Source organism: Alosa alosa, chromosome 21, assembly GCF_017589495.1.
Source record: "Alosa alosa isolate M-15738 ecotype Scorff River chromosome 21, AALO_Geno_1.1, whole genome shotgun sequence".
Taxonomy (NCBI): domain Eukaryota; kingdom Metazoa; phylum Chordata; class Actinopteri; order Clupeiformes; family Clupeidae; genus Alosa; species Alosa alosa.
Genome location: NC_063209.1, coordinates 3,020,028 through 3,091,241, shown reverse-complemented (window position 1 = coordinate 3,091,241; position 71,214 = coordinate 3,020,028). Strand labels below are relative to the sequence as shown.

Below are 71,214 nucleotides of genomic sequence, written 5' to 3'. Positions count from 1 at the left end.
TAATTGAACTTGGTTGCCTTTCACCCTCCCAACAAAAACATTAATGAATCCAAAATAAACTAAGGTTAGTGTAAATGTCTGCCCGTTGTTAACTGAAGTCATAACAGTTACATAAGATTATTGGGCTGAAAGTGGGATTTAAATTGAACCTGCTGGCAAACCAACCACTCCCACTTAACTGCAAGCTAACGTTAATTTAACATTATTAACATGATTTAATATTAACGGCCACGGTAAATAGTGCACTTAAAGGTTTCTGAAAATGCGAAATTGAAAGGATCAAATCGTGAATTAACAGTTCCTTTGACGTTTGTCACCAACTAGCATTCCTAAGTTCGTCATTCATTAGCCATCAACCGCCCGTTACGTAATGGTGGACTTTGTTAGCTAGACCGCTAGCGTTAGCTATGATAGCTAACGCGGAGACGACCGTAAACGACATGCCTCAAAGTCATCACCTCTACCCACTTGAATGACAGAGACAAGCAACAATCATCTGAATGCCACAATATAGTTCAACCACCCAAATAGCTAACTGTATGACCATACATTTGTCAACAGATTAGAACAGGGAAACAATAGATTCCCCTTTCAATCAAACCATCCATTAGCACAACTTCACGTTGGCTAACGTTAGTTAGCTCACGTTAACAAACTCACGATTCTCAAGTTACCGGCTTACCTGAAGAAGCAGCTTCACTCTCTCAATGGGAGCAACAGCTGTTTTGGAGATAGCAGCAGCAATACCTCCAGCCAAGAAGTCCTTGGCGAAGGACATGACCATGGTGTCGGTACTCATTTTCGGGCGATTTCGGATTAAGGTCGGACTCGGAACAGGGCAATGATCCTCCGCCTCGACTCTGGGCTGGTCTGCCGGCTCAGTCGAAATGGCCGATGAACAAGTTTCTGTACTGATTTAAAAAGTGCTGAGTTCGCGAGACAAAACGCGATCTCAAGCTCTGGCTTCTATTGGTTGTTTCTCTGATATGGGTGGGGGCTAAAAGAGGGCAAAGGAGGGGGGAAGCCTATTTTTTACAGTCAGTGGGGGAAGCCTACGAATTTATCACAACTTGATCGTCAAATGTTTTTAGTTCAACTCAGTAACCACTCAATCGTATAAAACACATTACTGATAGAGATTTACTGTTGGACTACAATGTTTTCCATCACAAGACACGAATCGCTTTGTTTTAAAAACAAATTGTTTATGTGGTTCCTATGAAGTTCTATTAAAACAAATAGAACTAATGTCATAATGTTAGTGAAGAGCCCTAGAGAGATAAGGCTCAGTCCGCCTTAAATCAAAAGGAAGTATAGTATCAGAGGCTTCACGAGAGCAAGGCAGCGGCCATAGATGACCTGGAAGGTCATAGCAAGAGTGTCCTTGACTTGTCACTGCATTATGGTTGTGTCAAAGATCTGTGACAAAAGGCTTGTATCAACAGAAACAGGTAATTGCAACTAAAAATCAAAGATATCCAGTCTATAGTAAATATTGCAATGTAACATTTAACCCATACAAACTATGCAAGGTATACAGACAAGTGGAAAAGAAATGGTCTGTGACTGGCATGTCTTTAGTGTGGCAACGTTTGTGTGAGAAGGGTGTATATTCATCGGGATGAAACCAACAAAATGCAGAGGACAAAGACAAATAACTTTAAAACCCATTTTAATCTCCCCATTATATATTTACCATCAGCAATACTGCTCTGATTGAATGCATATGACATTTTATAGACACATTTTTACAAATAAGTTAGAGCAAAGTCCTTTTAGGCAAGTCCCTCCACTCAGCGGCCATTTGACAACGCTTTTTGGGCACTCGTCGGGCATCCATTTCGGCAGAAATGCGAGTGCGCAAGGCTTCACGACACCAATCTTGCTCCAGCGGCGAGATCACAACACATGATTGGCACGATGTCTTCACAACACACCATATGATTGGCTCAATGTATTCACATGTCAACGTTTTGCCGAGGAAGGGGTGGGATATGTGTAGACAACGGCCATATTGGCGTGACAAACTAGCCCCATGCATTTCTATGGAGTATTTTTTGAGTGCTGTGTCTCCACATTAGAAAGTCTCTGGTTAGAGTGGGTGATTACCATTATAATCAATGATTAGGCCTACTTAAAGCCCCCCTGTGTAAGAATTTCTCCAATCTAGAGGTTAGGTACTAGCCTAGAAATCTAGACGCACCCTAGCGGCGGCAAATATATTTGCTCAGCCTGTACGTCTAGTATCAAACCATAGGGATTTCTATTGGCTGACGCCGTGTACGTCATCCAATCACAGCGCTCTATTTTGTTAGAGAGTCTTAAGGCGGGCATAACAGGATAACGACAGTCCTGCGACGGTGAACAACAAGGAAGGTGGCTATGGCGAACGAAGAGCGGTTGTTTGAATCAGCGTTGGGGTCAACTTTGGAGGAGTTGGACTTGTGCTTTTCTTTGAAAGTTGAGCAACACAATGCACTTAAGTCATTCCTTTCAAGAAGGATGTATTTGCCGCTTTGCCGACCCGGATAATGGATATGGTCGTAAGCGCTGGCCTATTGCATGCCTAGGCAGTTTGAAAGACAATTCTCTGCCCACCCCTTGGATTAAGCGAGGTCAATGGTTCGATTCCAGACTATACATTTCAATGATATAGGATGGCCCGCCAGGCTAGTTAGGTACTATATTGCAACCAACCTCGCAAGCGCTGCCTCGTTTAGAACTACGGTAGCCGTCGCACATCGAAAACTGGCACTAGTTCTGGACTCCTAGGCGCATCCAAACATAAACTTTTCTCTGAATAAGCAATAACAAAACAGTAATATAATTGTGTATACTATTTTATTGGAAAAAGGGTGGAATGTCTGCACACTTGCTCCCATCAGGAGTTTTTTAATGACTATTCACTATTCACACTTACACACACAGTTACACTGGTGAATAGTCATTAAAAAAAATCCTGATGGGAGCAAGTGTGCAGACATTCCACCCTTTTTCCATTTTATAGCCTAGCACTTTTTGTCCAGCACCTGCCTTGGATGTGCGCACCAACAAACAACTTTCAGTATACTATTTTATTGCCATTGCTTGTGTGTGATGCCAATGAAACACTCTTTCGGATAGTATAATAAATGGTTTAATTTTGCCTGTTAACCGAGCTAGCCAGCAAACGTTAGCACAGTAAATGGAAAGTGAATGGAGAGCAACTAGTGATCTTCGCTAGCTAAGTAGCAACCAAGGACTTTGGTTAAACTTAAGTTAAACGTATATTGTTGCAAACTAACCTGAAAATAACACAAATTCAGCAATTTTGTGGTAGTCTACTAGTTCTTGCAAAACTACGTTAGGTTAGTTTATCAACTGTCTCTGGGTCTAGAGATCAAGTGATACAGTGACGGATCATAAACAAAGTTTTTTTTCTCTTTATTCATTTAGTTGGAAAATACAATTTCAATGTCAGAATTTTAGGAAGACATGTGGCTTGTAGAAGATGGGTTCGTAACTTACATTGTTGAATGTAGGGAAATTCTGCAGATGAATCCAAGCTAATGTTTTTTCTATGCAGACGCCAAAGACTGAACTGTATGCGGCTGTATTTCGCATTTGTCCCTTGCTGGCCACCGTTATTTTCAAATGGCACACGTACATGGAGAGTAGCCCCTACACTATGTTGATGTAAAATGAGGATTTCTAAGCCAATAGATATGCTTCGAATTGGTGGTGGTGGTGGTAATTAAACATGAATGGGGCCACATTTATGAATGGGAAATGTTGATTTTGTTAACAATTGAAACCGTTACACAGGGGACCTTTAAAATGGTCTTGCATTGCATTCATTTTAAATTATTAAATATCCACATAAATACCATGCGGTAATGGAGTGCAACATGAGGGCACAGTGTCATTACTGTATATAGGTTTGTTTTTGTGGTAGGATCTAACTAACAGCTAACAGCATTGTCTGTTATGGATCTACATTGATCTGGTGTGGATACGCAAAGATTTACATCAGAACACAGCTAGATCCAACACACTGTGATAACAACATTTGCTATCTGGGTAGTGTGTCCTCAGATGCATCTATAATACATTGGTAATGAAAATACCATGATGTGAAAAGAAAAAAAAGTAATACGTAAGTGGCAAGGCACCTTGCCACTTGGAGGACAAACACATTAAGGATATTTTAAAGAGAAGCATTGACCCAACCCCATGGATCAATCAAAAATAGTCATTCACATTTCCTGCATGTTGTCCACTAAAATGTCCTTTAAAAACTGTCTTTACTCCAGCCATATGGCCACTGTTGTAGCCGGACAATTCTGATAACATTTTCATGTGCAATCACATTAAACACATTTTGAGGTATTAATACATTATTTCTGCCTGTGCAAATCTTTGACTGCCAGCATTTCATATTGACAATAGTACATAAAACATAGAAATTACAAGATCTGTTGTAACCAGACATATTGCTGGTGATACACCAAAAACATCCGCAGTGCTAGGCAGTAAAACCAACCTAGAAACAACGTCATTCAAAACATCAGAATTCAAGAAGACTTCTGCATTTTAAAAATCAGGAAAGTCTATGGATGATGACTGAGCAGCAAACTTATCCTTAAAGTTTGAGGCTTCACCTCACCAACGGTTTCCCATGGAAGAGTTCTGTGGCTGAAACTTCCTGTTTCTGAGGTAGCGTTTGACCTCCTGCAATTCATAAGGGCCCAAACTCTGATCCACACCTGGTTTCAGCTTGTAACTCAGGGGGGACACAATGTAACCATTGCGGTATAGGCAAACCTGTTTGCACATCTCAAAGCAGGTAAAGAGTAGGCCAAAATAGGGAACAATCTGTGAAGGAAACACAAAAACATGTTATGATCTACTAGACATACAAAACCAAATACAACATTTAGGGACATGCAGGTTGCATCTAGTTGCAACTACAAATGTGTAAGGGAAAGTGCTGCCGGTTGTGAAGCAAATCCACTGAAAAACTGAGCAAGCTATTGATAACATGCTATTATTTTGATTACAATCCTAATTAACACTTTTATTCTTTCATAACACAGATCAAGCCCCATCAATTCAATCCAGTCTAAATAGATAAAATCATGCCAGTTTTAGCTCATGGAACATTACTTTACTTTACTCACAGCCAGACCTTAATTTTAACAATATGTCAACACAAACACATCCAAATGATATAAGCTTATTTAATGATTTAATAAGAAATGTGTACTCGTCCTTAGATGTTCCAATGTGATTCAAATCAATTCACAAAACACATTAGTCCAAACACACACAAAAACAATGACACAAACATAATATAAGACACATCCTACCTTCACCATGTTGGCTGTAAGACCACTCCACAAGGTTAGAATGCCCTTGGTTTTGATGACCTGTCGGAAACAATCCAACATCCCACTGAAGTGGACATCAACCCCACCATAATGCGGCAGGTGAGAACTCTGAGCCTGAAAGACATTTAAAGACATCAGTTACTGTAAATCTTTTTTTAATGTGATTAATCAGTCAAAATTCAATTCAGATTCAAAATCATATTCACATTCTCCCTTGGTATATTGTCCCATTGCTTTGGAGTAATTGTGCTGGGAGATTGTCACGATTCAGAAAATAAACATGGTCTTGATTCTGTTGTGGGAAGTAGCAAGTCGGCAGTGGCACAAATTGAATGCAGTGCACGGACTCATACTTAACCAATTACAGACAAGTATTATCACATGAGTCATGTGTAGAGCAATGTGGCTCCCTTGCTCCTATTTACTTCTCTTTGCCATAAGTGCTTTTTAGCGAAGGCATGGAAGAAGTCTACCAGTGTTAGAGTTTACCCTCCACTTTGTACCCTCTGCAATGTCAATGCAGTCAATGCATTCACAAGCGTGACAGGAAACTTTGCTTCTGACCATCCCCCACCCCAACACACAACAAGTCACAAGGCCCTCCCGGCTCTTAAAGGGAAGGACTGTCGAAAACCATGGGCAGTCTCCTCACAGCTTTTGTTTAAGGACAGACAAGAGCTGCTCCCTTGCTTTAGGCTTCTTTAAAATCCCTCTGTGGTGCCTGCAGGGTGGGGCCAGTTTCTACAGTCATGTTTGCCCCATAATGGCTGCATGATTTGCATGATTTGATCTTTTGGGCCTAACTGCACAAATGATTACACACCTCTGCATCTCAATTCAAAGTCATGCTGTATACTGAAAGACTGTTTTGATAAAGCTTGGTGAACAAAGGCAGTCAGAACCTTTGCCCATACAATCAGAGTATCCCCGAAAACCGTGGGGCATTTTCAATTTGTTGTGTGATATTCACCAGCCTATCTTTGGAGACCTTATCTATGGCCAGGCAGACCCTGAACAGTGTCTACATTCTCAGCTGCCACAACACCTTGTGGTCCCTAATAATAGAACATGTCCTCTAGTTCTTTGTCCACAGTTAATGTACTCAAAGAATAAACCCGTCTTCTACTAAAGCCATGAAGTTAATTAGTCTGCTGTGTCTTATGTGATCACCTTTTCCCTCATAAAAATGATAAACAAACGAATAGTTCTTATTCTTGCATAGCCTTTCAGTAACTCCACAACTACCTGTTGCATACTTGAGTTATTGTTGTTCAGTTGTTAATAACTTGTGCCACCTCATGGACAAAATATTTACTGCACCATTGGTAAAATCACAGGAGCAAGGAGAACCATGCAGTGAGATGTTATAATCATTACATAGCGATATCTTTATTATATCACTGTTGTTTCTACTCACTTGAATTACAGTGAAAACACTGTACAATGTCAAGTTTATCTACAGTCATAGTACTTCATAAAAACTGTCAAAATAAATAAAATTATTTAAAAAACCTCACGATTTATTTTAGCATTAACAATTTAAATAAATGTAATCAAGAGTGACAAAAATGTTCCCACACCTGCATTTTTCGTTTCACCGTCTCAAAGGGGAACGACAGAGTCTGGGCTACTCCTGCTGCTAGGCAACCATTAATGAAGTTCTGCAGAGAAGAGAAGCGAAAGTGTGGTTCCTGCCACAACTTATCCAGGTTCATGTAGACTGCATAGCAGCCAATAGAGAATGGAACGGCACCTGTCACAACAGAAACCAAATGTAATCAGTTGTTCATATTGTGTGGACAATCTTACACATCTTATACATTTTCTCATTAGACGAATGGGAACATACCAATCACAGTGAGAGAGAATCCCCTGTAGAGAGCCAGGAGCCCCTCTTTGTGGTAGATGTTGGACATGGTGTGCAGCACACCCCTGTAGGTAGACTGCCTGCAGTTCTGGGCAATGAGGCGTGTTTCTACCACTTCCAGTGGGTATGTGGTGAGTGCAGCAGTTATTCCTGCTAGGCCTCCAGCCACTATGGCTTGCCACTGTGATATATGGCCCAAACCATCCATATGCTGGTGGACAATCCTGCAAACATATGAAATGGTTAAAACAAAATGTAATTCTTACAATCCATACTACATATATACATTCCATACCATTGTGTATCATAGATCAAGAGAAAATGTTTTACGACATTTCTGTACATTCTATGCATCACACAGGAAAAAAATAATGTAGGCTTAATGGACAAATACTGCAATTAAAGCCTTGAAACAGGTAATGCATGAACACTGGGTAAATTGAACACTGAATGAACACTGGGTAAATTGTATCCAGTCAGCCTAATAGTTTTAGGCCAACTATCAATATGTTAACCAATGTTACAAGTTGTTGATATGTTTTGATATTTTACACATTTGTTTATGTAGCGACAGGCAAAGGGCACACTCCAAGACTCCGGGTACATACTGTACAGAACATTCACGAGGCAGGGGGCTAATTTGTAAACACATGTGCCAAGCCACGTGACATTTCAAAGGTTTCGGAACACTCCTCGGTCCTTTTTAGTTTACACACATGGGAGGAGAGTTCATTTCCAGAAGCCAGTAAGTGTGCAAGTGGGAAGCTGACATGCCACGTCGTAGATATATATCTATGCGACACATTCTCAGGTTGTAATGTTAATATGTATTAAACCTACAAAAAATCTTGGAGGCTCGCCTCACCAGATTATGTGGTGACACTCTGAGGATTCTGATTGGGCGAAATGTAAAGCGTGACTCCGTCGTCATATGAACGATGGTAAACTTGAGCACGGAAGTAAACGCTATCTTGCCGACGAACTATAATAAATAAATTCCTAACCTGCCAGGAAGTTGAGGGGCAGTATAAAGTTTTAAACAAATGTAAAGCTGTTTCGCAATAAACGAGTTCTGATACATAATGTTCCAAACTATTAAAAAAACTGTAAAACAGACGACAAGCTACCTTTTTAGTAACGATAACGTCATCGTAATGCTAGCAGCTACTCACCCAACAACGGTAACGTTAAAGGTAGCTGCTAACGGTAATGTTACGCGATTATCCATGTCGCGTCCAAATATTAACATACATGCACATAATAATAGAAGCCGAATTTACCGTGACATGTCCCGCTGTGTAACTAAGAACGAATACAACTCGCTACAGGAGCAATAGCCGAGACAATAGCGAGCTAACTAGCCATAGCTAGCTAAGTTAGCAAAACAACACGTTGGACATTGTTCTAATGTTGACAAACAGTCTATAATTATCGTAAGCTATCGCTAGTTTTGTTAGCATAAGTGAATACGGCATGCAGTTAATCTTGGAGGTATATGACCACACACATTGACTAACTGTCAACCTGTGTTAAACCATTTGGATGTTCTTCTAATGTAGCGTTATGATACTTACTTTTTGTAAGTTGCCAGATGAATTGCACTGTAAGGAAACAGTCGAAGACAGGAAACCACATTACCCTTCCAAAACGCACGTAGACCTTCATTCTGGTAGATTAGCAAAAAGCTGTGAATAAAGCCTCTTTTGCTATGAAATGTACCTACTTGGCTTACAATTTTTACCACCTCCAAAGGGGAAGTAACAGTTTTGCTGAAAATCCCAGCAAAACCAACACAGAGAAACCCCTGCGAGTTTGTCAATCTATCATCTTTTTTAACTGTTGCCATTATTCTAGCAGCCTTTATGTGATCGCGAATACATAAGATAACCTACATAAACTAACCTACAATTCTTTAAACCGCTTATTCCCAACCACTACACTGTCGGACAAGCTACTTCACTGAAATCGAGACCCTTGTTTGGCTGACCACCACTGGCAGAACTGCATTTTAAACTGTGTCAGCCGATGACCAATCACGGTCACGTTGGCTTTCCGGAGGGTGGAGCAAAGATTGTATGGTGCTCCACTGTAACTGTAACTTAACATCGGTTAGCAGCATATATTTTTTTACAGCCTATGGTTAGCACGCAGATCTGATTGAGAGTTGTTCTGGGAAAGGTTAATTGACTTAAGACTTTTAGCGGGGGCATAACTAACAGCGAAATTAAACTTAAATTGGTGCATAAAACTCTTACCAAATAGTTACCAAATAGTTTCAGAAGTGTAACAATATTGTAAAGGTAAATGCAGTTGTTTACTCAATTCCAAAGAAATATGAGCATACGACATAGCGCTTCACTTTTTCCACATTTTGTTATGTTTCAGACTCATCTTGAAATGGATTCAATTATGTAGTTTTTCTCATCAATCTACACACAATACTCCAACACCCCACAAGAAAGCAAGTGTTTGGAGTGTTTTGTAAATGTATAAAAAATTAAAAGACTGAAATATTCTATTTACATAATAATTCACACCTTTTGTTATGACACTTGCCATAGACCTCTGAACAAGCGCGCCGGAAGCACCGGTGCAGGGGGTGCGAACACACCCTTTCTTCTCTGTTACATTGCTCCGCAACTGTTCCTAGCAGCGAGAAGCCTTAATTGCGTGACAGAGCAGAAGTGGGGCTTTCCAACGAGATCACGCACTTGTCTGTACGTTAAAGTATGAAGATAAAAAAAAATCATGAAATTAAATCAAATTGCATCATATTTACAGTCTCTGCGTTCACCTGCGCACCCATTACTCTCGTTTGAATTACTTGCAAACCCGTGAACGCATAGATATGGCAAGCATATCAGATGAAAGAGGAGATACAGGGCTACCCATTGGTACCAAGTATGTCGATCCTTCTGGCTTATGAAAACAGACGAACTGACTGCAAAATAATAACGTCATGTACAAAAACCAACTGCACACCCATTACTCTCGTTTGAATCGCGGACCTGTCATCGGATAGATATGCCACGCATGTCGGATGAAAGAGGAGACACAGAGCTATCATTTGATACCAAGTACATCCTTCTGGGTTATAAAACAGACGAAGTGACAGCAAAATAATAACTTCATATAGCTCGACTTACCTCACCTTTTTCTCTGTTTTTGTGGCAAAGCATGTTTATAATCCAACGCTATCGTGTGTTTCTCTATGGCAAAGAATGTTCATAATCCGGTTTTGAGATCCTAGCAAATTCCTGCATGGCATTCAATTCAAGGCTCACATTGCATCCCAATTTGTTCGACAAAGAAACACCTTTTTTGCCTTTACATGGCAATGCAGTAAAACGTTGTAGAGAATCATGCAAACACAGGCTTACACGGAAACTCGGGTTAAGTCAGATCAGTTCGTGTTACAGATATGGAGCGCAGAAAGGTCATTTTTAATCACTAATTAATGTATAACATGATTACAGTCAAACACAAAGGGAACAGGTACAGTTGGGTAACTAATTCTAGTGTCGTTTTCTTACGGGGATAAACAGTGACAGGTTACCGGGGGACCTTTTACGCTAACCTTCAAAATGTAGAAAGTAGGCTAGGTTACGTGCAGATCTTTTCATCACAGTCATTGACAAGGCTTGGCTGCGTGCACAGGACAGAAAATGGAGATTGTGATCATTATTATTGTAGGCTACAGACTACCTCTTTTATTCCTTGAATGGAAATTCAGGTTATGCTGGTGTGTCTGTGTCTGTCAATATCAGGCGCAGTTTATTTTAGCTGATTATCCATTTAGAACTTGTAGCCTAGACTAAATCACTCTGTGCGTAAAAAGACGCTACTTGCAGTCCAATCAGCTTGAATGAAACCACCCGAAATCACTACACAGCACCTAACCACGCACCTAACATAATGACAATTTTTGTTAGACTTTTTTTTTAATTATTATTAGACTATCTTATATCGTAATATCCCACGTGAAAACGTGCGTTAATAGTTGGCCTCTGGATTTTTCAAAATTGTCTCGGGGAACCCAGCCCGAAACCAGCTTTTTTTTTGTTTTGTTTTTTTGCACCCCCACTTTCAAACTCGTTCCGGCGCCGCTGCCTCTGAAGTTCGCCTACAATAAGGCAGAGAATGTCTAATAACGGGAGAACCGCCACTCTCGGGAAACTTTCGGTTTCTGAACTGGTTGCAGTTCCTTTTCTGGTTCCACATGAGGGCGCTCACGAATAAGTGCAGAATTAATGGAGGCCTATGGAGCTGTACCAGAGACGTTCTAATGTGGAGACACAGCACTCAAAAAATACTCCATAGAAATGCATGGGGCTAGTTTGTCACGCCAATATGGCCGTTGTCTACAGATATCCCACCCCTTCCCCGGCAAAACGTCGACATGTGATGTATGAGCCAATCATATGGTGTGTTGTGAAGACATCGTGCCAATCATGTGTTGTGATCTCGCCGCTGGAGCAAGATTGGTGTCGTGAAGCCTTGCGCACGCGCATTTCTGCCGAAATGGATGCCCGACGAGTGCCCAAAAAGCGTTGTCAAATGGCCGCCGAGTGGAGGGACTTGCCTAAAAGGACTTTGGCTGTACCCCTCAAATCCACTTTTCTCAGGATATAATTTTTTGCCCAGAAATTCGAATGTTGCAGTCAAAAGAGGGGGCAGAGAAAATACAAACCGCTGAGTATTATATTTTTTGAGTCACTTATTTGTTCTAAAAAGCCTGTCAAATGTGTCGATGACGTCATTCATTAGCAGAAAGCTGTGTGTTGTGGGCAACAACGACCCAACCTGTAAGAAATCGAAAGGACGTGACTACTCGTTTATTCAACTTTTGACCTATTGAGCTTGCAGAAACCACAATCAAATCTTCAATTTCTCAACGACAACCAGGTGAAAGAGACAAATTTAGCCGTCTAGCTCCATAGATCCCCATTGTTTTTGCACTTATTCGTGATTGCCCCTAGCGGAACTGCAACATATTGTAGGTACAATGGAGTTAATAGGGAGTGATCCGGCTCTCTAGCCTGACGAGCCAGACCCACATTAAAATGTAGGGTCTGGGCACTCACCGTTCGCAGTGCTCAGTCCGAGGGGCGGGATAATCAGTTGTCTTTCAAATTCCCTCTGCACGCAATAGGACAGCGGCAGCTTATGAGTCCCATCGTTTCCCACCAGCGAAGCTAGTTGGCTAGTTCAAACGTTTGCCTACTTAATAAAAGCTTAACTTCGTGTCACACTGTTAAGCCAGCAGCAACATCCATCTTATTTGTTTTCAAGTAGCAGGGAATTCAAGCCAAACCATTGCAACTCTGCCATCAATCATTATGTTAAGCCCACCCTAACGACTCTATACACGCGATTTCATTGGCCTGATTAAGTTTCGATTTCTGGAGCTCACAAGCCAGCGGAGAGTTGCTAGACTAGCCCTGGCAGCAAATGTAATTTGCGGCCGCTAGGGGCGCGTCTAGATTTCTAGGCTACCGGCTCTCCATAAACGGGCTCTGAAAAAGGCTACCACCTTTGCCCAAATAAGGAGATCCGGTAAGCCTATCTTGAGATTTTTTTCTATGGGAAAATAACATGGGGATATCAGAGAATGTCTAATAAGGGGAGAACTGCCACTCTCGGAAAACTTCCGGTTTCTGAACTGGTTGCAGTTCCTTCTGTGGTTCCACATGAGGGCTCGTCCACGAGTGCAGAATGCATGGAGGTCTATGGAGCTGTACCCCTCAACATCCACTTTTCTCGGGATATAATTTTTTTTCAAGTAATTTGAGTATTGTATTCGAAAGGGGAGCCAAAGAAAATACACTTGGTTGAGTATTATATTTTTTAAAGTCACTTAATTGTTCTTAAAAGCCTTTCAAATGTGTCAATGACGTCATTCATTAGCACAATGTTAGCGTGTTATGTGCAACAACGACCCAACCTGTAAGAAATCAAAAGGACATAAGTACTCGTTCATTCAACTTTTGACCTATAACCCATGTTGAAGTTATAGAAACTACAATCAAATCTGAGATTTGTCAACGACAATCAGGTGAAAGAGACAATTTTAGCTCCATTGACTCCCATTCATTCTGCACTCATGGCGATCGCCCCCAGTGGAACTCTACTCTCATAGCCCATCTCGGCTTGTCCCCTGCACTCCAAAATCTGGCGCTAGTTAGCCGATGCTACCAACAGCTTTTTCCAATAGTGGTGCTTCGGCATCAGGCTAGCCATGCAAATAAATCACTGTTTTACACCCATTTACGAGGCTCAATGTATCTCCACACTTCATTGGTTGACTTCCGAGGGCCCTGACATTTAAAACGAGACATTGAGAACTTTGAAAAAGCACTGGTAGTTTACTTACAAGACGATTTATACAGACAGTATCTTCACAAAGTTTAGCGTTTGCAGCCATCTTGAATTTAGTCATGATAAATTAGAACAACGAGTTAGAATGAACAGGTATGATAAGGGATCAGATTCCAAAAATAATTCAGTGGAAATGCATGGATTCCAGTTGCTGCTACTGGAAGAAACTGGAATCCATGCATTTCCACTGAATTATTTTGAATGGGGTTGTTCATTCTTACTCGTTGCTCGACTTATCGTTTTGGAGTGCAGGAGACAAGCCGAGATGGGCTATGAGACATACGTTCACACTCGGTATCATGTTTCAATACACTTTAGGTCAATATCACACCGGAATTCTCCTTTAATTCAGAGTGGCGAGGCTCTCCGTAGACGGGCTCTGGGGATATTGAATTATCGGAACTGGTAAACTCTCGCAGGGACGAAAAAATCGGAAATGCAGACGTTTTGCTCCACACAGTTTTGTCCTCTGCCTTCGAGTGGATACTGTAATCTTCGGTAGGCCTAAGTGAAGACGGCACACTTTGATCTTTGCTACCCCAGAGCTAATGGGTCTTTCCATTAGTCTTGTACGCCCACCCGTACGACATGTAGGCTACGAATGAGTTGCTAGCGCAAACGCTGGGGTTTGTAGTCTTTTTGGGAAGAACATGGATGCCACCAGGGCAGCTGTCTCGTTAGTGCTGGACATTGGTCTAGAACAGTGTTCGAATTATCCCGTGAGCTTCGGGGGGTAGGCTACAGCTATTTCGACTGGTGACGTCACTCTCCATTTTATATAGGCTTACACACATGCTTTCACACTTGTGGTTCACAGTCAATTTTCCTTCAAACTATAGGTCATATGACCGTGGCTGGCTGACTAGTTTAAAAGAAACTAGTCATACTAGAAAGCACAATATATCTTACAAGTTATGGGAAGGGTTGAATTTGAGTTAACACTGTTTCAAGGTGCACCCCGTGCGTAAAATTGCGCGCCAAAGTCCAAAAAATATTTTTTAGTATATCAGTACAGTGCAAACATGAAAATGCATACTGACCAATAGCACGGAAATGGCAAACATACTACTTACATTTAAGACCCAGAATTGATTACAGATGGGCCACAGAAAGTCTCCCGTTTAATAGCCAAGTTCACCTAGCCTAAAACAAGGCCTGCCTTTGGTTCATTTATTCATTTTTCTTGGATAGCCTAAGCCTACCAAACATCAAGCAAATAAAAAAATGACCTGTTCACGGTTGGAAAACAAATATCTTCACGTTGTTTAGCCTAGGTAATTCATATAATGTAGCCTAGGCAATTCATAGTGCGCCTGGTGTTCACATGGTATATCACAAAATGTTTGTGCAGCAATACGCTTTTAAGAAAGGCTGATTTCTAATAATGGCAACGAGGAAAGACATTTCAGGTCCAATTGATTAATATATGAAGAGTTCAGATGCAAAACCCTCTAAATGCCACCTATGTCAAAAATGAGATAAAGATGGTGAGGGGATGCTCTCCACACATAGTATACGCTAATCAAATAATTTAACTTCTAAACCCACTAAATACCACTCCTTTCCTGGTCTGAAATATCGATTTATAGGCAAAAACCTATAGGAGACTGAATTTAAATGCTCATTTAAAAGAAAAGTGGTCAGACGGATTTAGAGGGTTTTGCATCTGAACTCTTCATATGTTCACGTAGCGTTTCAAACTAACTGCAGGTAACGTTGCAATTATGGCTGTATGGGCATTTTCTTAAAAAAGGTTGAGAACCACTAATCTACATGCGAAATTCCCTGAATATTAGTGCAGATTCCCTCTTGTTAAGACATTAATGCACAATGATAAATCGCCTCATTAAACCTCTCCCTGTGTCAGTATATCTATGGAACTCCTCCTATGGCGTGTGATTGTAGGCCTGATTTTTAAGCTAAGCAGCAGCAGCAGTCGTGGCCGCTGAGTGGAAGGGAGACCTCCGGTTAAACCATAGCGATCTTGCTACTCAATGTTTTTCTAAGGTTGGCTATCACTATGTTACAAAGGCAGTGAAATATTAGACAAATGACCAGTTGGCCACCGCTTGTTAACCCATTCGTATATCAGGCTTTTGCAGCCTACACTGTGCATTTGTTTTAATTTGTCAGTATTATATCATAGCAAAGAACACAGTCTGAACTTACCAGAGAAATGGTACAGCCCAATGGGGGTGAGGGTTTGAAAATCGTATTTCATTAGATTATATCCTGCATTGTTGGTATGTGATGGTAATACTGCATTTAATTACATGCAATATTGGATAACATTAAAGTTTATTCAATTTTTTCAGTACCCCCCAAACTATTATTTTCATCCCTTTTGGGAGGGTCCAAGTCTCATCTAGGGGGGTCGGATCCCCCCAATACCCCCCGTAATTCAAACCATGGTCTAGAACACGAGAACATGTCCCTCATTCGCCCTTGTTGGGTATGGTCAATGTGAACTAATAATAAAAACTTTTTTTAGTAACTCAATTTGGCCTATTTCAATTTCAACAATAGTGCTGTCGTGTTTCTCTTGAGTCTCGAGGGGCATTAGCAGACTAGTCTTTGTTATTGTTTTGTGCTACATGTAGCCTTTTTAGCAAACCGGCTGGAAAACAAATTGTTACATTGTATTGCACGCACAGCAAGACCGCGCAATGCATGAATTGGTGACCGGATTGAAGCAGCAATGTGATCTAGTGTGTAAGAGCATTGCATCGACATTAAAATACCCAACACAGTAGCCTACAAATGCAAAGAAAATACATGTCATCTCATCTCAACTATGGGCGCAGCCATGTTTGTCGTAAGGTCGTACGGCCGCCTCAGGGTACCCTCAAGAACTCCGAGGTAAAGGGGGCGTGCCTCCATGAAATGCCGCAAGAAAGCTGGGTAATTTACACTTTCCAACTCGGGCGGAGGACTTACGAGACAAATGGAAAGACACATAACAATGCAACTTGCCATTAGCTTCAATTAACACCCAGATCTCCTTACATGGGCAAAGATGGCAGCTTTGGATCCTTTTTGTAGGTGAACGAGGGAGGTCTATTCGCCTTATTCACCTGGCTGCAATAACGAGGCTGAGGGGTACACTTGCCATTAAACCTCAGTCCAGCAGATGGTGGTAATGCACTCCGTTTGCAAACTGCCGAAAAAAAGCTCACCGATTAAAGAAGAAGGGTTCACTGGCCTGTTCTTCTTCAGTGAATTGTTTTTTAGCAGTTTGCAAACGGAGTGCATTACCACCAGTGCATTAATATCTCTGGCTGACATGGTCAAAACTGCATGAAATTGAAAGTGTAGGATCATTATGACACCCTCCGAATGCATGCCAAGTTTTGTGAACTTTCATTCATGGGGGGCCTTACAATAAAATAATTTATGTGTACATTTAGTGACCGTGACACCAACAAGGATTCCCGACACTGAAAGACCGGGTACCGCGAAACTTGGTGGGCATGTAACCCCACATGGATAGCATGGAACCATCGTTTTTCGTTTTGATCTGTAGCCCCCCCCGCTGTACTGGACCGCCCGAAAGGAGGGTAGGGCAGACACAGTTTTCTATAAATATCTTGAGAACCGTAGGGCCTAGGATGACCAATTTTTTCCGTATGTTTGCCTCCAGGGGTCATGTTAACCCATTCCATGTGCACACATGTCCATAAACAGATACACACGCACACACATACATTCACAGTAATCATACGTATGACACATACTCACACAGTAGACATATGTACGCATGCATGCACATGCACAAACACACATACGCAGGCAAACACACAAGCACGCACACACACACACACACACACACACCCACACACATAAACATAAACATGTACACGCACACATGCACACAATTCAAGAATTTCTCAGAATTATGAACAGGCAAGATGGGGGTGGGGTTGTATAAAATGAATGTGAATGTGAAATCTATGAACTAATCATGTTTTGGTACTTGTTGTCTAGCAGATACCAGTGAGAATTGAGTGTGGATAATGCAATTTAGTGAGACAGTTAGAATCATATAGGCCTTTCAGCGTCATTTATTTTTGTGGAAAAAATGTGCTGGACTGGGCGGCGGTCATATTTTGTACCGCTCTGCGGTACATCTAGTTCTATCATTAGTCCTTGAGATGCTTCTACAACTTGATTGGAGTCCACCTGTGCCTAAATGAATTCACTGGACATTATTAGGAGAGGCACATAGGCTTCTACAACTTGATTGGAGTCAACCTGTGCCTAAATGAATTCACTGGACATTATTAGGAGAGGCACATAGGCCTATGTCTTTTTATAAGGTCTCACAGTTGATGGGGTAGCCTCTGTATGTCAGAGTGAAAACCAAGCTAAGAGGTTGAGAGAATTGTCCGTAGACCTGCAAGACAAGGTTGTGAAGACAGATCTGGGGAAAGGTACAGGGAAATTTCAGCAGCATTGGAAGTGCCCAAGAGCAGGTGAGTAACATCTTTGATTCCTATCTCAATTCAAGTCGTTGAATTGAACAAAGTTTTCAGAAATAGTTTTCTACTATTTGTCATGCCAAATGTGCTTTATTGGCATGACAAATAGTTAGACAGTTGTATTTCCAAAGCGATTGCATAAAGATATCACATATATTGTCCTTTTAATAGAAGGCCTACAGTAGTTTTGGATGTGTTTGTGTGTGTTTGCGAGTGTCCGTGGGTGTGTGGGTGTGTGCATGCATGAACCTCCCCTAATGTCAAAGTGAAACCAAATTTCTACAAAGTAATATATAAATATATAATGCAAAATAAGTGATTGCATAAATATTCACCCCCCTTAAAGTGACTGAACTAAATCAACAGCGGACCAGCCAATTGGTGCTAATAGTCTCACAATTAGTGAAATGGAGATCGCCTGAGTGCAGTGAATGTGTATGAATGTATGCATAAGTGAGGGGATGGGTACAAAAATACGTTCAAGTCCACTGAACTTCTCCTGTAGTTCATCATCCATCATTAAGGAATGTAAGGAATATGGCAAATGTGCTAATTTGCCTAGAGCAGGCCGTCACCACAAACTGAGTGACCATCAGTCCAAGCTCTATGACTGGCAAAGTTCTTATTAAATCTCGACTATTCGCCAAAGACATGTGGGAGACTCCAATGTGAGATGGAAGGTTCTTTGTAATAACAATTGAGCTTTTTGGCCAGCAGACTAAATGCTATGTTTGGCGGACACCAAACACTGCACATCACCAAAATGCATCATTCCTAATTTGAAGCATGGTGGTGGTAGCATCTAGCCTGACGTAGTCATACTCAATTCTATTCAGAATATGAGTCTGATACTGCTCCATTGGGACATAATTATGGGGCGTGTTTCAACCAATGCAGGGGGGGAATGCCTCTGCACTCAATTGGATAGACCTAACCAATCAGAGCAACGAAATAGCTTACCATGAGGTGTAGGAAGAAAACACACGAACCATCCTTCTTCTCCAGAAATGCCTTAACATTGTTTTCTGGTCTTTTGTAAAAGTTAGTGCCGTCCAGGGGCGCCTGCAGGAATTAATGCTATGGTACGCACACCCGACCCATCGCACCGCCCCCAAAAAAATAAAAATAAATAAATAAATAAAAAAATACCAGTGGACAATATGTGTCCGTTTCCCGGTTTAGCCGTGCATTGGTCAGCAAAAAATTAGCCTACATAGCATAACAACATCCACATGCAATAATACAACAACAACGTCTACTATGACCTATTCATTTGGACAGCCCTAGACCCTAGATAGATAGGCTACAGCCCTATACAGGCTAAAGTCACCTTGTTTTGTTCTTGACGTCTGGCTTTAAACAGCTGTAATGCAGTCTAACGTTCTGACCTTGTTCTTGCCCATCTGGAATAAATTCTCTAGCTTTGCTGCCTCCATACTTTCTGTTGTTTAAACTTGTGATCCATCATGAGTAGCCTATTGAATTAGTGAATTAGCTCAACATTGTGTGCTGATAACCATATATAGATAGATAGCCGAGTAAAAGAAAACAAGTAGCCTACGTGCCTGCATGAGTATTGTGTCTCCTGCTCAAACAAAACGTGTGCGCGTTAATTTTGATAAGGGTTCACTAAGTTACGTAATAGAAAATTGTAAATAGCCTGATGGCAGCTAATGGGATACTGTGCATAGTTGGGAAGGTATGGTGGGCCAATTTGGTGTGAATACACATTACACACACACAGGGAAATTTTCTCTCGTTGTTGAGCCTGATGGTACGCACAGTGCGTACGGACGTACACCTGCAGGCGCGCCTGGTGCCGTCAATAACTCCTAGCCTACAACACTCATTAGCGAAATCTAAGAGATAGGCATACGTAGTAGGGTAGGTTATAAGGAAAAAACTGATAGCCTATATCCCCTCCGTTTTTAAAAATAATTCTGTTGAACACTGATATGCTACAAACATGTTAAACAGCTGGGAAAGGCTGTCACAAATCCCTTGAACAGGTGGTCAATCAAAGATTTCAAACTAACAAGGGAACATGTCGCAATGCATCAGCGCTGTTTTCCCTTGATGAAAGTGAAACCACAAGTTTTCCCACATTTCAACTTTGGCCAAAGTTTTCAGAAATAATCATTTTCAGTGATAAAACCTCATTAAATAATATGCATTAGAAGTCTTAGAAGCCATGTATCCTTCTAGCCACAGCGTTTTGTTTCAAACATAAGCCTAATCTAAGTGTGCTCAGATGACGTGATAGACCAGGGGCCTGTACTACGAAGCGGGGTTACTGGCTTATCTGGGTAACTTCGAGAGTAACTTGATCACATGTGGCGTAACTTCCCGATTAACCCGTACTACGGAAGGTGGATAGGTTTTAACCGAGGTATGCTGCCATGGCAATTTACGCTGCATCTCAAACCTGCTCCGAGCAGGTTATGTTCTTGGTTAACCCGAGGTTTCCGTTAACCACACCCTAAGTACCACCCCTCCACTAACAATTTATCCCGAGACATGTCGGCGTACCTGGATGATCTAGACATTGGAGCGCAAATCGTGAGGGACTCTCTTCGCAGGGCGAGGGGGTTTAGAGACCGCCAGAAAATATATATAGCCTACCCGGACGATATTCTCTATGAAGATATATATTGTCAGCCAAGGGAATTCGTTATCTTTGTCAGATGATCTAGGAAGACGTCTCATAGCAATGCCCGTACGTGGACATTCATGTATTCCATCGGTGATGCAAGAATACTGTATGTCCGAAAATAAATCGGACATAGGCCTACAGTATGCTGAAAATCTGAGCAAGAATAGCCACAATTTTAACAAACTTGTTGAATTGAATGTCACTGTACCCTGCACATAAAGGCTACACATTTCCACAGCACCAGAATCCGACCGAATGCCTCCCTCAACCCCTTCCATAATCGGCCTTCCACTTCAACTCTTCTGCTACTGTAAACACGCTGGTGCCTTTCCTCCTACAGTAGTGTTCAAAGACACCTTTTTCTTGTTAGCTGTAAAACAGAGGCCAAGGCTATAAGCTAGGCCTACATGTTTTCATAATTAAGAAATATTAATGCAAGCTATATAATCCTATTTCTGAATAATGTTTTTGTGTTTCATTTTCACCTGCTGCCATGTGCGTTTGGCAATGATGTTGCATCTGAAATGTTCACAGGATTAGGCACTAAATCAGTCAATGGGGGCTACTTAAACATTACATTATCCTTATTACTGTAATCTATATGCCCACTTCTGAATTGGGTTGCATCTGTAGGCCTTTCTATGAACTCATAATAGGCTATTTAATTATTTCAACTCATTTCAGACATTCCGCAAGCTACTAATCCTCCGTAACACATATTTGAAGAACATCCCAGCCGGCACACGACCGACCTTCAACGTTGAAATATAGGGGAAATAACGTCAGTTGTTGCGTCAATGTTGAAACAATGTTCAAACAATGTTTAATGCTAAATGGTTGTAAAAGGGAATGTAGACAAACATTGAAACAACGTTGGTTGTAAAAAGGTCAAGAAAATCAAATTTGAATTATAGGTGAAATAAGGTCAGTTGTTGTGTCAATGTTGAAACACTGTTTTAATGCTAATTGTAAAATGTTGACAAATGGTGTAAAATCAGCACCAATGTTGAAATGGCGGAAGTTGAAATAATGTTGCGATATCTACGTTGATTCAATTTGCAAATCCAACACATAATTCAACGTTGATTCACCCGTTATAAGGTTTTTTTTAAAAAAACGTTTATAACGTTTATTTACCGTTGAATCATGTTGAAATGCCAGCAGGGATGTGGGAATAAATTGAATTTCCCCTGGGGATCAATAAAGTATCTATCTATCTATCTATCTATCTATCTATCTATCTATCTATCTAAAACTTTACTTTTAGGCATTTAGGCTACCCGATCTGCAATACTTTGCCAACAGCCTTGCTTTGTTCACTGCCGACGTATTTGATTTTTGTCATAGAGTGGGTTTTAATTCCTCATAACTTGTCATAATAATTCATCCGTAAAATAAGATGATCGCGTCATCATTGAAAGTGGTGACTTGCGCTGCAACCCGCCCCTTTTATGTGAACGCGCACACACTCCAATGAGGTTAACCCCGGCTCAACAAATCAACTTCATAATCAGCATAGTAGTACCGATTAACACCACTTAAGATAACCAGGTTTTGTCAATCCTGGTTTAACAAAGTAACCCTGGGTTACATCTGGGTAGGTTAAGCTCCGTTCGTAGTACAGGCCCCAGGCGCTGTTGCTCACCTGTCCATCATCGTAAAGCCCGATTTGATTTGTCCGATTTGATCTAGGGCGAGCATACTTGCTCCACAATGGAGCAATGCCAGACCGAACTTCCCGACCTCAAATGTTGTGGGCGGGACTAAGTTCGGAATGGCACCCAGGCTAGGTAGCATCATGCTATTGGGATACTTCTCGACAGCAGGGCCTGGAAGGCTTGTAAAGGTCAAAGTAAAATTAATTCAGCAAAATATGTGGAAGTTCTGGAGAACAATCTGATTCAGCCTGCAAGAGAGCTACGACTTGAGAGAAGCTTTACTTTCCAAGACAATGAGCCGAAGCCTACTACAACAGAAATGGTTTAAAGACAACAAAGAGACATGGAAAGAGAATGGTTTAAAGACAGACAATCCCCCCTTGGATATTTCCCATTTTATGGCTTTTATCTTTAATGTCAAAGTGAAAGTGGATTTCTACAAAGTAATGTTAAACCTGTTGCCAAGATTTTTTTGATCATATTCACTGAAACCAACACTATGTTCCGAACAAAATAAATCAGCTGATTTTAGAAAAAACGACAACTAGAGGGTGCTCAGTGGTAGTGGGGGAGGGGCATCAGAGTTGTAAACATTAAAAATTTTGGCTAAGTCCCCTCAATCTGTCAGACTTGCCAACTGCAGCTTTAATTAATATAAAATATATAATGCAAAATAAGCAATAATTCACCCTTTTCAAGTCAGCATTTAGTAGATGCACCCTTAGTCACAATTAAAGCATGTAGTCTGTGTGGATAGGTCTCAATTAGGCTTGCACATCTGGATACTGCAATTTTCGTTAATTTTCTTTGCAAAACTGCTCGTTTTGTTAGGTTGCACAGGGATTGGGCGCAGACAACCCTTTTCAAGTTCAGCCACAAATTCTCTATTGGATTGAGGTCTTGGACACACAAGAACATTCACATTGTTCACGATTTCTGTGTAGTTTTTACTGTCTGCTTTGTGTCATTGTCTTGCTGGAAAGTAAATCATCTCCCAAGTCCAATTCGCCTACCGTCAGAACAGGATGAAGTCCAGGATCCAGTTACAGAGGGAGGTATTGATGCCCAGTTCACTGAGTTTGGTGATCAGTTTGAAGGGCATGATGGTGTTGAATGCTGAATAGAAGTCACTGAACAGCAGAGTGAAGTGCCGTAGAGATGTCACTCTACTGAACTCTAGCTCTGCATCCTGGTGACAACCAACCCCCCTCAGGTGTCTTTATTACTATAGTATACACATTCACTGCACTCCGACAATCTCCATTTTACTAATTGTGACCAATACCAATTGGCTGGACCTTGATTTAGGTCAGTCACTCAGGGTCATCCAAGGGGGGTGAATAATTTGTATAGGCACTGTACTCATCAGAGACATCTTGTCATTGTACCTCAAATACAACAGGATAATGGCCTAGCCTGCATAGCCTCCCAATTATGTTATGATTACGATGCTTTAACTTTATACCAATGACAGAGGAGCACCACTGAGGCATATTTGTAAATAATCAGTGACCTGCTGCTGATCGTGTCAGTACAACAGTTCAACCAAACAAGTGCATTAAGAGCTTTCATTGACAAGAAAAATGTGTTAGCTGTATTTCCGAATTAGCTTTGTAATTATTGCTGAAGCAAACAGTAATCTAAGAAAGATTTTGTCCAGTCAGCTGTACCCTACAGAGGATAAATTGGGATCAGTGTGAAATTGGTGTGACTGTATTCCAGGAATGAAGAAAATAAAGGTAAGAAATTGTGCTTCATCAATAGCACCTGTTAGTCATGTCAGCACTTCACAGAAATGCTCTCAACGCTGGATTTGTAAATTAGGGGTAGTTTTAATGTAGGTGTAGGTTGAGTAAATAAAATACACATATCTTCATCATGAAGTGAGTCTTTCCATTTGTTTCTCTACAGTAAACTGAATGGTCAAGTTTTGTCATTCATGGGCCCTCTCCTAACTGATTTCTGATGACTTCACCCCATGCATGTCTGCTCTCAGCACTAGAGGTCACTATAGCTCTATAAGTGACAACCTCTTGTCTGTCCCAGGTCACTGTTGCAGACTGCTGCTGCTTGCTAAATACTACTGATGATTTCATTCTTTTCAATTCATTGTTTTAGATGGTTTTTAATGAAGTAGTATAAGCTGAATATTTCAATATACCTATGAAACTACTATACACTGCTGGTTTTCAGATTTGTAGCTAAACAGTGAAATGTTCCAGTTTTCTGATCTCTTGAAAATTGATAATGCATGTAGTGATACAAACAGAAATGCTAATCAAGCTTGTCACATTTATAAGTGAACATTACAAACAAATGCAAATGAAAGGATCAGCATGTCTCTCACAGGTGAACTTGGCCACTTAACAAAGACAAGCCTTCTATTGCTGTAGCCTTTGCACTTTATTGCATGTAAAATAGAGCTTTCTTGCTCAGTCAAAACTGAAATTGGAGCCATTAGACATTTGCATTAGTATTTTCTCCATCATTGCATCTTCCTCAGTTTTACAATTCAGATAATTGTTTGTCAAATTAATGAATATTAGCTGTTCTGTGTATTATAATGATCTGATTGTAGATTTATTGGTAGGATTTGGATACACTCATCGTGCAGTATTCAGTAAGTCAATGTTTCCCATTGGCATAGCCTCTATTGTATGATAGCGTTTTAGCTGCATGGGTACATTTATGTTTATGTTTTCAATTGGTCTTTGCACATTCAGCCCAACACTCCATGTAAATATGTAAATATGTAGCTGCATGAAATACTGAAGGACTCATGTCTTGAAAGGGGGCTGTTCCCTCACTAGCACTCATAATCTCCAGTAGAGGGTGCTCTTAGATCATGCCATCTGTCAACCCTGGACAGACCTGCTGTAGTGTACCCCATACTGATCTTACATAATCAAAGTGGCATGTTTGTATCAGTAAAGTTACGCAAACATACAAACAGTATAAGGCTGTATTTTACAACATACATGGTTGTAAAATTTAAATGTTAAATTGCACATGTATGATTATTCGTAGATGTACATACGTAATACCACATATTTGAAAGATTCTCACATGCCCAGCAGACATTCTTCTAAATATGTTTGTGGTATTTTATGCATATCCTCTCAGAAGTGCTTCTGGCTGGCTATATTGTGGCCAGACACAAGAAATAGGAGAGCATTGCACCCTGATCGCCCAGCAGGGTCTTGTAGCTCCTTTCCTATTAAGGCCAGTGTTTGTTTTCTGCCTACTAGGCGACTCTCCCTCCCCTGCGGAGCTGACAACCTCAGCTACCTGTGAAGAGTCCACCCCCTGTCTGCGACTTGGCCACTTGGCTTCTCCACAAAGGCTACTGGAATAACAGAGCCCCTGAGAGGAAACGACAGCCTGTTCAAAAGAGCCGCCTGGCCAGTGCTTCTCACCGGGGGTGGGGCGTGCCGACGCGGAGTGACAGGGCAGGACTGAAAGACTGGTCTTGAACAGGAAGTGAATCAGAGCCATATTGCATAGTACTACCAGATTACCATTATGGGTGCCCAAATATGTCATTTGGGCTGCATCTCAGTATATGTAAGGAGATAGAAAGGCTACTTAAAAGTGGAACAGTTGTTGTTAAAGCTTTAGATATTCAGTGGAAGGGGTCCAGGCCAGAGGAAAAGTCTGAAAAAAGAGTAGATTCAATCGGACAGCCCTCCTTGACAGCTCTGATTGAAGAATGTCAGTGTGGGGATGGGAGCTTCCCCTAGACGTGAGAGCAATAAAAGAGCCAGTGCCTCCTTTGAAAGTAGGAGGAGAGGCCCCTTTGATCTCACTGTCATATACATGGGGTTCCCAATACAAGATAATGGGCTGATGCTGCTGATAATTTGCCATGACTTGTGCATGTGCTTTATATACCCTTATCACAGCACCTGAGTGGTTTCACAGGACACCCGTGGTACTGTATGTGTATGTGATGTCTGTGTTATCTACCTCTGCCCATCATGTACCTCCACTCCTCCTCTCTCACACTCACACACACACTGACACCCATTGTACTAGATAGGGCCCTGTCTTCCTCTTGAATTAAATAGTGCCCTCCTCTCGGCAGACCCTTCTCACTGTGAGAGTATCCTGTGCCGGGAGCTTCCCGGCCTCCTGACTGCCTTTGTCTGCCGGGGTCTCGGCGTCCTGCGGCCTGGGTCTGTAGCTGCAGGTGGAGGCTCAGGCCATTGTCATGCACTGCATGTCATGAAACACACATGCGCAAGCCTGTCCTTGATCTCCTGCTTTGATGTGAAAGGCTGCAAGAGGAACTGAAAGTTAAGTATGACCTGTGACACAATATCCCTAACTAACATATTTTTCTTGACCACTTGCATACTATAGTATCAAAGTGTATATTTTAAGATGTACTGTGGTTTTTCAACACTACCAATCACATTTCCATAAACTGTTACAATATCTGATGCCATTTGTTACCAATGTACATTTTTATTAGAAGCAATATGAATAAATCAAGCTAATATCTTGGAATGCCAAACATTTTAATTAGTGATTTAAATAACTCGTTCCTTTGAGATGAATTCAAAGTCAATCCATGGCTTCAATGCCACAGAATACACAAACGCAGAATATAAAGCTCTCATCAGCAGACAACAGGGGGCGCTGCCTATCAGATGTTGCTGGAGCCAAAGCCAGGCGGTCAGCCTGCTCCTCACGTGCTGGTGCCGGGCCAGAAGACAGCAGCAATAAAGTTCTCACCTCATTATCAGAAAACCAGCTACATCACAGCCCTGCTGTAGGAGGAGGGGCAGGGAGGGGAGAATGAAAGTAGATGGGGGAGGAGGAGAAGAAAGGGATGACATGAAATTGTTGAAGAAGAAGAAGAAAGAAAGAAAGATTCAAAAGATGGCTCAAGTGCCATGCCGACACCTTTCCACTGTGAGACTGGCTCACTTTGCAGGTGGGGTAGACTTGTGGCACACAGGAGCACTTTGAATTCATAAAAGTACCAAGCAAGGCCCTGTGGCTCGGTGTGACTTTAGACACAGGCCTCGGTGTCGGTGTTAAGCTGCTCTGACAAAGTATGTGTTATACGGAATTAATGCTGTGCTCTTGTGAAGAAAAAATATTCAGAAACACTAAGAAAAATGGCTGAAGCCAACAGTTTTGGCACATTCAAGACTACAAAAATGGCAAGTTCTGCATACATACAAATATGACTGCATACACTATGTAGTAATTTATGGAGAAAAATGAATGAATTTACTGTATATTCTGAATGCATATCCTGCACAATACTAAACTATTTCTGTATTGATTGTGCAACACAGTGTGAGTGGAGTGAGTGGGGTTGTTAGTGTTTCCTCAGGGAGACTAATCAAGGCAAATGCTGGGCTGCTTTGATGAGCGTCAGAGCCCATTGTCTGTGAGGTGATGGGAGGTGTGTGAGGGGGGGCACTGAGGCTGCTGGCAGCTGGTCCTCCTATCTTCACATGTACAGCCAATAAATCAATATCAAATCTAAAGAGCAGGAAGCCAGATGGCCCCTTTTCCTGCAGACAGTCGGCCGTGCAGGTCAGGACCCTCTCAGAGCCAGTGTGGCTACTGCAGCTCTGGCCCACCAGGGCAAGCCTTTGAAGGCATAGACATTCAACAAGGAGCCCATGAATGACTAAAGGGAACAAATAAGTTGTTACGACTGAAGGCAAAGTAGTGTTTGTGTTAGGCTGCACATCAAAGGCTTGGGCTTGTTTGATATTCACCCCCCTCCCCACACCTTGATGCAGGCAAGGAACAGGTAAAAGGGCTAGAGGTTGGTCCATTGAAAGAGAGAGAGAGAGAGAGAGAAGTGGGGAGGAGTGGCTAATCATCCTCAGCCCCCAGCTCTGGCCAGAGGACGCTTGACCCAGACATGGCTTTCAGAGGTGCCTGCATTCCCAATGGAGCTATTTGCTGAGAAATAACTAACCTCTGGCCTTTCCAATACACCTTTTTAAAGTCATATACAGTGTGTGGGAGGTGGACGCTACAGCACTCAGAGGTTCTAAATGTTATTTATCAAACAGTTGATCATACCATAAATGATCAAAAATATTCCTCCCATTTTGAAATGCTCAAATATGTTTTGATAGCTGAAATGGCGAGTTGTTGGTGGAGTGTGTTTAGTCACCCTATATGGCACAGAAACAGCAGTCACAGAGGGATAAGGCAGGGAGACTGTGGCAGATGACGTGACTTCTCGTCTTAAAGCCGTCCCTCCAGACCTCTCTTGATTTCTTTGTGGACCAGAGGTCAGGTTAAACAGTAGTTTGATTGAATGGCTGTTCACAGACCAGTGTGAAATACCAGCTCTATTGCGAGGTGTGATGGGAAGAAGGGGGCAGCTCTGGCCTTTGTGTGGTTCCCAGGCTGAATGTGCAGCTTCTATTGTTAGAGCTCTGTGCTGACCGCCCCCTCAGACTCTCTCCTCCACTGCTTTGTCTTAAGGTGCGTGGCCACTTCCTTCATCCAGGTCAGGACAAGGTCGTGACTTTGGACACCCTCTATTTTCTATGTCTGTGCTGTATCTTTCTCAAGATGTGTTCACTGTACATTACACAGCTGTGAGAGGAGAATGGGACATTTCAAATGATTCTCTGGAGCTTCCTGTGACGTCTGCTCATGCCTGTCAACAGACCTCAAAGGAAGCAGGGACGAATAATCTAACAGCCATCAATCCATTGTAATGGCAATAAGAGCAGTAATGATATGTGTCAACTAACATTCTAGCTAATGAACTTTGAGGCAGGTCTCATAAACTTCAAGGACTAGCCGATGACCCAAGTTAACTCGCTATTAATTACTTAAGTGAGCTGCTTCCCAATAAAATGTGACACTGTTGCTGCTGCCCACACACTGAGAGCAAATTACATACTCAGAGGCATGCCGGCTTGAATTAACCTCTCAGTTAACCTTAATGGGATGAGCTATGTGGCCATGTGTAAAAAACAGGTGGTGTGTGTATGTGTGTGTGTATGTGAGAGAGAGAGAGAGAGAAAGAGAGAGAGAGAGAGAGAGGAGCCCATTTCTTCTTGCAACTAGCAGCCACTTCACTCCAGGCTTTCAGAAGAAGAAAAAAAAACTCTCTCCATCTCTCTCTCTGTATCTCTCAGTTGATAAGAGGAGGAAAGCCCAAAGTGCCAGCAGGCACGTGAGTGTAGGCTGCTCAGGTCAGTGCAGCACTGTAAGGGAGGCCGTGGTGGGAGGGAGGGGGGAGGGAGGGAAGGGATATTACCTGATAGGGATCACTGAGAGGCTTTGATCTTTGCAAGACTGATAAGAGGTTACAGAGTGACCTGCTGGGTGGACGAGCAAAGCAACATGACAGGTACAAACAAGCCCACCAGGCTGCCTAGAGTGGGGCTAGGGGTTAAAAGGGAAGGCAAACAAATACTAGACACAAGGCAGGAATAAGATGGTGGGCCACTGGCCAATTTGTTCTAAGTGAGGCGCAACATATGAGATGCCACTCACTCTCACACTCTGCTCTTGGGGTACAGTATGGAAAAGGGAGTGCATTAGTCAAACTGAATTCTTTTGGCAGGCACAGCAACTCTTTTGTTTGCAATTTTCATGATTAGGCGAGAGGAAATACCTCATCTAAGCAGCCAGCTGATGGAATCCACTTAACAGGTCATTTTTAGTGGCAGGTCATTTTTAGGGCAGCATTTTTAGTGGTGTTGTGGTCAACGTAGACTTTCAGAAGCTAATTGCACAATTTGAAAATGCAATACATAAAGCTTTGAGCATCCCTGAACTAACACTGTGTAATGAAACCCTTGTATTAGCTGACTTTAAAAGAGGGTGTTGACTCAATACAGAAACCCTGTTAAAGCGACACTCAGATGTCACACTGTGGCCTTCAGGGGGGTGGCATGTGAGTGTAAAGTGTGTATAGTATGTGTTTAGGACAGGGGGGAGGATGCTGTGTGTGTGTGTGTGTGTGTGTGTGTGTGTGTGTGTGTGACTGTAAGAAGGGGAGGTCTGTCTGTGTTCTCCCCAGGCTCTGATTTAGGAGCTGCATGTGGAGGCCAGACAGACCCAGGGGTTGGGGGTGCAGGCTGAAACAGATGCCTAGTTGTCTGGCCTGGGGGAGGGAGGAGGAGAGGACTGGAGGAGGAGGGAAGTCTGCTTGGAGTGAATTGTGTGTGTGTGTGTGTGTGTGTGTGTGAGTGTGTGTGTGTGTGTGTTGGTGGTGGGGGTGGGCTGCCTGTGGAGTTAATGTGCTCTCTGGCCCTCCTGGCAACAGCACAGCAGTATCAGCGCCATATTCACTGCACCTGCATCCAGGTCTGCCAATATGTTTGTGTGTGTCCATGTTTGTATGTGCATGTGTGTTTGTGTGTGCGTGTGTGTGTGTGTGTGTGTGTGTGTGCATGCGTGCGTGTGTGCATCCACACATACATGGATGCATGCATGCTGCTTGTGAATTTGAGTGTCCAGAGTGACAACAGCTTATTGCCTGGAAGTGACATAAGCTGACATGGGTCATTCACTTTTGTGTGCGTGTGTAAGTGTCTGTGCATCCAAGCATGTTTTGTATATGAATGTATGCACCATACACCAATTTAAGTGTCTCAGTCAAGACATAAAAAAGAAAAGCAGCAATTCTTTTCAAAAATACTGAAAAATCTCTTTTGTTGAGGGGAGGGGGAGGCTTCAGAGTTTTTGTCCCTAAATACCCCCATTTAGTGAGCAAGATAAGAGTGAATTTCTCCAAAGGGCCAATTAAAAGGATTAAGACGTTGAGGCGCTTCATTATCAGTGCTCTCCTACAGACATCAAAGAGTGTGTGGAGTGAGAGTGCAGCTGCCCTGTTAGGGTGAGTCTCTCTTCTCCTTAGAAGCGTGTGGAGATTTGTTTGTGTTGAGGATGTTTACCAATCTCAGGAAAGACAAACAGCCTCCTCTTGGGTACCCAGCACTAACAGAGCGGCCTGCGCTTTCATTGAGGGTGAGAGGCAGGATGTGCTGTATTGTTAGGCCTCTGTGTTTGTCTTGCCTCTCTGTCATATAGTCTTTATTCAGCTAGCACCTGTGTATAACCTGTGGTTCTCGTCATCCATCGGATGACCAGAGTCCACTTCGGAGAACTGTTCACAAAATACCTCAATGTGAATACAGTATGTCGGATTCAAAGACTCAGCACTCAACGGCTTTATTTCGAATGTACTCACAAATGGGAATGATTCTATCTGTGTATAATACTTTTGAGCTCACAATAATTATTATAGAGATTAGTAGGCAATCAGCAATAATGCATTTTAAAGATTTCATATTCTCCCCACCTATGCACAAACAGACCACAGGATGTCACTCTAACTCACGTGTAACAGTTCAGTGAATGGCTGAAGAAGTGCACGATTATGTTTCACTTCATTTGAATGCAAGGGCATATGTGGAGTACTGAAGTATTGGAGTATTTTCTTAACAAGATTAACAAAACTAACAAATTGTCACTGCCTATTTATGGCATCTAAGTTTTTGTGTCGATGTGTTGTTTGTTATCAGTCTTGTTAGCTTACCATGGCATATGAGCAGAGAACTGTGCTTGTGATCTTGTAGATGTCATAACCATATGTATGACAAAGTCTCATTTTAATGGGCTACTACAAATCTTAATTCTCTTGAAGTCATCACTCCAAATGCATGCTAAATAATGACAGACAGACATCTCATTATGTCAACATGCTTGTGAGATAAGCCATGACATAATACGCTAAGTTTATGATGCCAATAACAAAACATTTCATAAACATGGCAAAACCGATTACAATATATTGAACTGTGCTCTGATGTCTGATCAGCTAATGTCACTGTCTCTGCTGAAGTCAGAGGCGTGTAAATCACAGTGGGAACAAGCCTAGGAAGAGCAGTTTTATTACAGGACAGAATTGCCTTTGCATCCTGCGGGGGGTAGGAGACCAACACAGTCAAAGTGTCAAAGGCCTTTTAACTCACAGTCACCCAAACAAAGAATTATTACTTTATTGGGCATCATTCAGGGATCTCTTTTACGCTCCCTGCCAAGTCAAGACACAAAAAGCAAAGAACGGAGTGGAAAGGTTTCATTTCAACTGAAATAAATGTTTGTGAGGTGTGAAATGTTTATTTTATTAAATTGTATACAGTCCAATGAAAACTCTTAACAGAATGTTAAGTATCATGAAATGTGTAGGCTAGTTGATTGATGTGGATTCAATCACTAGGATAATAAATCTATTTAAAGCATAAATCCAAAACAAAAAACACTTGAACTTGATAAACCAAATGTCCTTTTGTCAGCTGTCAGTTCATTTTTGTTTCTCACAAATTCAAGGAAAATTAAAAATAATTTGTATCCCTTGGCCTAACTAGTTTCCCCTTTGGGGATCAATAAAGTTATTTTATCTATCTATCTATCTATCTATAATTAAATTCTTAGTTTCTTAACAAGCCCACTGCAACAGTATGATGATGATCACATTATAGGTAGCTACTCACGTTGACTGAAGTGGTGACCTGCCAATTTAAATACTAGCCTACCTGCATGGACTTCCTGTAAAAGAAAAGAAAAAACAGCGCCAGATCCCAGCTACTTATGTGTTGTTCGAAACTGGGAATATTTGCGACGTCAACCCCCATCAACAACACCTGGGGTTGTAGGAAGAGGTCATTCCAACATCTAACAAGTCGAGTTTAATGCGAATTCTTTTATTCGTGTTTAAGGCTAGAAGAAAGTTGTTGGAATCAACATTTACCAGCGAGACGATAGCTCTTTGTTTTATTAGACCACTTCCGGAAAAATCCTTTACAGGTAAGACGGGTTTCGGTAGGCTACACAGTGTAGCGCGTAGCGCACCATGGTATTTTCAAATGTATTGGCTATTGGATTAATCGCTATAACCTAGACAGGAATATTAGTTCCTTTCATACATCGAGTGAATAGCCTATCCTATATTTTACATTCTACGCTTTCGTTGCCTGTGGCAATATCCTCTTCAGACCGAGGCGGCAATTTTAGAGTAAATTTAACGTTACTGGTTATTAGCCGAGAGTCAGAAGCTACAACTGAAAATAGTCAACACATTTATCAGATAGAAAATCCAACTGTTCTCTTTATGGTGGGCTGTAATGGTGTTGAAGCAACGCTAACATTTTCTCTGTTGTTAACCTTGTCACAAACTGTCAGCTGGGCTGGCTACTTTAATAATTTATGGCGCTTCATCCGAGTACCCAAGACGTCACCTGAGAAGAGGTGTCGTCAGGAATACACTATAACTGGAAACGTTAGGTTTTTCTGAATCAAATCAGCATGATTGAGTGTTAGTTTCTATTTATAAGCAACTCTCAGTAGGCTACATGTGGGTAGGCTACAGTTGAATCTTTGTCTTACCATATGACCTAAGCCTGGGGCGGTGGTGACTTTCTGTTCTTACATAATGATTTTAGTAAATATTTAACCTCACAAATTTGGACTGTCTTTGCCATGGTGGTGTGGTTGATGTTGGTTACTGTGGCCAATGTCACAGAAGAACATTTGAAAAATAAACAATTATTTAAAAGCAAAGAAGATACAGGCCAAAGGGCCAGATTTACTTTTACATTCTCTGACTATTTTTAACTGTCTCCATATTCTATTTGTTTTTAGGGCAGTCCTACATTGGCTTTCTTTTGTCCCCCAAGTCAACATCAAAGCCATTGTTCCATGATGGAACTTCATGGTTGAAATGGTACATTATGCTATATGGCAGAATGGGCTGTCCTATCGCTGCTGTAGATCAAAATGCACTGGTGATAGGGGGGGACTTAGGGACTTTCTGGTATGCTTTTCCAACGGATACCCGAAGGGCCACGTGCGAGCCTCCAGCGAGGGTAGAGTATGTGTGCTAGCCTCGCAGCTTGAGGGGAGGGTGTGTGTCCACACACATGTGTGAGTATGTGTGTGGTAATGGAAGATGTGCGGGGAGAGTTTACTCAGATCTTCTTTTCGCTTCTGGGCAGTTGTAAAGGGCAGTGAGGTGGCTCTTGTTTGCGATCTATTATCAATCCTGGTTTAGCCCTCTAATATGGAGCACACTGTCTAATGTTACTCACTGTTGTTCTGTTTGGGTGTGTCTAAAATAATGATTCACACTGTGCCTGCCTAGACAGCGCATATTATCTAGGCATCTGTGTTTTGCCATAGATCATGGACAGACTTGTATTAACTGGCACTTTTTCATTTCTTAAGCCTTTTTCTGTGACAGTTTTTTTTTTATTTCACTGATTCATGTGGCGCCAGGCTTGAAATCAGATATTTACATTTGATTGTTCTGCATCATGTCTATATTCCAATTGAGACCCATCACAAAGCACACACACACACACACACACACACACACACACACACACACTGGTTCATGTTGCAGTCAGCACAGTATGAGTGGAGCAGATGAGGGGCCGTGGGGTTGGTTGAAAATACAGACACGTAGCCTTGAGCAGTCAGCCCCCGCCGGCCCAGCACCCTTGAGGGGGGCAGCTTCGCCGTCGTAAAGCACAGCACATTAGTATGGGAGAAGCAGACGTTGACACATAGCTTCCAGCAGCCCTGGACTCTGGAGCGACTCTCCGCCCATACCGAGAGGCTGCCAGAGCGACCCCCCCCCCCCATCCATCACCCGTGGCCAGGGTCACTGTCCCACTGCTTCCTGAGCAGCGCAGAAGCAGCACGCCAGAGACTTCTGCTGGACCATTTGTCCTCTCCCTCCGCTCACCCCTTCTTTTTCTTATGTTTCAGGTGTCTTTCTCCCCCCCTCTCTCTCTCGTGCTTTTTCATCTTTGTGAGCCGTGCTCTAAGAATAGCTAAAGCCGACACACACAAAAAACAGTCGTTTTTCAAGCCGAGATCTGAGATAAAGAAATATTTCTGGCACAGCGAAGAGAGTTTCAACTTGCTTCGTGGAGCACTTTGAAGTAGTTTGTTTATGATTTGCAATTTAATTTCCAGCTGGAGTCAGTTTTTCCCCCCATATGAGTTGAGGTCTGACTAGGTCTGCAGGGAGGTATTCTTTTATTTAGGAGAGACTTAGGATCTGTTTTCATTGTCTTGGATTGCCAGTGCCTGCTCCAACACTGATATTTCTCATCTGTTTCCTTAATTAGAGTGGAGGGGTTGTGGGGGGGGGGGTTGCTGTCCTGTGTGACCTTAGACACTGTGCAAGCATCTACAAGGCTGGAGCAGTGTTATTGGTCAGTGGCTAGGGCTGGCCTTTAGAAAATGCTCTGTCAACGCTAGTGCGACATCAGCAGTCTGCACCACCCCCCAACATGCATGAATACACATAAACACACACACACGCACGCACATACTAGGTCCCACACGCACACACACACTTGCTCTCTCTCCTTCACCCTCCCTTTCCTGCTGTAGTCGGCTCGAGCAGACGGAGTGCCTCTTCACTCCAGGCTAAGCTTTTTGCTCAGTCACACGGCTCTCTTGCTGGCTGCCTGGCCATTTGCGCACGCACGCACGCACACACACACAAAACCAACAGCCCACCCCCACCCCCACACACACACGCACGCACATACACACACACACGCGCGCGCAAGCAGTCCCATACTCCCCTGCACACTCGCTCGGTGGCAGAGATGAGGAAGGAGTCCGGTTTCAGTGGGGCTGCAGGCAGCCAGCGCAGCCGCTGGGTTTGAGTTTCGTGTTTGGATGTGGTGGCCGGTGGGAGAGGGACAACGCTGAGAGCAGCAGCATCCAGGGCTGGCGGCGAGAGGAAGGTACATTCTGAATGAGATCTGCACACAGCTGGGATTGGGGCTGGACGACACAGGGACGGGCTGGGCTCTGGGCTGGACGAGACGGGGACAGGCTGGGCTGGGCTCTGGGCTGGCTGCCTGTTTGTTTACTCCGCTGCTTTTTATTTACGAGGGCTCGGGTGTTTGGCATTCTGACTTGTGTCGAGGCGGCGTGATACGGGAATGTGCTTGAAGCTGACGTAGAGCTTAGTCAGATGCTCCTGTGTTTCACTCATCTGCCTCGTACAATAACTCTGTTTGGTGATGGAAATGGCTAGGTTTATGGAAATTGGTATAGGTGCATAGTTCACCTCCATGCGAGTGTAGTGTGTTGAAGTGTAACTAGGTGGCTTCTTTAGCATGCTGGTGGCCATATGAATGTGGCAGTGGAGCACAGGGCAGAGCTGGGCCAAAGCCAGGCTATCCCAGAGTGGAGGGAATTAGAGCAGATTAGGAATGTCACAGGGGAAGCAGCCCCACTGCTGATGGGGCGCGAGGGGGTCATTAGTGACGAAGGCTTTCATTTCTGCCTAATTCACTCACAACTCTCTCTCTCTCTCTCGCGCTCACTTTCTCTCACTCTTGCTTTTCTTTCCCTCTTCTCTCTCTTTCTCTCACTTTCTTTTGTTCTTTCTGTCTTTTGTTCTGTTTTTTCTTTTTTTTTTTCCTCTCACTTTGTCAGTCCCAGGTCTCTGTTCTTGCCCATTAGTCTAGGCTGGACTTTGTTGCTCTCCAATCATTTCATGGAGCTTAACCTTTTTAATGAAGCCGGCCCGCGGTGACATTTCAGCCGCAGACATTCCAGATTCCTCTGGCTGCGCAAAGCAGAGCTCAGGGGAAAGGATACAGCTGCAGCCTGCTCCATATTGTTGCCGTTTTCATGGAACTGTGTCATTTCCTGTCGAGCCAAAAAGAGAGGAGGGGGTAGGGGGGCCAAAAAAGAAAAGTCTACGTCCTGCCTCAGATTTCTTTGTTCACTTTCCACCCCCCCCCCCTTCTCTTTCCACCACAGAACCCCAGGATGGAGAGAAGAGGAGGACGGCCGTGGAGCTCCCGCACAGACGCGTCTGCTTGAAGCGCTTCTCCCGGTTTCTTTTTTATTCTCTGTGCCATGTGTCTGAGGAAGTAGATGAGCCAGGCTGTTTTTAAGGAAGGCAAGCGTTAGGGCCTGGCGCTGAGGGCTGCTCCCTGGGGGGGGGTTGAAACGAGGAAGCGGAGGTCGTGGGGATTGGAGATTCAGCCATGACTGAGGCCAGGGTGCCAGCAGCAGCGAGCGCCGTGGCGGTGGCGTCCGGGGGCGCTGTGGCCCTGACGTGGGCACGCGTGTGCAAGGAGTGCGGGCAGGCACACGAGGGCCCCGACGGGCACCTGTACGAGTACCAGGACGACGTGGACGATGAGCTGGTGTGCCACATTTGCCTGCAGCCGCTCCTGCGGCCCATGGACACGCCGTGCGGGCACACCTACTGCTACCAGTGCCTGAGCAGCTTCCTGCGTGAGCAGGACTTCTGCCCCGTGGACCGCCAGCGGCTGCAGCTCGCCCAATGCCGGCCCTCCAGCCTGCTGGTGCGCAACCTGCTGGACAAGCTGACCGTGCTGTGCCCCTTCAACACCGAGTGCCAGGGCAGCATGCAACGCTGCGAGCTCCAGCCTCACCTGCACCACAGGTCAGTGCCCACCACCACCTGCAACCACACGGGGAAATGGGTAGCGGCAGGGGGGAAGGGACGGAATGTTACCACCCACTCTTTAGAAGGACACCCTGTACCTCCCTACAGTCAGCAGCGTCCAGCTGCCATAACACTATATGGAGACTAGAGTGGGCCTACTGATTTAAAAAACATTGTTTCCCAATATCAGTGGCAGTGTGCCAGAACAACAATACTCAGGAACACTGCCTAGCAACATCGCTCAAAACATAGCTGGTGTATCAACACCTTAAGAGTATGGGATGGTATGTAGGAAGCCACCCACTAGCAGTTACTGGAGCGGGAGCAGGGGGAGGGGAGGAGATGGAAGGAGAGTCGGGAGATGACGTGAGCGTGTGCAAGGAAGGGAGAGGGGGGGTCGCCGGGACATAGAAGGTGACTGCATAAGGGTCTGGGTCAAACATATGAATATAAAGCACTTGAATCACCATACATGAAATAATGCACAAGCAAATGTAGCCAAGGATTCCTAGACACTTCAGAACATGGCGAGGACACATGCTGGCCACCCAGCAGCACTCTCCCAGACAGTTAGGATAACACTCTGTGGAGTGCAGACGGAGGGGGAAATGCTTAATTGCATGACGCAGGAAACTGGGAGGAAGATAGGCAGGGAGAGAGGGGGAGCTGGGGCAGAGGAGCAGAGATCTGAGGGGAAAGCTCCAGAGTGATTCTGATGGGCCGCGGCAGCACATTTTGCAGAGGCTCGTAGCTTTATGGGGGTGGAATAAGGGTTCGATAGCGCAGCCTATGTTTTGCCTTCCTGCCAGAGAGAACAGTGAGCGTGAAATGATGAATGGACTCCTTTTGAGTTTTGGCCAGTCTTGCCGTCTCCTCTTCTAGTAATATTGAGTGTGTGTGGTGGGTGGTTGCGTGGGTGACTCTGGGGGTTGACAACACCCCTCCACGGCGCTGCCAAAATTCCAGTGAGAACACCCAAAACGTCAACATGCCTCCCCTGGAGTCCCCACACACACTCTATCACTTCACACTGTACTTGAACCCACCCGGGACGGCAGGACGGGCGGGCAGGCTTGGCTAGCACTGCACAGTCTCTCGCTGCCTGAGCTGCCTTCTATCTGCCTCTGCTGCTTCAACATCTGCGCCACTCTCTCCGCTTCCAGCGCGCCGGCCGTGGGCTCTGGGGCCGAAAGGTTGAGGTGTGCTCATTTCACATGAACCAGTGTAAACAGAGAGAGGAGGCAAAGTTCAGACGCAGAGCCCGGCTGTGGAAAGATCGAGAGGCAGAGAGAGGGGGCGAGAGGTGGAGAGGTAGAGGGAGGGGGAGCGAAAGTGAGATAGGAGGGAGAGAGAGAGAGAGAGAGAGAGGGAGGGAGGGAGGGAGGGAGAGAGAGACGGAGAGGGAAACGGAGAGGGAAACAGAGAGGCAGAGACCGAGAGGGAAACAGAGACAGAGAGGGAGAGCTAGTGCTAATAGCACTGCTAGTGCCTCATTTTTGACCTGAGCTCGGCTCTAGCTTGACCTGTTCCCCTCTTCCTCTTCCTGCAATGCAGTAAAAAGAGCCTGCACATCTGCATAGCCTCCCTCGCCTCATCCCTTTCCCTCTCTCTCTCTGTCTATCTCTCTCATTCTGTTTGTGTCTACACATCTCTTCCTAGCCTCCTCTCTCTATCCTCCCTTCCCTCCCTCTGTCTCTCGCCATTTTTTCTCGGCTTTCTGTCCACATCAATTCTGCTGCCTGGCACGGGTCCAAACCCAACTGTGTGTAAGCATGTTCCTCGCCACTAACTCTAATTACACAAATAAATGAACACGGATCGGACCAACAACTCCCACTACCTCCTCTGTTCACCTCCCTAGAACAACAAAGCGCTAGTCAGCAGTTGTGTGTGGGAGATATTTTTAGTTGCTGTTGCTGCCATGTTGTGAAGGATGTCTTACTGGGATAGGCAGACTACCCACAAATGAGGGTCTCTCTCTCTCTCTCTCTCTCTCTTTCTTTCTTTCTTTCTTTCTTTCTTTCTTTCTCTCTCTCTCTCTCTCTCTCTCTCTCTCTCTCTCTCTCTCTCTCTCTCTCTCTCTCTCTCTCTCTCTCTCTCTCTCTCTCTCTCTCTCTCTCTCTCTCTCTCTCATATGTTCATTCTCTAATCTATTTCTGTTTTCTTTTGGTCTCTCTTTCAGATGCTCTGCTTTCAGACGCTTGCGTGAGGAGGCAGAGAGGAGGAAGAGGCCTCCCTGGAATGAAATTAAGGCCAGCAAAGCGGAGGCGGAGGACGGTAAATCCACCCCCACCCTCTCCCGTGCGTCCCCCCGGGGCCCAGCAGAGCCCGGCCTGGTCAACCCTGCCTTCGAGGAGGGAGAGGAGGGTAAGAGCTCTCTGCCTGCACCTCTCAAAACAGCCAGTCAAAGCCGGCAGGCTAGTTCATGAGCCTGGGCAGAACCGAACATATCGCTAAATCAGTTTTGCTTGGGTGAGACATAAACACACCGCAAGGCGCCTACTGCACGATCAGAAAGACTTTTATTTGTCGCCTCCACAGTATCAGATAGATTGAAATCATTACACACAAGGGCGGTGTCAAAGATAACCTCTCGGTGAGGAAAGAAAAGACACAACGCCATATTGGAAGGAAGGGGAGGTGGGGTGGAAGGGGGCGGTGGACGCGTGAAAAGTCGACAAAAGCAGGCAGTGAGGAGGAAATGGAGACCCAGCTGTGTTGACCTACTGTCAGAAACCAAACAGCCGAGGCCTTTGATGTGTCTGTGCCAGGGAGTGGGAGGAGGAGGAGGAGGAGGAGGAGGGGGGCTGGTACAGACGCCTGCCTTCTCTCCACTGCGTGTCAGACTGAGGAATGGAAAGTGGCACTCATCAACCAGTCACTGTCTGAGTGGCTCACGGGGAGCGTGTCCAAACGCAAAGCGCCTACTGTAGCCTGTGCCTGTCATGGCCCAGTGACGCCTCAAGGCGTGTTTATCACACGCTGTAACCTGGCAACAAAGGGGTTTTGTCTTTGACATCATGCATGAGAGATAAACTTAAGAGGAAAGTCAGGAGCACCTGGAGAGGATAATGTTGCACGATGAATCATAGCCTGCGCTCACATTAAATCAGGTGTGGGCTTGTAGTGGTAATTTCCAAGACACAAGTTCAACCCCTTTTAATTTATATGTAGAGATGGATGCTTAATAAGATGAAACAAGTAGAATACCTGCATGACGCCATTGAGCATTTATGAGCCTCTGAGGGGGATTATGAGACTTAAGGCGGATATGACTCACCATAGGAGGTAAGGGAACCTGGATGGTCCAAATCTGTGAGGACTGTTTAGAGACTACAGCACTTTATTTATGCTACTGATTTTATCTGACTGATTCAAAATTAAATTTGTCAACTGTAGTAGAGATTTTTGCATTTTTGGGGCTTTTTGCCTTTATTTGGATAGGACAGTGAAGAATGACTTAAGTGAGTGGGAGAGAGAGAGATGGGGTGGGATCGGGGAAAGGACCGCAGGCCAGATTGGGACCTGGGTCCCCGTGGGCACTCGCCTATTGCGCCACACTGCCCACAGTGCCCACAGTGCCCCGACTCCATTCATGTTGATTTAGTGACATTGTGAAAAGTGATTGTTCAATAGTGGCTAATCACTGTGCAACTCTTTTGTAGAAACTCACCTGAGGTCAAGCCTGGTGGCCGAGGCCAACGTGGTGGAGCTGTTCCGGGATGACCCGGAGGAGGAGTTGGGCTTGCGGATAGTGGGCGGGAAGGACACCCCTCTGGGCAACATTGTCATCCAGGAGATTGTGCGCGATTCTGTTGCGGCACGCAGTGGCAAGCTGTCTCCTGGAGACCACGTTCTTGAGGTGAGAATCCATTCAGGAGGTACAGGTGGAGGTGAAAACAGAACAAAACCATGGTAACGGGGTGCGTTCCCCATGGAAAAGTGCATGCCCAGTCCACCTAGAACATTTCCTCTTATCAAGCCAATCAGTTGGGTTGGCTTTTTTGCTCACTGTAACTAGTTGGTAAATCAAGTGGGTTTGCGCTAGAATATCTCATGCTAGTTATTGATTGTTAAGATTGTTATAGTACGTTTCACTGCCAATCATAACTTAAAAAAAACATTTGATCTAGATGTGCTAAGTACAAGGCTATAGTGTGTTGTGTTTATCTTACGCCCTCTGAGTGACTGGAGTGATCCGGAATGTGACCTGCTCCTGGTTTCTGCTCAGTGTTGTGAGTGTATACTCCTGAGCAGGGCGGTGTTTACATTTGCATTCCAACCATGCTGACCACTCTCTCTTGAAGTGCGTGTGTGTGTGTGTGTGTACATGCATGCATGCGTGTGTGTGTGTGCGTGTGTGTGTGTGTGTGTGTACATGCATGCATGCGTGTGTGTGTGTGTGTGTGTGTGTGTGTGTGTGTGTGTGTGTGTGTATGCATGTGTGTTTGTGTGTGTGTGTGTGTGTGTGTGTGTGTGCATGTGTGTGCTTGTTTGTGTGGTGAAAACTCCCCAGTGTTTGGACACATTTTCAGCACTCGAAGAGCTCCGTCCCTTTTCACTAGTTTCCATCCACATGGATATGCTTAGGGCGGAAAAAAAGCTTCCGTCTGGAGCAGCCCAAAGGTTGTGTATGGTTTCTCCTAGCCTGCTGAGTGTAGTGTGAGGCTGGGAGAGGATCGGTTGTCACATAACAAAGCGGTGAGCTTGGTCCTCTGGGCGTCGTGTCAACAGACAGGATGGACGGGTCTCACGGCGACGATAAGGGAAGCTTGAGAAATGTTTTCCACTGGCTCCCTGACAGCCATTACATCGCTGTTGTTTTGGGATGAGTCGTTCGTTTCGTTGGCAAGGCTCACCTGGTCAAAGGACACAGACTGCGTGTTGTGCATGTTGACCCCTATGTCCTACTTTTGACTCAAAGACCCTTTCTCCGAGCTGAGTTGAAACCGTACGTGAAACATTAGCCCTGTAATATCCTGTCTCCTGAGCAGTGAAGTGAGTTTCTCATGAACAGGTGAAGTGAGTTAAAATGTCAGCTCTGCTGGTCTCTCTCCAGGATTAATTCCACAATGGAGCCCTTATTCTGGGCGCTCTCTCATCGAGTTTTATCATCTCCTGGATCTCATTTTCAATGTCGGCCTTGCCTGGCCCTCTCTCTCTCTCTCCCAGGCTGGAGACACACGGGCAGCTCCAGCTTTTCAGAAGGCTCTTAAAAACCCATGACCCTTAAGAGTCTGTCAAGTTAGTCATTGTAGTTTCTCAGTGCGCGGCCTTATTAATGAGTGTGTTGTTTACGTGAAAGCTGAGCTAAGTGATGCCTGAACCCACACGGAATAGAGGACAGTGGGTTAACCTCCGCCTCTGATGACACGCTGTCCCACTTTTCTCCGCTTGCCTCTTGTCTTCCCACAGTCCCGAGCTCTCCTAGGATTTCTCCCCCCAGCAGTCCTGGAATGCACTGCCACACTAAACCCAAGCCACAGAGTGGCCTCAACATTCATCTCAAAAATCCCAGGCCCATCATTCCTCTAAGCTCTGTCCCTCTTCTGACCAATCACAAACGCACAGAAATCTCAACGAGAGGCTGTCTTGCCCAATGGGGTGCTTTGTGGCGGCTTTATCTGAACAACGTTTGGCTTTTGTGAGGGGCCAGTTTGTCCGTAAAGAGATCGCCGAAGTAGCGAGAAGATCTGATTTCTCATTCCTTGAAACGGTATCTCTCTTTTCCCCTCTCGGTCCTGGTCGATGCCATTGATTTTTTTTTTTTCGAGCCTGCGCCGTTTCACCGAGTCAGAGCGACACTGTGCTGCTGGTGTAGGCTCACCAGCTAAATTATTCTGAGACATTCTTTAAATACCCAGTCCTTGGAGAAGGAGGGAGAGGACGCGAGAGCCAGAGATAGAGGTTACCCTCATTCACCTCCCAAATGTTCTCTCCTCCTTTCGACATCCTCTTGACCGCAGCGAGAGCCGAGGTCACACTTACTGTGCTCTTGAGAGACGTGGCATTTTTCAAGACTGAAATGCCCCGACTGAGATTACACTGGAGTTACACATTGAATGCAGCCCTTCTGAACTGTGCTCAAGTTGGCGACCTCAGAATAAATAATCCCCTCAGGCATGCAGAACCGGCACCAATTTACACGTGTGAAGAATGGCCAGCAGCTGAGCTTAGTGGAAATGGTTGTCTAATGGATGGTGTGGCCGCTCCCCTTCCCATAATGCATGATGTTCGAGACATATGTCTGTCTCGGTGTTAAAGCCATAGTCAGTGATCTTGCTGGATGTTAGCTGTTTTTTAAGATAATCACTGCAACAAGCACAGCCTCTGCATATCTCCTTAAAGCAACACCAAAGCACTTTTCCTCTGTCGCACGCACGCTATCTGTTTATCCAGCCCCGGCTTTGGAAATAACGATGTCTACAGACAAGGTAGACTATGTCTCATTCCATCGGACTACAGATCCCCTACCTGATCTGGCAAACATGCATAGTGTGGTTATAGCCAATAAGTGTCATATAGCCACCCTGTTACAAGTGGATGAATCACTGAAACTTAAAAGTCTCTCTAAATACACTGATTGTCAAGGTAAAGATATGGTGGTAAACAGCCAGCTATAGTCCCTAAGCTCAATTTACTGAATGTTAGATACACATTATATACTTGTTACAGCCTTGGGCAGACACCAAGACTGGATATTTCTCTCCATTTCCATAGTTAACAACTTGGAGAATATCACCATGAATTGTCAAAGTACTAGGTCCGGAGCCCTGTATTTATCACCCTGCCCGCTCCCTGCCTCTGTTTCGCAGGTGAACGATGTGAGCCTGGCGTGGTTCGCCAATAAGTGAGAGTGCAGAAGTGTCGCTCACCCTGTTACAAGTGGATGAATCACTGAAACTATTTTGGAAACATTCCAAGCCCGGCCCGAGCAGCACTCTTCCTCCTCCGCAAGCGCCGCCGCCCCTCCTCCTCCTCCTCCTCCTCCACCAACCCCACATCACCGCGGGCCTCCAACCACCACCTCCCACCCTTACTGACCACGCTGAGACCGCTGCTCAGATCACACCCTTACTGACCACGCTGAGACCGCTGCTCAGATCATACAGGTACGCACACCCTTACTGACCACGCTGAGACCGCTGCTCAGATCACACCCTTACTGACCACGCTGAGACCGCTGCTCAGATCATACAGGCACGCACACCCTTATCCCTGCCTCTGTTTACATGGAGTGAGTGTGAGCCTGGCGTGGTTATCTGCCATAAAGGGCCATCGGTGTGCTTTCTGCAGAATCGTGCGTTCACCCCGTCATGCAGGAGAAAGGCTGAAACCTCGGCCCGGAAACATTCTTCCTCCTCAGGCGCCACTCTTTGGTGTTGCTCCTCCTCCTCCTCCATACACTGATTGTCAAGGTAAAGCCTATGAAACCACCTCCACCCAGCCAGCTATAGTCCACCCACACCACAGCCAGGGCCTTGCGGTCACCCAGGTGACACTGGTGGCATGGCTCGAGCCCCTGGGCATCTTTTAAGGCACAGGAAACTCTTTGGTGTTGCTTTAAAAGTCCATCTTCTAGATACACTGATTGTCAAGGTAAAGATATGAGGTAAACAGCCAGCTATAGTCACTCCCCTAGCTCAATTTACTGAATGTTAGATACACATTATATACTTGTTACAGCCTTGGGCAGACACCAAGACTGGATATTTCTCTCCATTTCCCTTAGTTAACAACTTGGAGAATATCACCATGAATTGTCAAAGTAACGGTCAGGCCCTGTATTTATCACCCTGCCTGCTCCCTGCCTCTGTTTCGCAGGTGAACGATGTGAGCCTGGCGTCCGTCTGCCATAACCGGGCCATCGGTGTGCTGCGGCGTCCGTGCGCTCTGCTGCGCATCACCGTCATGCAGGAGAAAGGCTTCAAGCCTCGGCCCGAGCAGCACTCTTCCTCCTCCGCCAGCGCCGCCAACCCCTCCTCCTCCTCCTCCTCCTCCACCAACACATCACCGCAGGCCTCCAACCACCACCTCCACCACGCCAACGCCACCCACCCACACCACAGCCAGGGCACGGTCACCCAGGTGACACTGGTGAAGCGTGAGCGCTCCGAGCCCCTGGGCATCAAGCTCATCCGCAAGTCCGACGAGTCGGGCGTCTTTATCCTGGACCTGCTCGCGGGCGGACTCGCGGCCAAGGACGGCAAGCTGCGCAACAACGACAAGGTTCTGGCCATCAATGGGCACGACCTGCGGCACGGGACCCCCGAGACCGCTGCTCAGATCATACAGGTACGCACACCCTTACTGACCACGCTGAGACCGCTGCTCAGATCATACAGGTACGCACACCCTTACTGACCACGCTGAGACCGCTGCTCAGATCATACAGGTACGCACACCCTTACTGACCACGCTGAGACCGCTGCTCAGATCATACAGGCAATGCGCACACCCTTACTGACCACGCTGAGACCGCTGCTCAGATCATACAGGTACGCACACCCTTACTGACCATGCTGAGACCGCTGCTCAGATCACACCCTTACTGACCAGGCTGAAGGAGGTGATGAAGGAGAGTAAATGGCATCAAGTCAAGCTGGTGTTGCTCTAGTAGAGTTAATAAGTTGTAGTGTTTTGTGCAACATTATAGACAGATACAGAAAACTAAATGCCATGTTGACAAGACCAGCTGAGCATATGACTGTGTAAAATGACCACCATACGTGGTGTGTTGTGTGTGTGTGTGTGTGTGTGTGTGTGTGTGTGTGTGTGTGTGTGTGTGTGTGTGTGTGTGTGTGTGTGTGTCAGGCTAGTGAGGTGCGAGTGAACTTTGTGGTGATGAGGCACCCGGAGCCTGAGGAGGGAGCTGAGGTGGTGCTCCGGGGGGCCAGACGGGCCCCTGAACTGCAGTTCTTCAGACGCCGCTCCACATACGTGAAGGTAAGCCCACCTGACCTCTCCAGGCTGAGAGACTGTCCCTATCCCTGGCCACCATCCCCCTCTGCTCTGCCCCTGGAGGTGTGTGTGTGTGTGTGGTCCTGTCTGTGTGGCTTTTTGTAATAAGTGCTCAGCTCCCCCAGAGCCAATGTACTCAGGCATACTCAACCCCCCCATGTTTGGATTCATCAACCTCATGATCTGGTTCCCACACTGAGATCTTTATTTAATCCCTCTCCTGTCACAGCAAAGGCTCTGCTGCTACTCAGCACTTTTGAAGTGGATGTGTGACTGACACTGACTGTGTGAGTGAGTGAGTGATAAAAGAGAATATAGAAGAATATGCACTAGAAACGAGCTCTTGGAAAAGTCAGAATAGTTTAGAAAGTGGCGTGATATAAATAGAGAATGAGTGCATAAGAGCAGGAGAGAGAGTGAGAGATTGAAGAGTGAGCGTGCGTTGGCAAGAGTGAGGGTAGAACAGCCTGCTGGTGCTGCTGTGAGAGCAGCTCTCTTCACACCGCGCTGGAGTCACACCCCGGCAGCGTGTCACTTCCTCTGCGGAGCGTGGAGGTGAAAGGCATAGGGAGCAGATGCAGCGCTGGCAGCCTCTCCTCTCCTCTCCTCTCCTCTCCTCTCCTCTGGGGTGCAGGCAGGGGTGCTTTTCCCTTTCTCTCCCCTCTCGCTCTCCCCGGCCAAGATCCTCTGGTGTGTGTGTGTGTGTGTGTGTGTGTGTGTGTTTTTGGGTGTGTGTGTGTGTGTGTGTGTGTGTGTGTGTGTGTGTGTGTGTGTGTTTGGGTGGTTGTAAGAGGGAAAGGGGGTTTCAGGTGGCAGAGGATCAAAGCTGGTGACAGTTAGCTTTGGCCTGCTGGGCTCAAGCCTTTGCTCTTGCTGGGGGGTGGGCTCTCCTGCTGGGTAGGAAGGAGTGATCCAGCCCCCACCCCCACACCCACACCTCCACATCCCTACCTCCACACCCCCACCTCCACACAGCGTGGGGTGCGGCCGGGGAGAGGCGCTGTAATGGTGGCTGAGAGTTTTGGCACATGCCCTCAGAGATCTGTGTTGTGTTCTGCTGGCTCAGGGATGTGTCACGTTGACGTGTTTGTTTGCACAAGCTGTATCCCCACAGGAGGTCACTCCATCCATTATATTTTTATCTGGGCTCCTTCGGCCTCAGAGGAAACACTGCTGTGCCCGGGCAAACGTCTTCATTTCCAGAGTAGGCAGGCTTACCCTCCCTGCACGATTGAGTGATTGACTTTTATTTAATAAAGTAATATCCAGCAAAGTATTTAAACTTCCAGAACAATACAATGACGTGCATTGTGTCCTTAGTGACTCTCCTGGTAAGGAAAGCCCAACAGCATGACATTTGCCCCTCGTAGACGGACACTGATTCTCCATGTCCAATGTTGCGGTGTAGGAGCCGCCCAGCGGGTTCTCATGCCAGGAGAAGACTGTGAGCCTGAAGAAAGAGCCGCGCCATTCCCTGGGCATCACCATCGCCGGCGGGAGAGACTGCCGCAGCCGCCTGCCCGTCTACATCACCAGTGTGCAGCCCATTGGCTGCCTGCATCGCGATGGCACCATCAAAACAGGTGTGTGTGTGTGTGTGTGTGTGTGTGTCCTCTACGGTGATCTGTGTCGTGTCATAATCCAAATGAGCAGACATTCCAGCCACGCCATATTCAAATCCAGATACTCTGTCTGATCTGGTTTTGCATGTAGCCTATTGAGTTGGGGCTAATGGTTGCTATGGTTCCCGTTGCGCAGGGGATATCCTGTTGAGCATCAATGGCGTGGACCTGACCCAGCTGACGTACAACGAGGCGGTGTCAGCGCTGAAGACGCAGACGGCCCAGCCATCGGTGGCGCTGCGCGTCATCCGCACAGTCACCGAGGAGGACGAGGAGGAGGCAGACGCCGCCACCAAGGAGGAGGAGGAGGCCGGGGACAGTCTCCGCGAGGACGACATCAACTGGGCACCGCTGTGGACCCGCTGGCTGGGCCTGCCCAGGTGAGACCGCCTAGGTCCGGCATTACGCAGGCTAGATCAGGCATCACCCATTCTGCCCTGCTGCCATTTTTGTCACATGCGTGTTTTTAAATGTTGCGTACACTTCACCGGAAGGAAATTATCATTTTTCTAACTGAAAATGTAAACGTTCATTTCATGTGTACTGCATACACATTGTGCACACAAAGCCATATAACTCCAGTTGAGCTGCCTGCCTATCAACACTGACTGTATGTTTTAAACCCAAGCAACATGCACTGGTGCCGTGACATTGTCCTGATGAAGACCAACAGTGAGAGTTGGGGCTTCAGCATCGTCGGGGGCTATGAGGAGAGTCGCGGCCAGCAGCCCTTCTTCATCAAGACCATAGTGCCTGGAACACCGGCCCACTTTGATGGGCGCCTCAAGTGAGTCAGCCTGCCTCCTCAAAGCACCCACTAAGATAAGAGAAGATAAGAGTTTCTAGTTTTACTTTCCAAAAAATTTGGAAAGACTGAATACGAGTCTTTTTTTTCAGGCCCAGGCTTGTTTATTTTTGTTATATCCATTTATTGGAGATGGGTTATAAATAGCATCACCACTGATGGGTGTGCGTGTGTGGTTGGGGGGTTGGGTTCAGGCTGTTTGAATGAAGTGCTGTGCTTATGGAGTTTGCCGTCTGCCTGCTCTCCCACAGGTGCGGGGATGAGATAGTGGCCGTTAATGGCGCCACCACCGTGGGCATGAACAACTCCTCTCTCATCCCCATGCTCAAGCTGCAGAAGAACAAGGTCACTCTTACTGTAGTCTCTTGGCCTGGCAGTCTGGTCTAGCCGACGCCTCTGTCCTGTCTGCCCTAGCCTGTCTTCTGGACGCCGCTCTCTTTATGGTTCGTGCATCACGATCGAGAACTGATTGCAAAATGGAAGCCCGTTGGCTAAAGAAAAAAAACTAAAGTCTCAGTCACATTGTATCTCCAAGTCTCCGTTGTCCAGGACGAAGCATGAGAGAGTTGGGCTCCCCGTGGAAGTGTTTTAATTGCTATCAATGTTTTATGTAGAGTTTGATCACTGGCTCTGCGGTGTGCAGTTACTCGAGGCCATCCGCTGTTACTGGCTTGCAAATGGCTGCCCCTGGAGACCGATGACAGCAAATCAGGGAAGAGAACTGACAATCAAGAACCAGGAATTCATTCAATATGAAGGATTATGTAAGGAATACACAATTTATATTTAGGCAAAAGTCTTGAAGGTGTTTTATCTTCTTGTTTATGTTTGATTGATGAGACAAAGCCATTCAGCAATGTCATTGTGGTGAGCTGTTAATGGGCAGGACGGTACCTAAGGTTTTATCACAGAAGACAATGTTTAAATGTCTGTTTTTAGAGTGCTGTTGAGAACGTTGAGAGTTGGTTGAATGTTACACTTATGAAACATAAAGTTCAGAGTTGCCTGTTTTGTGTTGAATCAGTAAAGCAATGTTACTCTTGGGCAATTCCATGCAAATCTGTCACATCCATAACGCTAACTAAAATACCATTGCATTGTGTTGGCGTTATGGATGTGACAGTTTTGTGTGGAATTGCCCTCTTGTGATGAAGGCAAGAAGGGAGAACATACATTATAATATGCCCTCATTCATTTTAAGTGAATCTAATTGTTGCATATAGCTCTGTTTCCATACCCCCTGTGATAATGGCAGACCTACGTGTATATTGAGTGTGGGGAGATGCCTCTGAGAGCCGACCAAATTTGAGTGGATTATGATTTGATGATGCTGATAATCTCATACTTTTTACCAAATACTCTATTAAACTGTGCTAGAACATCATAATGACTTTAGATTTGCAGTATTAATTGGGGTTTGATACTATAATTGGCTACCTATTTGACGTTTTGTTGAATGCATCGTGATGAATGTTGATTTATTTGGGTGCCTTGCATATGTATACGAAGGATGAATCTATGCACACCTGCCTTAAATGCCAATAGACCAAAAACTTGCAATCAACGATTCCTTTTTTTTTTTTGCTTCTCTGTTGTATTACTAGGGTGGATGAGTGCTTTATGTGTAGTGCACACACACACACACACACACACACACACAGTGGATGCATTCCATTTCAACCCCAGCCCTCCCCCCCAGGGATGGCAAAAACATGGAGGAGCCAGCCCCTGGGTCCCTGTGGTTATATAATAAAGCAATATGGTTTCATCACATGGTCAGCCGGGCCCTTTTTTCGACTATAAGATGTACTGAGTTGGAAGAACCATTATACAACTATATGAATTAATTGAGCTTAGTTGGATACATAAAGCACATTTCAACATTGGTGTGTGTTTCGACTGACTAATCGGTCAGATTTGCAATTTTCTTACAACTAAATGACCAATTCAACAAAAGTATTTTAGATTTCTCATCCAATGGTTCATGTACATGTTTGATCATGTATGTAGGGGTCAAAATACAAGGTGCCTTAGCAATGGAGAACATCAAATGATGTTTAGCTGTAGTGAATGTGTTTGTTTATGTTTATATTTGTAGAATAACATCGAACAATCGGTACACTGATCAATTTGTGCCATCACCAGACCAAGGGGCACAGAGACAATAATTCAACTATATAACACATAAACAAATCATATTTCAAGGGAGAGATGTCAGCTGTGATTTACAAGTGTTGGGGACTTCACTGCACAAAAGCCTCAGTGAAACCCCCTCTGGCGGCGTGGAGGGCCTCTGTTCTGGCACATTCTCTCAGATGTTTGTCGCCTCCCTGCTGCTACAGATGTGGAGGCAGCAGCTGCTGTAAAGAAAACAGGAGGTGCAAACAGATACGCCACCACTACACTCTGAGCAGCACTCTGCAGCGCCCTCATGGACTCCAGACAATAGTCTGAAGTTTCCCACCTACTGTAATGCCAAGATACTGCTTTTGCCCTTCCTCCCCCAATGGTCAGTTCAGTTCAGCATATGAGACACTGCCCCCTGGGGGCAAGTTGGGTACCAGGATGTCTTTTGGGAGGATTTCAAGTTTGATGTTCATGTTTGTTTGTCTAACTGATAATAGCTTGGTTTTTAACATTTTAGATTTCAGATATTAGATTTTAATAGTCAACATTGGTGTATTCAAACAATGTCAGCATGTTAAGATCACTGTTCAGAGAATTTCAATGTTAACATAATGTTTAAATATTTTTTGTTCATCCCAGAACATATATCTGGACATTACTATACAGTTCTGTAAGTAAGGGGAATATTCCTTGAGGATTCTTTGCCTCGGTCCCACACCAGAGCCAGGGGGCCTGCCAAACACTGCAGAGGGGGGTTGGGTGGTGTCAGAAGTAGCTACAAACCTGCTCTTAATTTTTTTTAAGTGGTAAGCAATTAGTGCCTTGGATGTTAACGATTCAACACCTTGTTAAGCAAAACAAATTGTCAGAGCATGAGGCCATAGTTAGCCAATTAGATCACCTAAAGTGTAACTGCGCTATAATCCTGTAATTTTACAAGCAGTATGTTTTTTTTTTAACAATAATCTAACAGCTACAGTCATTGCTATGTAAATAAGGGAGAATGTATTATAAGCCATGCATTTTAAATACCCATCTTTAAATGTTTGTAGAGGACAGACTCAATTTGTAAAACATAAAACACAAAAGCCAGTTTTGGGAAAAGAGAAGTAAAAATCAACCATTTATTTAAGCCTTTTCCGTAGGATTGGGTAATGACAGACATTTACAAGAACTCTAACAGGACCAATACTGAGAGGAGATTTCTGACTCCCTGTTAGACCGATATATTAATGGCAAATTAAACCATTGTCCTTGAGCACAGCTCTTCTCCAAGGTTCATCTACAAGTCCGAGAGGCACTCTAATGCAGCGGGCTGACTACATATAAAGGGAGGGAGATTAACTGGTGAGTGACACACTTCAGAGGGCAAACTTCCTCAGCGAGTGCTAGACAGTGTCCACATGTGGCACAGTTAGCACATCAACAACATAAGTAAAATGTGAAAGGTTAACCCCAAGACTATGACGCTTGAAAATGGCAGGAGCGAGAGGATACAACAAAGTGCAGGGGTTTTTTAAATGGAAAAGGAAACCATCACATGATGACACTTGAGTTGAAATAGATGACACTTCTGCTTGTTGTGAAATGGCTTCCTTGGTTGGCATGACCATGCTTCCACAGCCAGTGGGTATCAGTGTAAAAGGCCCAGTCTCTGGGAGTCAGCCAGAGAGTAGACAGGCACCCTCACCTCCTCCATCACTCAAGTGCAATGTTCAGCCTTAAACTCTGGCAATATGTACATCAAAGGTTATGGCTTTCTAAGGTACACGGGTCAATATCACTTGGAGACATTATGGAGACACTTGTTCATTAACAAATCTATAGTACAGGTATATATTGGCAAAACAAAAAGACAAATGAACTCTGCTAAACATTATGTAAACATGGCATACCACACTGTACAGCTTATCCAAATATATATTTACAAGTCAGTCATGTGACATCCCCCCTACACGTAGCCCGAGGAGAATCTCCAAAAGTGCAGGAAAACCATGGTGCTGACTTCTGTCACAAGTCCTAGTCCAAGCATCCAGACCATTCCACACCTCCTTTTCCCCGATGTGGGGAAAGAACAACTGGTTTCAGAAGGCAATGCCCAAAACCTCACAGCAGAACCTGTTAAACGGTAAAACAAGTTCTATACAGCAAATCCTCCCTGTCGTCCACTCATCTCATTAGAAAAAAAGGTTGTCATTGAACATAAGGCAAATACGCACCAAAAGGTGACCTGTTCTTACAAAGATATCTTGATACAACATGTGAAGAGGACTGATGGCTCTTTGGGGTAAATGCACTTTTAAACAGTTTCAGTTCTCTGTTGTCTTTTTGTCTTGAGAATACAATTGTCATCGTATGTAACAAAACCAAATGTTTTTCAGTGCAACAAAAGGAGCGTTTCTACTACATCAGGAAATGTGCAAAATCTGCTCTAAAACAAAGTGACAGTGTTGCAACTTCTACTGTACAAGGTACGGGGAGGGGAGACAAGAGGTTGGGTTAGGGTGTGGAGGGGAGCTGTCCAGATGCCAGTGATGACCCTCAGTCCAACATATGTACAAGGCACTAAGGATGGGAGAGAGGGATACAACACCAGAATCTGCCCGCCGGCTCCTCAGTCTGGCCGAAAAATGGGATATTTGGGTAAGAATTCTATAAGAATCACCTGTGGAAACAAGGATGCATATAGGCAGATGAGACATAAATAAGGGGGAAAAATGTAACAGTGCACAAAATCACAGAAATATACTTTGCTGCATATCAATAAAATAAAACCACCAGATTTTTAAATCATTTCAACGGTGTGTTTTCCTCTAGCATTGAACCAGCATTAGAATGAATGTACTAATCAAAATGGCACAATTGGTGTGCAATTCCTCTGTGATAATAGGGCTAGTTACAATTGCCTTCTAGAAGTACACACGTCTATAAATATCACTGCATAATCATACTGACAGCAGAACTAAGTTCTCACTCACATATTCCATCATGTTGCTGCTCTCACATTTCCTCTTGCTGAGTTTCCAGTGCAGTCCCAGCTGGTGAGGAACAGGGTTACATAGTCACACAGAGCTACCCAGAGGCCAACTACAGCCACACACACACACAGACAGACACACACACACCACAGGAAGAGCCTGCTCTCTACATCAGTCACCAAATCTGACTGAGCACCTGAGGTCTGTAAGGATGTTTTCTTCTAGTCTTTCAGGGCCTTGAGACCTGGACTGTCTGGAGAGGTCAGCGAGTGGTCAGTGCTCCAAGTGGTTTTGTTAATGTGTCTGCGCGGCTACTGGCTGTCCATCACAGCCGCCGAGACACAACACAATTAACGTGGCTTTTTTACCCTTCTTTAAACTGTTGACCTCTATAGACCACTGGTGGCACTCTCAGGCCTCTATCAATGGATCAGACAGCAATGTCTGCAAGGGAAATGAGTGCTTGGAAGGGTCAAAGTTGACCCGTGTTAACAATCACTGTTCACAACACTCTTAAATTCACTCTTAAAAACTTTCACCAGGAAGACTTAACCTATGGGGTCAGCATTTGACACTTTGTATGTTGCCAACATTAGGGTTTGATGTGTGGCCAATCGCCTGACTGTGTTCTGCTTACCTTGTGATACAATCGATTGTTTTCCCATTCTAACAACTTCTGAATAGATCTTCTTGTCTGCGGAAATAAACACACACACACACACACACACACACACACACACACACACACACACACAAACACACACACACAAACAGTTAAAATCTGCACAGGTAAATCACTCTGTCAGTAAAGGACAACAAAATCCCCAGTTGGAAAGAGCAATTTATGGACTAAAGATCTTTAAACAGCTCATAATTTCTACACCATGGCCCACAACAACACCACTACCCTATATCAATACCCAAGATTATTCCTCTACAGGTAAATGATGGATATGGCAATCTTACATCATAATGGATTATGAAACAAAACCACTTTGATCGACAATAATGTTTTCTTTTCTGTACGCTCACATGTTATTTTCAGAGATAAACATATGACTAACACTGTTCACAGCACTGCTCAGGTTTGGACTGGGCCCAAATCAAGCAAAAATCAAACCTGGGCCGACCGATTGTCAGGTGGTGAAAAAAGGGAGTTCAAAACAAACAGTAAAAAATGTCATTGTAAATCCTGGCTCTAAATATTACATTAAGGAAAAACTCTGGTGCAGGCTAAACAATAAATAAGCAGCATAGAATATTTAAGATAAAAGACAGATTTGAGTCTTGGTACTCACAATTGGGAAATATACACTAGCATGGGAATAGACTTAACTCAGCGCAGTGTTAACTTTGATATTATTAGTCCAGCCTTATCAATCACATTGATCAGGGATTCCTAACGTTACTTCCTACTTTGCCTGACCGTTTTACAAACTGATAATGAAGCATATCAGCAGTCAGGAAACAATGATACCTTTGCTGTATAAACTGACACATTCTTTTGCATGTCATTTTTTGATGTTTTGATTTTTTGATATTTCCTACTACTGATTTACCACTTTTGATTTTTAAATGAATGTCATCCCCTTTTGTGTCGCTGATTGACCCACCATCCAGGTGACGGAGGGAAAAGTAAACACGTTGAGAGTAACCAAACAAGTTACTCAGTGAGATGAAAATGACTAGGCGGGCGGGGCCAGGTTATGTCACTCTGCCTCGGATGCAAGAGAGTTCTCTAAGAGGGGAACATAAGGACTATAACCCTGACCAAAGGGCCATAACCAAAGGACCATAACCCAGACTCAAGCACAAAGGCTGGAGACTCACTCTCTTGTTGAGACAGATGACGGGCCACAGACTGCAGCCCACAGTGCAGCAGCAGCACAGACAGCCACACAGAAGCCACTTCACATTGACGGGCAGGTTCTTCTTCAGACAGGCGTTCACCCGGCTGATGCTGGTCTTGAACTCCTCTGGAGCCACCTGCGCCGTGCAGAGAGAGGAGAAGAAGAGGGTGATGAGGGTGCATGAGGCGAGGGGCAGAGGGACAGAGCGTTTTGTGCTTTGAGAAACGTCATTCTTTTTCTTCTGATCGCAATATTAATATGATGGAGAAATGGGTGGAAAAATGGAGGTCTGTGACTGTGTTGTTTGATGTACAAATCTCAGATCTTCTCCCAACTGGGGTATAGCATAGAAAGAGGGAAAGAATATATAGGCGGAGGTCTGTGGAGATTTTCAGATATCAGATGAGATCTTCAGTTGTGTGCTTTTAACTAGCTAACCAACCTCTTGTAGTGTCAGGGCAAAGGAGGGAACAAAAAAGGGCAGATAAGCTCATGGCCTGTGGCTGTGCCGTCTAAACAACATGAATGGATGCTCATTCCTCTCTCTGGGTATGTACGCCATAAAACTGGGGTCGTAATCTTTTATGACAGGATGCAAAGGTCTCTTTGCAAACAGAGAAAGACCTCGAAATAAAGCCCAGCAGGCCTGATCCGCACCCTTCAATCATCATAATCGTGACCTCATCCATCACATGTCACCCAGGGTCACAATACCGAAGCACATTTTATTGCCCCGCACTTCCCTCGGCCTGTTCTGCCCCCTCCAGCCTTTTTGTGTTTCTGTGTCTGACCCAGGAAGCTCCTCTTTCTTGTGCGCACCCCAGTCTTTTATGTCATTATTTTGTCACCTGGAGTTGTGTCCTCCCAGCACCAGGTCCCGACCAACGGAGGACACAGAGATAGCTTACTTATTGACAGGGCAGTGCCACGGCACAATCAGCTAGCATTAGACACACTGACGTGCATGACTGCAGATGCATTACTATCAGATTGGAGACACTCAAAAGGCTTGAAAGAGCAAATTAAGGACTGCTTGATTTGTCAAAGGCTTATGGGAACAATAGCAGTCACCAATGATAGAAGGATAGAGTCATTTTCATTTTTGGAAATGTGAACACTCTTGTGTACAACTGTCCAATGTGCCACAGCAGGGGTGCAGGTTACATCTGATTGTAACAAAACATCTGTAAGAAAAACTAGCAGCTATGCTATGAAGGACATTTAATGTATAATCTGACTATATTACAGCTGCCTTTAAATTATGCAATTATACACTTCTGCGTCTTAAAATGAGAACATTTAATTCATATTATTCAACCATTGCTTTGTTTAGTTGTGCTCAATCAATTGTAGCCAACTGATTACACCAGACTAGAGATAAATACTAAATTGTACATTACCTTTCCTGTGAGAACTGAAGGAAATTCTGTATCAAACTTATTGCTCAGGCCAAACCTGTAGATAATAAAACATGAAAAGGTTCAGAAACATGAATTAGAATGGCTGATTACCGTAATCAATAAAAAGTAGAATATACCATAATTTATTGGTGTGTTGTTTGTATGTATGTAGCATGAACTACTGCTTCAATCAAACAAACCTGAAATTACTTGGAAACACAATGGTGTGCATGCACTCAACACTGTTTCTCTGCATGTGTGTGTGGTGTGTGTGTGAGAGTGTGAGGGAGAGAGAGAGAGAGAGAAGTCGTTTGTTGGCATTTGAGGTATTGTGCATTTCTGAATGTTAAACTACACTTAGAATCGAGGATGATGTGTTTCTTGTAGCAGGCGAGTATGAGTCTAATACTACGAATATATGGGTTGCCCGAATATAAAATTAGAGGGAAAAAAAATATGATAGAAAAAGTTATCTTTAACCTTTACGAGTCCTCTGGTCTGGGCCCTAAACCTCAAATACTATAACTGTAACCTGAAATACTATAACTGTAAGACAGCCGATTGTGACATGTGCATACTAGCTTATAGAAACGCCTACAGCAATAAATACATATTTTCATTGCTCTTTGACTTTTCCTTTTTTTTATCGTGACATTTGTTTTAGCAAAGAACAAAATCGGGTATTCAAAAAGGGAACTGATGGTCAGATTGTGGATTGACAGTTAACTAGACGGTCCATACTTGTTTTGAAGTCATAATGTAACGTTAGCTAGCTAACGTCCTTCCGAGTAACGGGGCAGAATTTATGCATGGCTTGCAATAAAGCAATAAATCATTGCTCGCACGACTGAATAGTTGTCAGAGACAATGCTTTGCTAAAAGTGATTACTGTCAAGAAACAGAACATTCGTTCTACACATTGGTTTGGCCTACTTGTGTTTCCATTATATCATACTACGAATGACAAAAACATGCACTCTTGGTTAGCAGAGAAGCTAGCTGACCTATCAATGTTCAATTAACAATCGTTACCGATATCCTGGACTAATGACTAACTTACACGGTGATGTGTCCAGCTCCTCGCATGATGACAGGTTCAGGGCAGTATCTTGCGAGGTGCTCTTCACTAACTATCCGTTCATCTTCTTCGTCTAACTCATAAATGGTATCAAAGTCCGCCATGTTGGGCAGTAAGACGCTCATGACGTCTCTAGCGCTTCCAAGATGACATCAGGCAATGTGTTCACACGCGCCACCAGAGCACAGGTGGCGCGGGAAATTATTACAATGTAGCCAGTGAAATAGCTGAAGAGGGATACAATGTATCAGTCATTGGCCTTTGCAACATGTAATTACTTCTGTAGGCCACATTTACAGTTCGCGAAAAGGCACGGGCGGCTAGGCTTATTGCTTTTAATATTAAACTGAAAGAAACGTTTTATGGTAGGCCTAGTGAAAAGCACACTGCTCTTGAAATGTAGGTCTAGGCTAAGACTTAGCTTACACCATAGCAGATTGAAGTTGTATATAGCGCAAATGGCTAGGCAACTCTTAATAACACTCTATCCATATTATGTTTTCTTCCCAGGCAGAAAACAGGCTATGTGGGGGGCCATTTTTCAAATGTGTGCATTTGGCTCTGGACCACTGAAAGAGGCTAAGGCAGATGGTGAATCATTTGCCATTAAACTGAGTTTCTAATATGGCAAAATTATGAGAACAGGTAGCCAAAAACCTAGCACTGGTAGACTATGAGTAGCCAAATGCCTACCTTTGGTCTGCCTTAACTTTGTTATGATTGTTTTGAGCAGTAGAACTAACCTTTGTACAGTGTGAGAAAAGAGTGAAACTAGGCTTAGGCTACATTATGTGACCTTTGGAAAGTCTAGGTTGAATAGGTACCTACATCTTTGACAAGCCTAACAGCCTGAATGGTAAATGGAACTGAGCAAAAGTTCAGTGAAGCCTATTTGAGGAAAAGTTTAGGCCTATTGCTATTTCAGAGGGAAATACACTAGCTTCATAAAATCTCACTTTGAACATTATTATACACATATTGTACACCTTATAATTGTAACTTTTTTTTCCTGAGTTGACATAATTCATTTCAAATTTTGGATCCAGATCAATTTTGTTGCCTGTAAGAAATACCCAAGCAATCAACAACGTTTCTCAGTAGCCCTGTCTGAAAGGAAGAAGAGATTTATGTAAGTTACTTGTAAAAGCAATTTATTTACATATGACCACATCACACAACGACCTGAATCACTGGTAGTTCACCCCTCTTTCATTTAAAACAATGTGAAAGTGTGCTTGTGAAAAAATGGGGCAATATTGCATATTGGCAAGCACTTTAGACATTTAACATTCGTAAAACACTGTACCGGATTTTCTTATTTATTTACAAACACCTATACACTCACCACAGACAAGAAAACGATATTTATATCTTAATTGATCAAACACAAAACAAACCATTAGAATATTTAGTTTTTTTTTGACCAGACGTACAATGTTTTCTTTTTTTTTTAATAAAAAACTATTCTATTAAAATGATATGTCAAGAGCCTCCTGCATTGCGTTGCAAATAAAACTTGATTGTTCCTTGTTTTAATCCACAAGATGTGATCTTCAAGACGTCTCGTAGAATTTTATAATCCATGAGGACCACATAGGCTAAGTCATGCGCACTGCCCTTTCAGCGTGCGGAGTGCTCGATTAAATTGGATGATCCCAAGTTCGAATTTACTGTGTAACAGTAACTTGTTGTATGTTCCTCATCGATGGTAAGGTGTTCATGCCTGTTGGTGGATAGAGTGAACCATGTATATCCGACGGACTCAGAGACCCAGGCACAGGTAGAGGGCTCACCGAACCTGGGTCACTATGTACAGACCCTCCGCTGCCGTCAGATTGGCCCATTTTCTTTTTGATTAACTTTCGCTCCTTGGCTCTGCGATTTTGGAACCAGATCTTCACCTGTGGAAATTCAAAGACGTCACATATGGAATCGAAGTAGCCATAAAGTTGTATGTGACTGAACTGAACTGGCATGGCATAGGCCACATTTCATACATTACCTGTCGCTCTGAAAGTCCGAGGCTCACCGCCAGCTCTGCCTTTCGTCTGATGGTGATGTAACGGTTAAAATGGAATTCCTTCTCCAATTCAAGCCTCTGATGATCGGTGTACACCACCCGATATTTCTCTTTTGTTCTTGTTTTGCCTAGAATTAAAACAGATTGATTTAATTTGCACCGCATCAAATATGCATAGAATTATTTTGCTACCTTATAGGCTACAGAATACATTGGTTTAAAAAAACTTGTCTGTGCTTTTCTGTGCTAAGTGGAATGCACTGAATTTAAGTGTGACTTAATATATATATATATAAGTCACACTTATATATATATATATAGCCCTATAGCAGTTCAAAATATTAGCAAGAGCGATAAATAGCAAATTGGAGCCATTGTGCGTAGTGCGCCATTTCGCCTCGGCCAGTTATGTTAATTGTGCCTGTGATCTTCTTTGAAGTCAAGTTATGAACAAACTGCCGAACAAAGAGACTTGGAGATATTACCCAAACTCCACGAAGGTGTTAAAAAGCAACACACGACCCACAGAGGGTTACAAGGCGATACTATCTCAGATCCTTTCCTTAAGGTCTGGTAACGTTGTTTGATTTAGGAAAATTTTAACTCAACAACATGTAGGCTAATACATCAACATATAGCTTTGTCAGCCACAGGTATAGACTATATTCAGTTAGTGGTTGGAAATTGTTTATGAAATGTATATTTGGGGGTCGTGATCAACTTGTTGTTTTCGTTTTATTTATTCATTGTCATCGAACTAGTTGAAATTATTGATTTGATTTGAGGGAATTGTTTTCATGTTGCATCAAACCACTTAATTTTAACATGCACCAGGGACAGGCGATCTTTATATGCTGTGAAAATTGTCACCCTTTTCCGGCAGCATGACTTTTGAAGAACCGAGACAGAGGAAGACACTTGGTGCATATCAAAGTAAAAAGGAGGTGTTAAAGGGGGCCGCCGCCTGAACACATAGATAACCCAAAAACGTGGGACAATGTAGATGGGAAACGTAGACCTCACATTCAGTTTACAGGAGTTGAGAAATTAGCATTACAAGTAAGCCTGGCGCCATTTCCCAACACCTAGGCCTACTTCTACTGACAACTGTTAACATGATAAAAAAATAGATTTATGTTCATGTCATGGCCTATATTAGATTTTTTAAAATCCCGACAATGTATGACAAATTGGCCTACATTGAGATTTAATACATAAAGTACTTATAATGACACACACATGTCCTTTTTAGCAAAGAGTAATTCATTTCCAGCATTTTCTGTATATGTCAAATTGTCATTGAACCACAGCGCACCAAAGATTTTGTCAACTACCTGCACAATCAACTTAGGCCTACAAGATGACAACCACATCAGGCAATTTTCTATGCTATTCATGGATACCCTAATATAATTTCAGCCACCTTTATCAGAATGTAATTACTGAAGATGCAATGAATTACCCGCATGTTTATTAAACAATAAACTAAATTGATGAATTACCTGCATCTTCATTACCTGATGACCTAAAACCTTTGATGAAATAAAGCACAAGAGGCAGGCCTATTAAAATGATATCTCAACTTGAACACAATTTTGTCCGCCAGACACAAGCAGAACTATCTGCCACTATTTTAGAAATGCTTATGACAGCATGCAGTTAGTAATAAAAAGACATTTTTAAAAATAAATCCAACTCACCTGTTGAAGACGACTGGACAGTTTTGCTCATCCACTGATAGGAATTGCGCTTTTCTCTGTCTGGAGAAAGCTGGGCCGCGGATATATTTTCTGTAGGTGGAGGTAATACAGCAGATCCTGGAGCGTGCATGGGATTGTAATCAGTTGAGCAATAGGAAACTTGTCCCGTAGAAGAATTGCTCATGGGTGCCGATATAGTATTAGGGGGTCCCAGACTATAGGCACCCCAGTCCTCCCTTGGTGCACCATAAGGAGCTCCCCATGCCCCCGTAGATTGATGGTGCGTGTCCATGTTGGGCACATGATGATATCCAGTAAAATCAGAATATTGAGGTGTTGAAACGAAGTTCTGTGGTGGTAAATTGATGCTGGAACGACGTACAGGTCCTTGGTGGTACATGCTGCTCTCTTTATCCAAAAGATATCCCACATACATGATTCGATTTTTTAATATCCAAAAAACGTTTTTAAGGCAACATACTAGCCATACAACTGGCTAGTTAACACAAATCAACCTGTTGACTCTTTAGACCTCTAGTCCAAAGAAGCTCCGCAGAATGTTGATGCGACGTAGTCCTTGCGTTGGGTCAGTCAAACATGATGTGGGTCTGTTGACAAGGTGGTGGCGGCTAAGGTATACCAAGTTCTTCCTGACGTCAGACAAGACTTCAAACCCTTCAGATTTGCATTCAAATGAAGGCCCAATAACGCCGCCGTGGCCAGATTCCCCTAGCGTCGTTTGTATGCAGCAACTGAGGAAAACAATAAGAAGAGTACATTGATAGACGTTGGTCTGAAAGCATAGGCCTATATTTGGCATAATGAGTAAGATACATTTAAAAACCATGGTTTTAATATAGCCTATGTCATGTCATGTCTGCACTGACTGAAATGGGAGTGCCACCATGATTAGATCAAACATTTTTATTTATTTAAAAGTAGAAGAAAATCTCGTCATCAGCACCATCAAAATTATCATCAACAATAAGAACACTAGAAATAATTATGAATATTATGTTTATCAGCCTATATTTTACTTATTATATATATTATATTAGATATATTATATATATTTAAATATATATATATATATAATATATCATTATTATTATTATTTTAAATCACATGACATTTGTAGTTTTAGAATTGGCTACAACAATAATAGCACTATATTGCCCTGATGAGGCAAACAATGACATAAAACGATTTGCAATGGCAATTACATATTAGCGTTTAAGTCAAGCAAGGCCGTTGGAGAGCGAGTTGTAACTTGGGAATGGCACTTCTGCAGAGTAGCCTACCCAAGCCACGTTTCTCGCCTAAGATCTTCTGTTGCAGAGACGTGGCAGCTCCTGTAGTTGGGCGAACTTTTCACATTCGATAGTGTTCACACATTTACACTTACAGGTCACACTTCACAGCTAATTCCGGTTGAAGGGAATCATGTAGTTTATCAGACTAGGGCTCCCACGCCATGAAAGAACCAATACGTGTGCGTGCCATTTAAGAAGTCATTCGATTATTTCACCCCAAATCGTCGAGTGAATTTACGTGACTCCAAATTGGCGATATTAGCTGCTTATTAATCAATTTGCAGTTGCAGTGACAGTTTGCACTTTACAGCAGACTTTACCTATGCAATTAGACTACCCTCCCGAAACCTGCCACTTAATCAGTCAGTCACCAGAAAAGACACAGAAGGCCAAGACGACCTGTTTTGCAATTAGTCCTTGGCGTTGCATGCTAAAAATATTTAAATCACGTAGGCCTATAGGCTAGACTTATATTAAGGTCACTTGTGTAGCCTTTCTAAGACACTGTAACGCACTGGCAGATGTTCAGACAGCTTGAAAAAAATCGTAAAAGTAGCTTATAGCCTCCAGAGTTTGTCTGAGCGTCCATTATACATATTACTTGTTTATTCGTGAAAATAATAAAGAAGTAGCAGTTGTTCATGAGTTATATCATATGTGGAGCCCTCTTCATGAAAGCACCATAGTGTTATGAACGTATAAACACAACACACATGTGCTAGATCGTGCGTTTCCTTCTGTCTTTCCTTCCTTTCCTAATTTCCGTCTGTCAATGTCTTTCTCTGACATCCGAACTCTTATCTTCGCATTTGTTCTTTGACCTTTTTACTTAACTATATTTTGCCCTCTGGTGGCCGACGACGGTAGGTCCGAGATAACATGCAATTACAGAATATTCCCTCAAGGTGGCGATGTCTACCAAAGAAAGAAAGGTGACGTGAGGTGGGGTGACATAAACGTGAAACCTACCGAGATCAGAACTGAATGTTTGTCTGAACATTATTTTATTTAGTTAATTTGACATAGACTGTTGTGCTAATATTTGTTGCTCAAATAAGTCCGTCGGTTATATCATTACTGTAAAGTGTAAGAGCAAGATACACTGCATAGAACAAATGTGTCAGTTGTTGACAGCTGAATTTATGTGGATGTTCTTTTTAGAACATGACATTAAAAAACCAGTATTAATATTTTTTCTAACTTTTGCCAGAGCATAGGAGCACTGATAGGACATAAGTCTGAGAAGTTCCAGGGAGAGTTGTTATTTGGGTCTGATTCTATAAATCTCATCGAGTGGATAGACATCACCACCTCATATTCAAGGTGGAAGGATTTGATTTCACTGAATTTGACTACATGTCATGGCCAAAGGTATGCTACTTTTTTGTTGACCCTCTCTGCTATACACTCTAAAAAATAAAGGTGCTTAAATAGTTATTTTAGTGAAGGAGTTATGTTATGCACATCCCACCTTGCTAAAGGCCAGGTGCAGGACAAAGATATACTATGTCCTTGCACATTAGAAAAAAGGAAAAAATTGTAAAAATAAATTAATAAAATATAGCCGCAAGTGGTGATGGTGGGCCCGCGACCCGTAACCTTTCGGAATCCAACAATGCACTCACATGTGGTGCGTTTGTCAAATGCACATATCTGATGTGTGTGCTATTTGTTTTTGCTTTTTATTTTATACATTGGAAACACTTACTCACTTCCTGTTGGGTGTGACGTTTTTACAACGATGGTATTCACTAAGTGACACTACACCGCAAATATGTAGGGTACAATGATGCACTTCCAAGTAACTAGTTTATGATATAAAGTTTGTGATGTCCAGTGCAACAGTTGTCAAATTATCCTAAAAAACTACTTTCAGTCTACCCACTGGGGGTGGGGTCCACATGCTCGTTATGCTCGTCTTAGGAAGGTCCACATCTCTTAACAACTTTTGTTCTGTGTGGGTGAAACTATTTACTGACCACAAGACTTAATGACATAGGGGGGCGCTATGGAGTCCCCGGGCCAAATCTCTGTCCTTGAATAGAGGAGATTCATGAGTTTTTGCCCATGGAAACCATTAATCTCACCCATGGGAACCATTAATTTCAGTCTACATGGCCCCCTATAAAATCAGAACACTTACAAGTGCAAACACCAAATGTGAAACAAATCTGATGTGAAACTGATGTGATGGTAGAGATAAGACCAGTGAAATAGCCAATCTATCTGTTGCCAGATGGTGTCGCTATGCCAGACATGCATTTTGGGTATCATCATTACTAATCAATTGAATTAATAATCAATAAACTGTGTAGTTTCAGCCAAATCAGCCAATAAATTGTGACTTCATGATAGATTTTGGGTTTATTCAGCGAGATATTTAAATGAATTGCATCACCATTTTGACACATTTCAACATATAAACAATCCCTTCACTATTCAACATTAACAGCATCTTGACATCGTGTCCTCATGAATCATTTTGAAATGATTCTGAACAACCACCTAGAAGTGTGTCAAAATTGATCACATGCCACTAGTGTAATAGCCCTTCTATGTGTTGCCAAATGGTGGCGCTATGCCAGATATGCATTGTGGGCATGTGAATATCACCATTACTATAGGTTTCACTAACCTGTGAAATGTAAACCCTGTCAAGCAATGCATGGCACGTTTATGACACATTTACTGTTTATGTGGCAAGGTATTAAAATTAATAGTATTGCCATTTTAACATTTTATGACAGAAAGCTTCACAATTTAGAATCAGCAACATCTTGGCATCATGTATACCAACTTTGAATAAATAAATTCTTCAAAATGAGTTAGAAACAGGAGCAGCCTGTTTGCATATAGGTAAGAAGAAATGCACAGGATTGCACCAAGAAGGGCCACTAGCTGGCATCCTGGTACTGTTTGGTGTTCAGCAACAGTAAACCTCTTAGCTATGCTTTCATGTAGGCCACAGTATTTATTTTGGGGTTGTATACTGGCCTTCTAGTTATATATTTAATATATAATAACATCAGATATCATCTTAATATTTCTTAAGGCTTCAACAACAGAGCACAACAACAACACTAATGATGATGATGATGATGATGATGATGATGATGATGATGATGATGATGATGATGATGATGATAATAATAATAATAATAATAATAATTAGCAGTAGTATTACAATGATGATGATGGTTATCGTGGTTATGGGATTTAGCAGACGCTTTTGTCCAAAGTGACAGACAAATAAAAACAATACAATAGTTAAATTTAACAGTAAACTATTTAAAAGTTGGTAAGACTACCTTAAGGATCAATCAATAGCCTAAAGAAAATAAACACTACTATAAAATACAAACCATAACACATAAGAAATGCTTAATAAACTAAGTGCATGTTGAACGATATAGATAGATATGCCTTTAGACAGCTCTTGAAAGACCCAAAACTATCACAGGAACGGAGATAACTGGGCAAGTCATTCCACCAATATGGAACCATCATAATGATGATGATAATAATAATAATGCATTTGTCCTGTGTACAATTCTAATATCTCAGTCCTCTTGTGGGCTATGTTAAAGCAATTTAAATAAACAAGCAACCGTGCATAGAAACAAACAAACAAACAAACAATGAGGCTGGGTCCCAGCATTTCGTTTTCACCATTTATCTAAAGATTCCATAAACTGTTGGACCCTAAAATACATTCTACACACAACTTTTCCTGGATCTTCAGTTCTTTTGCAGTATAGCATATTTCAGAAACGTTTTATACAACTGTCTCATACATTTTTGTTTGTCTGGAAATAAAATTGAACATGAAATCATTAGCAGGGTGAGCTACAAAACAACCTGACCACCTACATTCTGACACTTTATTGGCCACTGGATAACAACATAACCGTGAGTGAGGACTGGTATTTACTAGAAAGTGAGTTGAAGTTAGAATTAGAGAGGCGTAGAGAAATTGCATAACATGGGAGATGTTGTTGAAATGGACCTCCAGGCGCACTGCAGGAGCAGTGCTTAAACATGACCCTGTCCACACATTTTCAGAGTCTGCTCAGGGTGGGAGCTGCACCCGGTTGGTTGATTGGATGTAGCCTCTTCACATGCCGTCTCAGTTTCAACAGGATGCTTCAAGCCTGATGGTTGAAGCGCTGTTCTGTTGTTTTAGGTGATAACAGAAAGAACTGTTTTCTTGGTTGTGGACCTATTTTTGTTTTTTTGAAAGTGCTGTTATTTGAACCATTTGAATTGTTAACCTGCATTTGACAAATGTGGAGGATACCTTTATTGGGGCAAGATGTAAAAGAGGAAACGGCAAAAGAGCCATTCATGTGCCAGTTTTTGCCTCACTCATAAATGGCTTACTGTAATAAATGCCTGACATCATCTCAAATCTCAGTATATATAACCATGAAAAAGTATCCCAACACTGTTTCATGGAGAAATCAGTTTTTGAGCCAAAAAGTTTATCTTGTTATTGTTGTCATTCTCTGAGTCAGGACACAATTATGTATTTCTTAAATACATGCATTTTTTACATAATGGACTTTTTTTTTCTCATGCACTCAATCAAAGAATCACTGTCTATTTTAGTTTTCTCTCATATGTTGTGAATTAGGAAGGGGATGTGCATGGAGTTCCATTAGAAGGCTTTATGGAGGAATTTCGACAAACACAGATGACAGAAACAATGGAATGCCTGTGAGGCTGTCTTTATTTGCATCTGACAGGCATGCCATTGGGGAAACGCTAATCAACTTGAAGAGCGATTGCACAATGTTAACTCTATTCATAGCATGTGTTTCCTCTCTGTCGTCTCCCATTTATGTATTTGTGCACAAATTAAAAACATAGGCTTATCAGACAAAATTACTTAAAAGCTATTCCAAAACTCTTCCAGAAGAATGCATTTAGACAGGATTTTCACAATGAGCAGCCTGGCCGACATTGCTGAACTTGTCATAAGTTCAAGCATCCCCAGACTCCCCAAAGAAAGCTAGAATGCCTGAAACGCAATCAGGTCAGTCATGTGACTCAAAGACTTTGCATATATTTCCATGCTTTTCCAAGTGATTGCACCAGCTCAACAGTAGCCGGCCTTTGTTAGCAGAGGGAGAGACGAGAAAGCCATACAGAGACATCAGAGGGGCATGGGAAAAATGCAGCGACTGCTGTGCTATAATCAGTTTTGAGGATGAAGGGGCTATTAATGAACACAAACACATGTTTGTGGTGGGGTGCAGTGTTAATCCCATCCCAGACCACTGTGGACCCACACTATAGTCCTGGGACTTCTGTCAGGAGCTGTCTTTCTGTCTTTCTGTCTTTCTGTCTTTTCATTGGTCTGTTACTCACTTTCTCTTCCTCTCCAGGCTAGACCAGTTCTCTGAGCCTGTTGGGCAGGACTCATGGACCCCGCTAACAGCTCAGAGTGTGGTGTGGTGGTCAATCCTATCGTCTGAGACCACAGACCCTCCAGCACACCAACTCAGCTCGACTTTGTGGTTGTAAACAGGGCCAGTTTTTGCTGGAAATCTCTCTCTCAATAGACTGTGCCAACGTTCACAGCCCCCTGTCCCTCTCATATTACCCTGCATCATTCATGAACCCCTCTGTAATCCAACCTCGCTTTTCCTGAATGTAAAAGTTTGCAGACTGTTGTTATGTCTTTGTCAGACAGCATGGGAGGTCTTCCACATCTTTATGGGCCCCAAAGTTTACAGACTGTAGAGTATGGCAAAAAAAACATCCTAGACTCAATGAGACTTTGCTCATACAAATTACACAGATTGAATTTTAGTTGAGCTGTGCTCTAGCGCAACATGCTTCTTTTTGGCTAAGGAGCCCACTAGTCCCCTGTGAGTGCTCATGTGGCCCTCGGACAAAGTGCTCTCTCCTCCTACGGCGCTCTGGGAGGCCGAAAGCTCTCTCTGGGGGTTTCTTGTTATTGGTCCGGTCTCTTGCTTCCTGATTAGGTGAAAGGTGGGGTAAATCAAGTCTGATTGGAAGACGGCATCCTGGCCCCATTGTTCTGCCTTTAGGTGAGAGGCAGAGGGGACGCAGCCTTCTGCATCAGTGTGGCAACCTCCTTAGAGGAAGGCTGTGCAAAGGCATTGTATGAGACCCTGCTGAAAATGCAAATTTGGGATCGGTTTTTCATTTTAAGGTGGCAGGGAACCAAGAGGGGGCTCACAATCAGAGGCTGATGGCCGTCTCAGTCTCCCTCTGATTAAGAGAATGTGTTCTGGCCAACCTTCAAGGGCCCCATGGACGTGTCACCTCTGGTAATGTGATTAATAGAGCATCCTGCCACTGAGGGCTGTGTTTGTCTTGGGAAGGGCTGGTGGAAGTCACTGCAGGGATTTACTTGCATCCAGTTGTGTGGAGGAAAGAAGCCCCAAACACGTCCCCATAGGTGAAAGGCTTTAATTAGATGCAAACGGGATGTTTTCTCAATTAAATGTTTTTTTTGTCTATTGTGTTACAAAGACATTAGAGGAAGTACCCCAGCAGGTTGCTATTAAATATGGTTCATGTGCTCCCACTACCTATTTTTTTACAGACAAATGTGTTTTTGATCACGAGTGCACCATACTGTTATAGTACAATGAATTCAACCAAAAACAAAGAGTGAGGTATAAGGACATCCGCCATCCTCTCAGCAGCAAATGAAATTTCCTCCGCTTACCGGAGATGTGTTTTCAATTGGAATAACTGTCAGAACTGGTCAGGACCATTTCATGTTGCCATATTTCCTTCATGCAAATGTAACTTTTTCATTCTCATTTGTCTTCAGTTACGTGCGCATGTGGACTGATGTTTACAAGAGTTTGAAGTCATTTCCAAGTTGGCTCTACATGGAATACTTGACCCTGTGCATGATTCCAAGACTTGTTTACTTTGTATTTTATCTAAATGAAAATTATATTTAAGTTGTCATTTGTGGAATTATGACATATGAGAGGGCTCATCCTTATTTTAGGGTTTGAGATGAAATTCTGATCTCATTCTCCTGTTTCAGCTGCACACATTATTTTAGCGGTCTCTAATGCAGATAGTTTTATTTTTTAATTATATTATTTTAGTCGTTATTGGACCCACTTGAGGGGCTTGACCCTGTATCAGTTGTGAAGGAGTTTAGGGAAGTCTTAAAACAACCCTCACCCCTATTCATGATTTGCTCAAGAGTAGGGGTTGGCGATGTTTATGTGTGTGTGTGTGAGTGTGTGTGTGCATGCATATATGTATGTCTTTTCCCAACTTTGTTGAAAAAATACCAGAGGTGCGTGATTTGTGTGTGCATCTATATTTGAGTGAGTGTGTGTATCTGCATATGTGTGTGAGTAACAGCATACGTGTGTGTGTGTGCAAGTGCTGTGTGTTTGTGGCCAAGAAGATGATGGGCCCTGACCCTCCCTAACATCCTTCCCCTGTTTGTTTATGCCTCATATTCCGGGATCGGTTTACATCACTGGCCAACCTGCG

General features: G+C 43.6%; 5 protein-coding genes across 6 annotated transcripts in view; 1 reads left to right on the top strand and 4 right to left on the bottom strand.

Annotated features, from left to right (window-relative positions):
- The window catches only part of slc25a5 (solute carrier family 25 member 5), a 3,016-nt gene extending 2,113 nt beyond the window's left edge, over positions 1 to 903 (bottom strand). Inside the window, exon 1 of the mRNA XM_048231079.1 lies at positions 683 to 903. Within this exon, the coding sequence (XP_048087036.1) occupies positions 683 to 799 (117 nt within the window). The 5' untranslated portion in view covers positions 800 to 903. The remainder of the gene's footprint in view (positions 1 to 682) is intronic.
- A 2,496-nt stretch (positions 904 to 3,399) lies between these two features.
- On the bottom strand, positions 3,400 to 9,236 carry slc25a43 (solute carrier family 25 member 43). Its single transcript, XM_048231078.1, has 5 exons — positions 8,811 to 9,236; positions 7,219 to 7,460; positions 6,950 to 7,122; positions 5,349 to 5,483; positions 3,400 to 4,854 (listed from the first exon to the last, which is right to left on the bottom strand). Exons 1-5 carry the CDS (start codon positions 9,080 to 9,082, stop codon positions 4,642 to 4,644), a joined length of 1,035 nt encoding a protein of 344 aa, XP_048087035.1. The 5' UTR covers positions 9,083 to 9,236; the 3' UTR covers positions 3,400 to 4,641.
- Positions 9,237 to 32,946: 23,710 nt separating this feature from the next.
- Positions 32,947 to 50,812, top strand: lnx2b (ligand of numb-protein X 2b). Of its 2 annotated transcripts, none has more exons than XM_048231939.1 (10): positions 32,947 to 33,215; positions 37,203 to 37,857; positions 40,043 to 40,227; positions 41,526 to 41,722; positions 45,685 to 46,155; positions 46,675 to 46,806; positions 48,230 to 48,404; positions 48,580 to 48,823; positions 49,072 to 49,230; positions 49,500 to 50,812. In XM_048231939.1, the coding sequence occupies exons 2-10, from the start codon at positions 37,433 to 37,435 to the stop codon at positions 49,633 to 49,635; spliced, it is 2,124 nt and encodes a 707-aa protein (XP_048087896.1). In that variant the 5' UTR covers positions 32,947 to 33,215; positions 37,203 to 37,432; the 3' UTR covers positions 49,636 to 50,812. The 2 variants fall into 2 exon arrangements, with proteins under 2 accessions (XP_048087896.1, XP_048087897.1); XM_048231940.1 differs by lacking the exon at positions 32,947 to 33,215 and adding an exon at positions 35,829 to 36,172.
- Positions 50,813 to 52,468: 1,656 nt separating this feature from the next.
- chic1 (cysteine-rich hydrophobic domain 1) lies at positions 52,469 to 58,853 on the bottom strand. The gene is made up of 6 exons (XM_048232334.1): positions 58,664 to 58,853; positions 57,604 to 57,658; positions 56,184 to 56,339; positions 54,991 to 55,047; positions 54,354 to 54,413; positions 52,469 to 54,040 (listed from the first exon to the last, which is right to left on the bottom strand). Exons 1-6 carry the CDS (start codon positions 58,804 to 58,806, stop codon positions 53,990 to 53,992), a joined length of 522 nt encoding a protein of 173 aa, XP_048088291.1. The 5' UTR covers positions 58,807 to 58,853; the 3' UTR covers positions 52,469 to 53,989.
- Positions 58,854 to 60,167: 1,314 nt separating this feature from the next.
- On the bottom strand, positions 60,168 to 62,910 carry cdx4 (caudal type homeobox 4). Its single transcript, XM_048231925.1, has 3 exons — positions 62,402 to 62,910; positions 60,684 to 60,829; positions 60,168 to 60,582 (listed from the first exon to the last, which is right to left on the bottom strand). The coding sequence occupies exons 1-3, from the start codon at positions 62,835 to 62,837 to the stop codon at positions 60,349 to 60,351; spliced, it is 816 nt and encodes a 271-aa protein (XP_048087882.1). The 5' UTR covers positions 62,838 to 62,910; the 3' UTR covers positions 60,168 to 60,348.
- Positions 62,911 to 71,214: the final 8,304 nt, after the last annotated feature.

Bases quoted from the DNA above. Each gene is read 5' to 3' on its own strand.
- slc25a43 (XM_048231078.1), bottom strand. From the start codon at position 9,082: ATGGCAACAGTTAAAAAAGATGATAGATTGACAAACTCGCAGGGGTTT. The intron at 5,484-6,949 runs GTGTGGGAACAT...AATGTCTTTCAG, and splicing joins CGGTGAAACGAAAAATGCAG to GCTCAGAGTTCTCACCTGCC. The intron at 4,855-5,348 runs GTAGGATGTGTC...TTTCCTTCACAG, and splicing joins TTACAGCCAACATGGTGAAG to ATTGTTCCCTATTTTGGCCT.
- lnx2b (XM_048231939.1), top strand. From the start codon at position 37,433: ATGACTGAGGCCAGGGTGCCAGCAGCAGCGAGCGCCGTGGCGGTGGCG. The intron at 46,156-46,674 runs GTACGCACACCC...TGTGTGTGTCAG, and splicing joins CCGCTGCTCAGATCATACAG to GCTAGTGAGGTGCGAGTGAA. The intron at 48,405-48,579 runs GTGTGTGTGTGT...CCCGTTGCGCAG, and splicing joins CGATGGCACCATCAAAACAG to GGGATATCCTGTTGAGCATC.
- chic1 (XM_048232334.1), bottom strand. From the start codon at position 58,806: ATGAGCGTCTTACTGCCCAACATGGCGGACTTTGATACCATTTATGAG. The intron at 56,340-57,603 runs GTAATGTACAAT...TGCACGGCGCAG, and splicing joins CTTCAGTTCTCACAGGAAAG to GTGGCTCCAGAGGAGTTCAA. The intron at 55,048-56,183 runs GTGAGTCTCCAG...TTATTTCCGCAG, and splicing joins TCATCTGTCTCAACAAGAGA to ACAAGAAGATCTATTCAGAA.
- cdx4 (XM_048231925.1), bottom strand. From the start codon at position 62,837: ATGTATGTGGGATATCTTTTGGATAAAGAGAGCAGCATGTACCACCAA. The intron at 60,830-62,401 runs GTGAGTTGGATT...TTTTAATTCTAG, and splicing joins TGTCCAGTCGTCTTCAACAG to GCAAAACAAGAACAAAAGAG. The intron at 60,583-60,683 runs GTAATGTATGAA...GAATTTCCACAG, and splicing joins TCGGACTTTCAGAGCGACAG to GTGAAGATCTGGTTCCAAAA.